Below are 60,948 nucleotides of genomic sequence, written 5' to 3' on the forward strand. Positions count from 1 at the left end.
TTACTCCAATTAGGGGAGGGGTGGTAGGGTTATGGGGAAAATAATAAAGAAAAATCAATTTAAAAAAGATATAAATTATATATATATTTACAAAAAAAGATATAGGGGATTGGAAATGATGCAGACAATTACATTGATGGAAGCCACAATCTATCTGCACTATTAAAGCTGATCTACCCTCCAAATAAATGTTTTTACAATAATTATTATTATTAGAGGTTATTTTCAGTTTGGGACAACATACAGCAGAGTGCAATCAGTCAGGAAAACATCATTTGGCAAACGGATGCTGTGGATAATTAGGGTACAAGTACTGACGGATGCTGTGGATAAGTAATGAGCATTTTAAATTGGAGGACTGAAAGTTGGCCTGCTGACTGACATTGTCTGGTATAGTTGCCTATTACAGGTAAGAAGCTGTGTTAAGCATTTTAATTCCAATCACAACTGGGTGTCTCACCAGGTGCCTGCTCATAACTCCCACTGTCAGAGAGGACCCAGAGCAGGTCACAGCAAAGATCATCTATTATATTGACAAGATGGTCGACTGACCGCTCTACTAATGGAAATACATGTCTTCAAAGGCGAAAGACAGGCTGGAGGATGCGAGATCAGGTGGGAATGTTCTAGCTAGCCATTGATCTTTTGTAGAAAACATATCAATATACTCGTAGAAAATGTAAGCATTATGGAACTTCTGTTTGCTCAAATAAGCCTCACCTATCAAAAGAGCAATTCACTTTTATCTTTACCAAATTCGACACTCTCTCATTGCCCCCATACAACAACTCCTCACTTGGTCTGCTTAACCCTATAATCGTTAAGCAGACCAAGTCTGCTTAATCTGTGAGGACATATTTTGGGCGGAGTCGACCCTCTCGCTTCGCCTCATCCTCTCTGGTCACAGTGACCAGGAACTACCCATGGAGCCACAGAGCAAAGCTGTCCTATAAGGGCTCTCACTCAGATCCAATTTAAGAGCTTGGAGAATGTGACCAATGGAAAGCATTTCAATATTGACTGCAGGGAATGGACACCACCCACTGTATGCCAAATAAAATACAAAGTGTGAAATGTGGAATACCACCCCACCCCTGACAGAAAATATTCTGTCAGGGGTGGGGTGGTGTTTCAGACTTTGCTTTTGTGTTTTTGTGATCGTACAGAAGCCAGCCTCTGTTTGTATAAGCCTGGGTGAGCCTTGTGCATAAAGTATAAAATTGGCACATTTACGACTCGATTTTTCCTTTGTTTTTAACTACAAGACAAACAGCCATAGACAGAACAAGTCATTGGGATGAACAGCTGTCCAGCTCAGTCACTTTTTAATTAAGTCCACTCCTAAACGCTAAGTGTAATGGATGGGTATAGTTTTAATCCACTCTACTAGACCTGAAGAGAAGCCATCCTTTTAATCTGATTCAATTACAGCGATCAGGTTTCTCTCGTCTTAGACTTGCCTGGCTGCAAGCTCTAAGAGTCTGTGTCTAGCCTAAGAAGACCCAGTGTTCTTCCATGAAGGAAATCCTGAGATTCCATTCACTGTATGTTCCATTAGAACCTTTATTTGGCTGGGGAATGTTTCATTCTGGAACTCTAATTCACTCTCTTCATAGTCAAGCTCTTCTTCTTTCAAAGAGTTTTTTTGATTAATCTAATTTCATGGATTTGCATCTATGTGGTTTTAGCTCACTGTCCAGCTTCTTCAGCCTCTGTTTATGTTTGTGGTTGTTGTTATTATATTATAAACCACTGGCATGGCTTATACAACGTTTTGGCATGGTTGGCAGGATTGTGGTCCATCTGTGCTTCTGTTGAGGCCCACTTAAAATACTATGGTTTCGTTTCACATGAAAGTGATTTGAGAGACTGTAGTGGCAGGTAGCCTAGTGGTTAAGAGCATTGGGCCAGTAACCGAAAAGTTGCTGGTTCGAATCCCCGTGCCGACTAGGTGAAAAATCTGTCAATGTGTGTCTGGCTAAAAATGTAGTGTGTAGCAGAGTTAACCTGAACTCTCATCCCCCGAAAAGCTGGTTATGAGAATTAAAACAGTCAATCAGTCAGAGGGATGGTGTGATGATAAGCATTATAGTAAAAACATGTTCTGTTCAGGTTAATATATATTTCAGGATTATACCTGGTTACACACCCAATTTGTAAGTCGCTCTGGATAAGAACGTCTGCTAAATGACTTAAATGTAAATGTAATACCACAAATTGGTATTACTACTATATTAGTACAATGTCTGCCTGTGTAGCCTATATGTAAATACTATAGATTTAGCTACATTTAGTTTCAAGTGGAATCTTATTATCTATTGAGCATCAGATAAGGTTCCTAATCTAATATCAGTAGTATCTCTTAACGTTCTCTCCAGTTTCTTCTGTTCTTCCATAACTACTTACTACAGCATTATATATCCTGCACTCTCACACCTATCTCTCAGCTCTATTTACTCAATTTTATGACCTCCGCTTTATTGGCTGGAAACAATTATAAAGGGAAAGGTAGGGTAAACAAGCTCTGTTACTGAGACACACACATCAATATCCAGACTGCCCTCAACCTTGAACAGTCTCTAAACGTCCTCAATTGCAGCAGTGTGTAAAGCTATTGATGCTGCATGTGCCAGTGTGCGTGAGAAGGTCTATGGAGCTATATGAAGGAAAATATGAGATTTTCTCTGTGGCTACCAGGACACAATGCTATGTTAGGAGGGGCTGAGAAGGATCTGATTGGTTTCGAGGAAGATGGCTGTTGATTTTCTCACCTATGTGGTTGCTAGATTGGCTGCATTCAAAGGATCAGAGTGTCTGCTAAATGTCCAATTCTTTTTGTCTGTAGCAGAGTTAACCTACTAACCTGAACTCTGGAAAGTTGGTTATGAGAATGTGTGTGTGTGTGTGTGTGTGTGTGTGTGTGTGTGTGTGTGTGTGTGTGTGTGTGTGTGTGTGTGTGTGTGTGTGTGTGTGTGTGTGTGTGTGTGTGTGTGTGTGTGTGTGTGTGTGTGTGTGTGTGTGTGTGTGTGTGTGACCATGCGTGTGTGTGTTTCTGCGTCTATGTGTTTGCCCACATTGAATTTCTCAGAATTTCTCCCCTATGTGGAAGCTAGATGGATTGCAACAGTACTAGACTGCATTCAAAGCAAGTCTCCCGCCTCCACCACATCCCATTTCCATGTAACATGGTGTAGACTCACGCTTGAGCCTTTTACTTTTGGGCAGTGGTGTAAAGTACTTAAGTAAAAATATTTTTATTACTATTTAAGTTGTTTTTTGGGGGGTATCAATACTTTACTTCACTACTTATATTTTTGACAACTTCTACTTTTACTTCACTACATTCCTAAAGAAAATAATGTACTTTTGACTCATTTTCCCTGACACCCAAAAGTACTAGTGAAAAGCTAGTTAGATGTAACAATAATTTCCTACACTATTCAGTGCAGAAATTGAGCAAACAGTATAGAATTCTAGCAAGCAGGAAATGACAGAGAGATTTCTACATTGGCCGCTTGCCCCGGTTTCCACCAGATAACACAGCCACAAAGTCAAAACAGCTATACCATTTTGACAGCAGAAGCCGACCCAGCGGTAGAAATCAAGAGGTGAATATCACGGCAAATCAACACATCATTCCACTATTACTGCAGATATATTATGGACATTTTCTAAAATTACAGAAATGTATTATTTTTTTTTTTTCTCTAAAAATCCCACGTGTAGCACCTTAGTTCCTCCAGGAACAAAGGGGATTTTAGGGCTTGTACTAAAGTTTTCCAACGTTTCCAGTTTTGCTTACATTACATTTACATTTGAATCATTTAGCAGACGCTCTTGTCCACTGGACAGGAAATGAAGCGCACGGGGCCTTAAGCTATCTGCATCTTCATATGAGAACCCATAAAACACAATAAAGTAGCCAAGACTCTTTCTCACATGCTCTCCAGATACTGGACAGAAATGAAGACCACTCTTTTATAGTGACCCTGGGTACTGTGGGTTGTGAGATGAAGTTTAAACACACATCAGTTAAAGAGGCCAACGGAAGTCCTTTGCTTCGCTTCCACTTTCAACACACATCCATCAAAGGGGAAGTCCTTCCTCTTTAGAGAAAGACTATCACTATAGGCATAGATATAAAAATAAACTCACACACTAATTCATGCCAAAGAAAACACAACGAAGCACATGTGTACGATAAACACACACATAAAAACACACTCATTCACAATATAAATACCCAAAGATGAAGATCCCTCATTATTTTGTGTGAAGTTGATATGAAACCTAGTTCCTATAGTAACATTGTAAATCTTTAAAAAGGGTTTATGATTGTTCTGGTTGAAGTTTCACCTGTGTCTTTTATTAGCTGCTCTTTACAACATGTGCCTTGGCCATAAGCTATTCAGTTTGGATGGATGATGCAACAAGGATATGATGAGAGCAAGTCTCTTAGGGCCAAATCCAAACTTTTGCATACTTTCCCTGTGTTCAAGAAACTATCTCATTCATTGTTAAGTGAGGGAGTCAGGTTCTCCAGTTATGACTTCTATTATCGAATGAGACCATAAAAGTCTGTTTATTGCCAGTCATTCTAAAACCACAACTTTCTAGATGAAACTCCTTCTCCAAGTGCAAGTGTATGTACAGTAACTTCCACATTTCTCACCATCCACGTTGTCATATAATTGAAGCTGTAAAAAAGTGAGGTAAAGCATGTGTAAGTTTGTGGCAAAAGGATGAGTGGTGGCCAGGCTGTCTGTGTTGTGTTCTGTTCTCAGCTGCAGCTCTGTGACTGGGCTGGCATGGTATCCAGCAGGAGCCCACTTTGTAACTGTCAGCACCCAAAAATACCCTCTGATGGAATGGAAGACGGGTGCTATGTCAAGGCCTGCCAACTATCTGTGTGTGTGTTTGTGTGTGTGTGTGTGTGAAATGACTTAACAGGCCCACTGTGGTAGGGAACTGAAAGAGGGAAAAGATAACATTGAAGTCTTGTTACGGACAGGTCAGGCAGATCAGGGGAGTTGTTAAGTGTCATCATGATTAATACGTTGACATTTAAATGGATCAGGTTTGGCTGCGTGGCCAACCAGCCTCTTTTGTCATGATTGATCAATTCCCTTCAGGACAGAACGAGTGCCTGGTTGGAATGCCAATTGTTTCACTTAAATGAAGTAATTCAATCTCACTCTCTGCCCTTCCCGTACTCCACTCCTTCCCCACACTTCACTCCAACACAGATCCTCTATGACAGTCCCAAGGCGAGGCAGGAGGTTGAGCTTCACTGGCGGGTGTCGGGGGGGCCTTACATCGTTGGTATTCTCAGTCTGTACGAGAACATGCATCATGGGAAGAAGTGCCTGCTCATCATCATGGAATGGTAGGATCTTGTCCTGTCAGCTCTTTGACTACATTACCCAGAATCCTCTGCTATATGGGAATACAAGTCCCATTTCTCTGTCTTCAGCAACTAGCCGTAAACTATTGGTATAGTGCCAATCCCTCATAGCTTCTCTCTGATACCATTAGGCTTGATGGAAAGGTCAGTCACTTGGCCTTGGTATGTCTATGCAGGCCAAGTATGTGGGCAGGCCTGGGCCACGGCTGGGGCTCCACCTGTGCCTCACAGATCACCACAGGTTCTCCTCCGTACTCAGAGAGGACACAGACGCTCTCGATATACTGTAGTATTCTCTCATAGTCTAGACCACCCAAGTTTTAAGGAAATAAAGAACACATGGTTGGAGCAGTGAGAATGCATGAACTCAAGTGTGTATGTGGAATTTTAGATACTGACATTGATTTCCAATGAACTGCATTTCTAAAGAAATGGGAGTATAATGTACTGGCAAGTCATAGAGAGTGAGTGTGATGATTCAGAGCAGGGGGTGTATGTGACGTGTTTTGCTCGCTGTAAAGTAATCTGTCTTTGTGGTCAGCTCTTTCCTGTCTCAGAGAGGTTGAGAGGAGGGCAGCTAAACTCAGCTAAGCTCAGCTAGTTTAATGAAGGAGAATATTCTATAACAGAGTTTGACTCGGATCACTCTCTCTTACTCACTTCCTCCTCTATCTCTCACGTGTATACACACACGCACACTCAATAGAGCATACAAACAATTATTTTCACATAACAGAAAGTGATTCACCGTGTTTTTCGAAAGACAAAGATCATTGAGGAGGATAGAGGAGTCCCAGTCTGTATGGCTGTTTATGTGTATAATGACAAAATGGAAAGACAGAGTGGCAGATGAAGTGCTTGTGCATAGCAGACTGTTCTGTCCCCAGTCTAACGTTATCCCACGAAACATCAACCTCATCTAAATGGTTCCTGTTTTCACTATTATTTTAGGGCTTTTTATTCAAGTAGCAGAGTTTCTCTTTTTGAAACATGTCTCGTGTGAGAGTTATAGGCAGTGTTATGTTTCGAATGATAACTCCATGACAGCATCTCAATATTAACTCAATGTATGTGTTTCTCTTGTTCCAGTATGCAAGGGGGAGAACTGTTCAGCCGGATCCAGGCCAGAGGAGACCAAGCTTTCACTGAGAGAGGTGAAGGGGCATAGAGGGGAGGGGGCCAAGGAAAAAGGATTGAGTCTGTTTCTGGGAATGGACATACTATACTGTATATGTGTAATGTTACAGATAGTGTTGTCCTGAGACTGTGTAACTCTGCTCTCATCTAGAGGGCTCAGAGATCATGCGGGACATTGGCACAGCCATCGAGTTTCTCCACAACATGAACATCGCACACAGAGACATCAAGGTGAGCAATGTGACACTGACACACAGATGAAGATAACAGCAGCAGATAATGACAGAGTTGCCATACATTTAGTAATACTATGTGCACAGTTAATGACAGATACATTTCACTTCCCCTCCCTCAGCCTGAGAACCTGCTGTACACTCATCAGAAGAGCAACGGTACTCTCAAACTGACAGACTTTGGCTTCGCTAAGGAGACCACTCTACACAACCTCCTGCAGACCCCCTGCTACACCCCTTACTATGTGGGTAAGTTCCCAGCTAACATATTTGATTCCTTGGAAGTTGTGGGAACGTACATCTTTGGTTTTCCATTGGTTCTGGGAATGAAGCCATACGTTTTTTAAAAACGTTTTAGGTGAACGGAAGTGAACATTTCGCCTGTTCTGGGAACGTTCCTTTTTAGGTTGCAAGGAAATTCTGAGAACGTCTGTATGATGCAAAATGCATCATACATGCCAGATTACTGTATTTTGAAAGTTACATATCTTGAAAACTTGATTGGTGACATAACAAAACATAACAAAACATTTTGGGACAATATCAACAATGCACTAATGAAACAAATAACAAAAAATAGTTTTGGGGTAGAGTTTTCCTTTAATGTTCTTTGTAATATTTGAGAACATTCCCAATGTCAAACCAATTGGAGAACATTCCTAGACCATTACCAACACTTAAATTACATTTAATCATGATTGAACTTTTAGGAAACGTTCTGTTAAATTAATGAAATACCAAGAAAATAATGTTATTTTGTCAAGTTCCTTAAATGTGCGTAGAATGTTCCAAAGCCAAGCAACTGTCCTGCACCATTCCCAGAATGTTGTGGGAAGGTTGTATGCAAAGTGAACATAGGACAACCACACTCTCACCAAGCTCTAAGAAACATATGGTTCTCAGAACGTCATGTGCTAGCTGGGTGACAATACTAAACTACTGTAGGAATATGTGTAACAATCAGATTTACAGAGCCTTCGGAAAGTATTCAGACCCCTTGACTTTTTCAACATTTTGTTACATTACAGCCTTGTTCTAAAATTGATTAAATAAAAAATGTTACTCAGCAATCTACACACAACACCCCATAATGACAAAGCGAAAACAGGTTTTTAGAAATACCTTATCTACATAAGTATTCAGACTGTTTGCTATAAGACTCAAAATTGAGCTCAGGTGCATCCTGTTTCCATTAATCATACTTGAGATGTTTCTACAACTTGGAGTCCACCTGTGGTAAATTCTATTGATTGGAAATGATTTGGAAAGGCACACACTTGTCTATATAAGGTCCCATGGTTGACAGTCCATGTCAGAGCAAAAACCAAGCCATGAGGTCAAAGGAATTGTCCGTAGAGCTCCGAGAGGATTGTGTCGAAGCACCGATCTGGGGAAGGGTACAAAAACATTTCCCAGCATTGAAGGTCCCCAAGACCACAGTGGCCTCCAACATTCTTAAACGGAAGAAATTTGGAACCACCAAGACTCTTCCTAGAGCTGGTCGCCCGGCCAAATTGAGCAATCGGGGGAGACGGACCTTGGTCAGCGAGGTAAACAAGAACACGATGGTCACTCTGACAGAGCTCCAGAGTTACTCTGTGGAACCTTCCTGGATGGACAACCATCTCTGCAGCACTCCACATTTTTTTTTGAATAAGGCTGTAAATTTCGCATTTGAGGTAAGACCTAGATGCAGACAACGTCGAATTAACAACAGTATATTAATACAACTGGGGCAGGCAAAAGACAGGTCAAGGGCAGGCAGGGGTCAGTAATCCAGATAGGTGGGGCAAAGGTACAGGATGGCAGGCAGGGTCAGGGTCAGGGCAGGCAGAAAAAGTCAAAACCGGGAAAACTAGAAAACAGAAACAATCAAGAGACAGGAACAGACAGAAAAACGCTGGTAGGCTTGACGAAACAAAACGAACTGTGTATAAATAGTATAGTATAAAACGAATGGTATAAATACACATGGGATAATGAAGAAGATGGTCGACACCTGGAAGGGGGTGGAGACAATCACAAAGACAGGTGAAACAGATCAGGGTGTGACAGTAACGTAACAAAATGTGGGAAAAGTCAAGGGGTCTGAATACTTTCCGAATGCACTGTATGTCACTATATTCTGCGTATAATATTGGACAAGTAATTGTATTTTCCATCTGTCTGTTTTCCTGTTTATAAGCTCCTGAGGTTTTGGGCCTGGAGAAATATGACAAGTCATGTGACATGTGGTCTCTGGGCGTCATCATGTATATCCTGTGAGTAGTGTGTGTGTGTGAGTAGTGTGTGTGTGTGTGTGTGTGTGTGTGTGTGTGTGTGTGCATATATAGTGCATGCATACTATATAATCGTTTTATAGTCAGTGCAACCTAATAACTATCAACCTCTATGCATTTGTCTCCTGTTTAGGCTGTGTGGTTTCCCACCGTTCTACTCTAACACGGGCCAGGCCATCTCTCCAGGGATGAAACGGAGGATCAGGATGGGCCAGTACGAGTTCCCCAAACCTGAGTGGGCTGAGGTGTCAGAGGAAGGTGAGGCTGGGTCGGGTCACCCTTCCACTAGACAAAGGTTCCCCAATTGGTGGCCTGCGGGTGTTTTTATTTGGCCCCCCAAGTTTTCTAATCAAAAAAATTATGCATTTTCCTTGTTGGACATAAAATACGGTAAAAATACCAGAAAATCAGCTGCAAGTTATTTTAATTTTGGAAATCTGTTCCCATGTATTCCCGGACATAATAGAGAGATGTGGTTGTATACAAATGTAAGCAAGGTGTTTTAGTCAAATATGTTATCTGTTTGGGCTTCTTGCGGTCAATTTGCAATCTGCAAATTATTTGTAATTATGTTCCGGCCCCCCTACCATCCGCTCAAGAAAAACATTGGTCTGCGGGGGAATCTAGTTGATGATCCCTGCACTAGACTATTAGACCTGGCTTTTGTTTATTTGTTAGTATAGCTCTGCATTCCCTCCAATGTTGTCACTCCCAGAAATCCCTTTCATTCAGACAAACCTTTGCAAACTTCTAAATAGTGTGTTTTATAGCACAACACTCATCCACAAGCACACCCAAACATAGACAATTCACACTGGTAGGGCTTCCTGCTCATGTGGACCAACTGGCACCTTATTCCAAAACAAAGCCTTGGCTGGGGCCTGGTGTGTGTCTGTGTGTGTTTTGACCTCGATCTTCTTATTGATTTCTCTCAGCCAAACAGTTGATCCATCAGCTGCTGAAGACAGACCCCAACGACAGAATGACCATCACACAGTTTATGAACCACCCCTGGATCAATGTGAGTGTGTGTGTGTGTGTGTGTGTGCATATATACAGTGCATGCATACTATATAATCGTGTCTGTGTTTTGTCATTGCAGCGGTCCATGGTTGTTCCCTCCACACCGCTCCACACCACACGGGTCCTGACTGAGGACAGAGAGATGTGGGACGACGTGAAGGTCAGAATCAGACTAACGCTGACACCCTCTGGTCATCCAGGAACTTCCCAGGATCATTAGAATCATAGAATGCATTGACTTTACATCCAGACAATATTTTAAATACAGTTGAAACAATGAAAATTACACGTTTTCCCATTTAGATATCTTAAAATGTGAGCGGAATTTCATTGCTACTGTGGTGTGAAAATATTTAAATGGAATTGCTCCCAGACCAGATGACCTTGGAGTGGTTGACCTTCCACAAGGGGGAGGCAAACATCACAGTCTGGTCTGAAGCTATTTTTAGAAACAGAGGGCTTATTGCCTCCTCTCATATTTATTATGCTGTAGGCTATATTCAGAGCAGAGCTTTATCTTCTGTCTATCTACCTTATTCTATCTATCATTAAATAAACCTGCCCTCACTTTGATTCTTCTTCTCTCTCTTCTTTATTTCCCACCCTCTTTTCTCCCTAACCCTTTCCTCTCTGTGTGCTGTAGGAGGAGATGACCAGTGCTCTGGCCACCATGCGTGTGGACTACGACCAGGTGAAGATCAAAGACCTGGACACCTCCAACAACCCACTGCTCAACAAGAGACGCAAGAAGGCCGCTGCCGGGGGGAAATTGGGAGGCAGCGTCTGCAACAGCCAGTGAAAGACTGGAGGTGGGAGGGAAGCCACAGCCAGAACAGGAAGGGAAGTCCAGAGGACACACCTGGAACAGCTGGGAGGAAAAAAGGCTGTGGGAGGTCTGGGCAGAAGAGATTTATCAGGGGGCGTGTGTTCATACTTAAATCAGCAGAGGGAGAAGAGGGGAGGCATAAAGGAGGGAGGGGGTACTGTTAGGAAACAGCAGGGAAATGTGATTTGGAGATTCTCAGCAATCAGTCGAATTGAAGGACACATGAAGTGATGACAATGTATGAAACCCTTATCAGCCAAGATCAGCAGGCCTTCATACTGTAGGCCTTCCATCAGTTTTTAATTTGATTGTGTGTTAGTGTGTGTGTTATTTTGAAAGGTCATTCAGAATCTGCTCTTTATAAGTTCATGTATGTTTGTTGTGTGTGTGCCTGTGTGTTTACGTGTGTTGTAACCAATGTTCCCTCTAAAAAATTTCAGCACTGAGCAAATTTCAGGTCTGCTGAACACAAACTTGAACATTGTGAAAATTCTGTGCAACTTCCAGCGCACTTTTACTGTGAACACTGAGGCTGTACCCGCTTTAAGTTAGTTTTAACAGTGGCCAAGTCATCTACTGTGGCTATTTGATCATAATGTAGGCCTACCAGAGTGGCCTACCATCAAAAACAATGGAGAAAATGCATCCCATAACATGTTAACATGGAAATAGCTGTTCTATCATTCAGCCTGCAGTAGCAGCCAATGTGTGGTGTTCAATGTACGCCAACATTCCATGAGACTTTTGAAAAAAACATGCAGGGCTTGACATTAACCTGTTTATCCACTTGTTCTTCAGACAAGGAGGTGACTGAAAATGTTGTGTTTGATGCAAGAAACCACTTTACAAAATAAAATGCATTATTATTCCCATACCATTATTACAGAGAATCAGACAAATTATACTACCCTCTGCCTATTGGCTACTTAGCTTATTCAAGCCTGTCTCAAAATACAACACTGCTCCTTTAAGACAACAAAAGCTCTTTACCTGACTCGCTTTTCAAAGATGTCTCGAAATGTACACGATTTGTGCTCTTGTAGGAAGCAATCACTCCCCTATGGCTTACTACAAAGTATCTATAACTGGGCTAATAATTTAGCTAACTTGCAAAGGATATTAATAAAATGTGCACGTGTCTACATGCAGCTCTCACTTTGATCTCAAAACATGGGCATCTGCTCAGAACCACTCATGCTGTAAACACAGTCCAGTTCAAAGTAAATGGCACAGATCCATATGTGGCAATGTTCTATTTGCATATAGGCCTACTGCAGCTCTGATTGGTTAAGCCTCACCGGTCTGTGTAGAGCAAGGGCTGAGTGGTACATGTCAATGCAATAGAATCCTACTCCGATGCATTCTGCCTACAAGAAAATCTCTTGCATAGTTAATTTTGTTTTGATATGTTGCATTGAAAGTGGCTAATATTGCGTTGATTCGATCAAATTTGCCACAGTAAAGGCAAAACATTGACAGTGTTAACAGGGAAAACTCTAGAACAGTGGTCACCAACCTGTTCTGAGTTAAGATCACTTTGAGTCAAAATGCAAGCAGAGATCTATCGCTTAGACTTTCTTTTTTTTTTTACATAAAAAACATAAGCCTATGCAACATTAACCAATTAAAAACAGTACTGTAGCAATGAGGTTTGTTCAGTAAGCTATAGGCCCAATACACTTATCGCATACAGGCTTTTCTTGAATTGCCCTGCCAATGCATTGTTGTTTAGGAATTTGAGGTAGGATACTGTGTATGATCACACCGGTAATAGATCAGTTGTTGTATTACTTATGTGGCACGGCTGAGTGAGAATACATTTAAATAATTAGCTTTTTATTTTACTGGGTCAATGGTGCCTGAATCTATGGTCAGTCTCAGCGGAGGGAGAGAGCAGCAGACTGAGGGTCCGCCTCTCAACATCCCTCCGCTCTCCCTTTCCTCCACTGACACAGACCAAAAAGGTAAACCGTCTTCCAGCTGATGGCGAAAACTCGAGTCGCACCCCATTATTTCTGCCTCATGTACAAATACATGTTGTTCCTCCTATGAACAGAGAAAGTGAAATATTCCTCTATATTAAAAAAGACTCAAGCCTCTAATAATAACAAAGCAAGAGTCCCCTCTCCTACCGTAGCTACCACCACCCACTACTTATCTATTCTTAACACCACCTGGCGCGCTAACCAAAATACAGGGGGTGGTCCGCCCAGGTCTTACCTAGTGTGCATAGACAGAGTACATATTACGGGTATATGTATGCCCGCAGGCCTCTTGCCTAAGCGCTCCCAAGGTGCCTTCCCCTTACCCCCTGGGAACAAAAACAGAATAATTACTAAGGTAAAGTGAACCATTTCAATCATCAAAAACACAGTCCTTTTGACATACACATATGTCTGCAGGACCGGCTCCAAAATACTTCACAACAATTTTACACACCAAAAACAAAACACAGGACACACCAATAAGCTTTCTCTCCTAACAAAGGAACACTGGCTTTTAAAGCTGCAGCAGGAGTCGGTAATTGCAGACCGCTGTATCCCCTGATGAGAGGCCGGGATCAGAGCTCCAATCTGCTGGGGCCGACCAATCAGCTGCTTGGGGGAATCCAGGAAGCCATTTCCTGAAATGCACACATACATATGCACAAACAAACCAAAAACAACACAAACAACCCCAAAACACAGAAACGTAACATCAAGCCTATCGATACACTTTCCTACTCAATCATTACTGCTGCAGTGCTTGTTGTAGCGCTCAGTGGAAATAGTAAGAACGCACATTTTATGGCTTATAGAAGTGTTGAATACAAAGAGTAAGAACTTAAACATGAACTCAATCATAAAAACAGCATTCCTTTTCTGTATTCGTCTCTCTCTCATGGTTTTAAACGTTTTGGAATCTCACAGTATCAACTTTGCTGTAGCTTTCTTTTATGCCTGCTACATTACTGCAAACACGGTAATCTGAGCCATCTGATTGGCCAGTGGTAGGCCTATAGTGCACTTGATTTGCTCTCCGGGCCAGCGGGAAGGCGGAGTTTGTACCTTCAGACAAATGAAATAGTTCAAAATGGCAACAGTTCGCCTACCCGCCACACAGGGTAGCTGAATCGGGTGCATTGGGCGCACACAGCCCGAAATGAATAAAACAAATAGGAACACAAGGCTTTATCGTTGGGTTTTTTACAGAAGTGTTTGGCGACCGCCTTGGAATGCGATTGCGATCGACCGGTTGGTGACTACTGCTCTAGAAAGTTGAGTGAAGTTCAATCTTGTGCTTCTCGCTGTGGGCTGATATTCCTTCTGTGTGGCAGTCCTTGGGGAACTGTGCAGGAGTCTCGGGCCTACTGCGTGCCTGCGCATATCACAGATCATACACCTTCTCAACATTTTGGTGCATGGTGAAAATGATGATGAGGAAACTAGACAGACCAACCATGGACTGTCTGAAACCAGCACACTGGTGGGGAATTTCTACCTGAGACTTACCTCAGGAAGAAATTTACCTCATGCTCAAACTTTTGTTTTTTACTTCCAATGCCCGGCTCCAGTGTCTCACTGGACCATGGCTTCAGCGGACCTGCTCTGACTTGGGGCCAAGGTCAGGCCATTGGTACTTTTCAGCCTGCATTTACATAAATGGGTTAACTCCTTCTATGGTTAACACCTGCTTACTAAGCAACTGTCTTGATAACGCAGACTTTGATTCTGCTTGCTCCAAGTCTTTAGTGTCACACTCCTGATGGCAACACAGTTCCCTAAAAATAACTCTGGAGCTTAAATGACCTTAAATACTGGCAACACACTGGTGTGGGGTAAGTCTCAGGTGGAAATGCCCCATAAGTTATCCGTGCTGTTTTATTACAACGTCTTAGTCCTTTATTCAGGGATTAAAACAACCTTTGAAAGACTTTGTCCTGTTAATTACTTATGACTAAAATAGATGAATTCTAATGTACACAAAATCAGAGTCATGGCAGTCTCATTAACACAGAATTGGCTCAAAGGCATCAAACTCAACACAGGCAACTCCAATTGTCTGACAAGTTTCCTCAAAGAAGTCTTCTTCCCAACTAACCGAATGTCATTAAATGCTGGCTAGGAATTATAGTTTAAAACGGGTACTTCTACAGGCTTGCTTGCACACTTTACTACAATGTCTGTTTTTATCAAGGTCCTTCATGCGGACCAGGGTAATCTCTGGGTAATATTACCCTGATAGATACTGTAGAACAACAGTCACTGTCCTGTTTGTGAGATCAGGGTAGCCTTATGTAACCGGATGGTGGCTCAAGGTTGTGATGTGGAAAGCTGACTTGTGTCAGCCTTGAGAAATGACTTCTTTGTTTTTGTTTGGGTTTAGTGGGTTTAGGACTACTTCAGTAGAGCCTAGAGCCTTCGGCGCCTCTCTACTCTATCTTTTTTGTTATGTTTAATTTTATACTTTTTAAAATTGAACCTTTATTTAACTAGGCATCCATATAAGGTCGCTGAAAGGTGCTTGGGACTGTCTACAGATTTGATCAAATGTGTATTTTTAGGTTATGGAGAGAATATAGTCTACTTGGTGTCAACCAAGAAATAAGACATTGTCCTTTATTGGTCTTCAAACTGTAAAACCAGAGTAATGATCATACCAAAGAGATAACTAACTGTTCCTTGTGAACAAGGATTCTTAATGAAGAAGGATTCTTTGTGAGGTAGTTATAAATAGGAGAAATGGAGCTGTTATTTGGAACATAGCCATTTGACTCTCAGAGTTCTTCTCTGGAAGGTCATCCTTGTATGTTTAGAATATACCACAATAAAGCACCTTTCCCCTACATCCAGCTCACACAGCTGTTGCCCTCTGGTGTTTGGGGAATGGAATGGGTTTGTTAGTTGTTAAAATAGTTTTGGGCTTTACTGTTGTTAATATGGGATATGGGATATGAGGAGCCATGCTGATATGTGGCTCAAACAGATCATGACCTCACAACTGTTGTTTTGTTCTAATGGATATATTCACAGACAGATTCTCAGATATGGCTTTCTACACAAGAGCAATTAGGGCATAAAAGGATAAAAGGTTTTGAGAGACAGTTCACAGAAAGTATGCCACTTAATTTAATTTACTACAAAGCCTGTGTTTTACCCTTTACATTTTGTTGGATGAAACTAAAATACTTTTTTTTTTAAAGAAAAAAAGGGGAGAAGATGTATTTTTCCTCTCTGAGAGTCATTTCCTCCTCAGGTGTGACATGGAGGTCTTTCATAATCACTACTGCAAATGTACTCTGTCACAATGGATGATGAAACCTGGGACTTTCTCTTTCAAAACAGTTGTGGGTAAAAGATGGTGACTGGCATGATGACTATCAACTCCTTAACAGCATGTGTGTGACCAGAATAACTTAGCCTAACTAACCCTAAACCAAACTATTTTATAAAGCATTTGTTAGTTGTTATTTCACTTCAAAGCAGCTCCTCCACAACTCCCCCACAAACACTCTCTAGCATACTCCATACAGTCATGGCAGCAGATACATGAGAGCAGGAGGCTGGTATGGATGGTATTTGTGGTGCCTCCAGCAGTGATTGGATTGGACAAAGCGTGTTTAGCCAGCCCTGGACACAACATGCTGCCAGAGGCTAGAGTTTGGGAGGGGGTTAGAGGGGATACAGTCCCTGGAACGGAGTAAGAGGGGGACCGATGAGGGGGAAAAGGGATGCTTATCACTATGGTCTTTAGGAAAGAATGTGGTGAGGAACAGGAGTCAAGCCATTCTCATGCACAGTGATCTTTATTCCTCTCTCTCTCTGCCTGTTGTTCTTTCCTCTTCTAACTTGCTCACTCTTTTCCTATCGGCCTTTTACTCTAGGGTTCTTTACCTCTCTGCCATTATGATGACATCCCTAATTTATCCAACCCTCTATCTTGTGCTCACATACCAGCCATAGACTAGGCATAAAATAGTAAACGTAAATCCGGGCACTCAAATTAGTATGGTATGTTACGTTTGGTATGGTTACGTGAGGGTTACGTGAGACTAGGGCTGTCGCCGACTAAAAATAATCTTGTTCGACCGAGAGTCGCCTGTTCTTTCGACCAATCTATTGGTCGAAATTTTAAAAGGTGTATTTTTCACAACAGTATATACATTTACATTTACATTTAAGTCATTTAGCAGACGCTCTTATCCAGAGCGACTTACAAATTGGTGCATTCACCTTATGGCATCCGGTGGAACAGCCACTTTACAATAGTGCATCAGATCTTTTAAAGGGGGGGGGGGGGGGGCAGAAGGATTGCTTTATCCTAGGTATTCCTTGAAGAGGTGGGGTTTCAGGTGTCTCCGGAAGGTGGTGATTGACTCCGCTGTCCTGGCGTCGTGAGGGAGTTTGTTCCACCATTGGGGGGCCAGAGCAGCGAACAGTTTTGACTGGGCTGAGCGGGAACTGTACTTCCTCAGTGGTAGGGAGGCGAGCAGGCCAGAGGTGGATGAACGCAGTGCCCTTGTTTGGGTGTAGGGCCTGATCAGAGCCTGAAGGTACTGAGGTGCCGTTCCCCTCACAGCTCCGTAGGCAAGCACCATGGTCTTGTAGCGGATGCGAGCTTCAACTGGAAGCCAGTGGAGAGAGCGGAGGAGCGGGGTGACGTGAGAGAACTTGGGAAGGTTGAACACCAGACGGGCTGCGGCGTTCTGGATGAGTTGTAGGGGTTTAATGGCACAGGCAGGGAGCCCAGCCAGCAGCGAGTTGCAGTAATCCAGACGGGAGATGACGAGTGCCTGGATTAGGACCTGCGCCGCTTCCTGTGTGAGGCAGGGTCGTACTCTGCGGATGTTGTAGAGCATGAACCTACAGGAACGGGCCACCGCCTTGATGTTGGTGGAGAACGACAGGGTGTTGTCCAGGATCACGCCAAGGTTCTTAGCGCTCTGGGAGGAGGACACAATGGAGTTGTCAACCGTGATGGCGAGATCATGGAACGGACAGTCCTTCCCCGGGAGGAAGAGCAGCTCCGTCTTGCCGAGGTTCAGCTTGAGGTGGTGATCCGTCATCCACACTGATATGTCTGCCAGACATGCAGAGATGCGATTCGCCACCTGATCATCAGAAGGGGGAAAGGAGAAGATTAATTGTGTGTCGTCTGCATAGCAATGATAGGAGAGACCATGTGAGGTTATGACAGAGCCAAGTGACTTGGTGTATAGCGAGAATAGGAGAGGGCCTAGAACAGAGCCCTGGGGGACACCAGTGGTGAGAGCGCGTGGTGAGGAGACAGATTCTCGCCACGCCACCTGGTAGGAGCGACCTGTCAGGTAGGACGCAATCCAAGCGTGGGCCGCGCCGGAGATGCCCAACTCGGAGAGGGTGGAGAGGAGGATCTGATGGTTCACAGTATCGAAGGCAGCCGATAGGTCTAGAAGGATGAGAGCAGAGGAGAGAGAGTTAGCTTTAGCAGTGCGGAGCGCCTCCGTGATACAGAGAAGAGCAGTCTCAGTTGAGTGACTAGTCTTGAAACCTGACTGATTTGGATCAAGAAGGTCATTCTGAGAGAGATAGCAGGAGAGCTGGCCAAGGACGGCACGTTCAAGAGTTTTGGAGAGAAAAGAAAGAAGGGATACTGGTCTGTAGTTGTTGACATCGGAGGGATCGAGTGTAGGTTTTTTCAGAAGGGGTGCAACTCTCGCTCTCTTGAAGACGGAAGGGACGTAGCCAGCGGTCAAGGATGAGTTGATGAGCGAGGTGAGGTAAGGTAGAAGGTCTCCGGAAATGGTATGGAGAAGAGAGGAGGGGATAGGGTCAAGCGGGCAGGTTGTTGGGCGGCCGGCCGTCACAAGACGCGAGATTTCATCTGGAGAGAGAGGGGAGAAAGAGGTCAAAGCACAGGGTTGGGCAGTGTGAGCAGAACCAGCGGTGTCGTTTGACTTAGCGAACGAGGATCGGATGTCGTCGACCTTCTTTTCAAAATGGTTGACGAAGTCGTCTGCAGAGAGGGAGGAGGGGGGGGGGAGGGGGAGGAGGATTCAGGAGGGAGGAGAAGGTGGCAAAGAGCTTCCTAGGGTTAGAGGCAGATGCTTGGAATTTAGAGTGGTAGAAAGTGGCTTTAGCAGCAGAGACAGAAGAGGAAAATGTAGAGAGGAGGGAGTGAAAGGATGCCAGGTCCGCAGGGAGGCGAGTTTTCCTCCATTTCCGCTCGGCTGCCCGGAGCCCTGTTCTGTGAGCTCGCAATGAGTCGTCGAGCCACGGAGCGGGAGGGGAGGACCGAGCCGGCCTGGAGGATAGGGGACATAGAGAGTCAAAGGATGCAGAAAGGGAGGAGAGGAGGGTTGAGGAGGCAGAATCAGGAGATAGGTTGGAGAAGGTTTGGGCAGAGGGAAGAGATGATAGGATGGAAGAGGAGAGAGTAGCGGGGGAGAGAGAGCGGAGGTTGGGACGGCGCGATACCATCCGAGTAGGGGCAGTGTGGGAAGTGTTGGATGAGAGCGAGAGGGAGAAGGATACAAGGTAGTGGTCGGAGACTTGGAGGGGAGTTGCAATGAGGTTAGTGGAAGAACAGCATCTAGTAAAGATGAGGTCAAGCGTATTGCCAGCCTTGTGAGTAGGGGGGGAAGGTGAGAGGGTGAGGTCAAAAGAGGAGAGGAGTGGAAAGAAGGAGGCAGAGAGGAATGAGTCAAAGGTAGACATGGGGAGGTTAAAGTCACCCAGAACTGTGAGAGGTGAGCCGTCCTCAGGAAAGGAGCTTATCAAGGCATCAAGCTCATTGATGAACTCTCCAAGGGAACCTGGAGGGCGATAAATGATAAGGATGTTAAGCTTGAAAGGGCTGGTAACTGTGACAGCATGGAATTCAAAGGAGGCGATAGACAGATGGGTAAGGGGAGAAAGAGAGAATGACCACTTGGGAGAGATGAGGATCCCGGTGCCACCACCCCGCTGACCAGAAGGTCTCGGGGTGTGCGAGAACACGTGGGCAGACGAAGAGAGAGCAGTAGGAGTAGCAGTGTTATCTGTGGTGAGCCATGTTTCCGTCAGTGCCAGGAAGTCGAGGGACTGGAGGGACGCATAGGCTGAGATGAGCTCTGCCTTGTTGGCCGCAGATCGGCAGTTCCAGAGGCTACCGGAGACCTGGAACTCCACGTGGGTCGTGCGGGCTGGGACCACCAGGTTAGGGTGGGCGCGGCCACGCGGTGTGAAGCGTTTGTATGGTCTGTGCAGAGAGGAGAGAACAGGGATAGACAGACACATGGTTGACAGGCTACAGAAGAGGCTACGCTAATGCAAAGGAGATTAGAATGACAAGTGGGCTACACGTCTCGAATGTTCAGAAAGTTAAGCTTACGTTGCAAAAAAATAAGAATAAAATACAAGATCTTATTGACTAAAATGATATAGTACTGCTGGCTGGTGAAGTAGCCTGGCTAGCAGTGGCTACGTTGTTGAAAGTGAAGCTGGCTAGGTAACCTCGACAATTTCACTAAATTTCTCTAAACTACACAATTATCATGGATACAAGGACAGGAAAGACAACTAGCTAACACTACGCTAATCAAGTCGTTCCGTTGTAATGTAAGTTTCTACAGTGCTGCTATTCGGTAGAAGTTGGCTAGCTAGCAGTGTTGGCTAGGTAGGAGGACGGCAGCGCGGCAGGCGAAAAATAGCTGGCTAGCTAACCGATAATTACTCAAAGCTACACAATTATCTTAGATAAGAAGATAGCAAAGAAAACTATGTAGCTAGCTAACACTACACAAGTCAAGTCGTTCCGTTGTAATGTAATCGTTTCTACAGTGCTGCTAATCGGTGGCTAGCTGGCTAGCTAGCAGGGTTGACTACGTTACGTTAGGGCGAGAATACCTGGCTAGCGAACCTCAGCGAACCTTGATAACTACACAATTATCACCGATACAAAGACGGCTATGTAGCCAGCTAAGTAGCTAGCTAAGATCGAACAAATACAAGTCAAAGATGGCAAAGACAACTGTGTAGTCAGCCAACACTACACTGATCAAGTCGTTCCGTTGTAATGCACTCGTTTCTACAATGCTGCTATTCGGTGGCAAGCTGGCTAGCTAGCAGTGTTTGGCTACGTTGCGTTACGTTAGGGCGAAAATAGCTGGCTGGCGAACCTCAATAACTACACAATTATGTTTGATGCAAAGACGGCTATGTAGCTAGCTAAGATCAAACAAATCAAACCGTTGTACTGTAGTGAAAATGAAAAACAGACCGTTGTACTATAATGAAATGTAATGAAAAGTTTATACTACTATTCGGTAGACGGTGGACGTTTGCTAGCTGCTGGGCAGATAGCAGTGTGGACTACGATAGACGACGGAATACGATAATTACGCAATTATCTTTTATACACAGACGGCTAAGTAGCTAGCTAAGAAGAAATTGCTAAGGTTAGACAAATTAAACCGTTGTACTATAATGAAATGTAATGAAAATGAAATGAAAATTTATACTACCTGCAGAGCGAATGCAAATGCGACCGCTCGCTCCAAACCGGATGTAAGCTATATAGACACACCCTATGCATTATAATAAAATCAACTAGCCTATACTGTATGTAGGTTAATTAGATTGTTTTATGCTTTAGGCACACTGTGATTAATATCAATATTATGACACACAAATGACTCGAGAGAGCCAGAGATCAACATAGCCTTATAGCCTAACCTGAAGAAAAAAAACTGTTCCCTATCCTTCCCCTTGCTGATGACCTTAGCTCCTGAAGTTGCCGGTAAGAGTCTACACCACTGGTCGGCAACCTTTTCAATTTGGTGTGTCAATTTATCTTACCATTTCTACCAATCTGCATGCCAGTTATGATTTTCAAATGTGGAACAGTTTCATTTAATTTATAATAAACTCTTTGCATCTCAAAATCATTATCACGCTGTTAATCAAACTTCTAAAAGTAACTTCTATTGCCATTGCCAACTGTGTAGACTAAAAATAGCATACATAAAGCCAACAAATAAAAACATTACATCCTGCATGTAGAAAATGGCTTGATAAAAATAAATATCCTATAAATCACATTAGCTACACATGGCCTGTCTGCAAGGAACTTGAAACATTGTAACAACTTGGTTAGGCCTGAAGCTCACTCTAGCAAACTTGCAACATTGTATAAAATATTCTGGGCCATCAGAGTTTCCTGCACCAGTGAGCTCAGGACAGACACAGCTGTAGACTATTTGCACAAGGGGTAAGAAGTAATCAGGTAGGCCTATTTCACAACTTTTGAAAGAGAGCTGGAAATATTTCACAAATATGCTACATTGAGGAACTATTGTCATTCTCAACGGATGTAAAAACAGACTTTGTTTACTTGCTGTTTGAGGTGAAGAAAAAATTACTTTGAGATGCTCCACAGTGGTGGTGAGTTAAGACAATCAGAAATACTATCAGGTCCTCCTATGGGCACATTTATAGGTCTATATTTGTGTGCAAGCCAGGTAGCCTAGGCCTACTTCTGTGCATATTCAGGCGCATGTCCTTAATCAACATTGACAGGAGCGTTACAAACAAAAGACAACTCTGTAAATGGAATTAAATAAACCAAGACTTGTTCCTCACAAGCGTAGCTTATGTTGTGCGCTCTGCAAACAACGTATCCACTCCGACAATGAGAACTGTAAAAGACTGTAATAATAATACATTGAATGCATTAACAGAAATTACCTTAACCAAACAAATATTGTAGATTTGAATGGTAAATGTACTACTGGTGATACTGGTGAGCCATCCCCGCAGTCTCCGCATTGGATTAGTCCACTGAGGCCAGCATGAATCATACAGGTGTCTCGTGTGCCATAAAAAATATATATATTTGCGGTTGCTCGACTAAAAAAATCTTGGTCGACCAACAGCCTTTCGACCAAACAATCAACCAGTTGACTAAATGGGGTGAGACAGCAGGTTACTGAAGGAAAAAATGTAATTAGGGTGGGTGGGTGGACATACAATGCGAACGTCTAGCAACCCAAAGGTTGGTGCGCATATAATGTGAACATCTAGCTTTAGCATTTTAGCTAATTAGCAACTTTGCAACTACTTACTACGCTTTAGCTACTTTGCAACTACTTAGCATGTTAGCTAACCCTAACCTTAACCCTAATCTTAACCCTACCCTTAACCCCTAGCCTAACTAATGTTAACCATCTAGCTAATGTTGGCATTAGCCACCTAGCTAACGTTAGCCACAACAAATTGGAATTCGTAAAATATCATACATATTGTACGAATTGGAATTTGTAACATTTTACGAATTGCAATTTGTAACATATCATATGACTTGTAATTCATAACATATGATACAAAATGGATGATGGACATCCACAAATGAATACATCCCATACTAAACGTAACATATGATACTATTTGGAGTGTCACACATTTACATTTACTATTATTCATCTACCCCTGAGTCCAGGTTGCACATACATCACCAGCAATTCTGTCTCTCTCGCTCTTACTCTTTCTCATCACATTTTCCTCCCCCAACACTGGTTTCATTTAACTGTCTTTATCTTTCCCTCATCCCTTTCTCTTCATTTGTCACAATGCATTTACTCCAATATTATTGTTGAGTAGGGACAAGACACAGCATCCTGTGCTTGACAATTAGTGCCATTATCAAGGCAATGCTGATAAGGGTATCATTAGAGCAACTGAAATAGCCTTCAATCCACATAGACGGTCACATGCTGCACTGTTATCTCTGCTGGGCAACTGGGTCACATTGTTAGGTGTGTGTGTGTGTGTGTGTGTGTGTGTGTGTGTGTGTGTGTGTGTGTGTGTGTGTGTGTGTGTGTGTGTGTGTGTGTGTGTGTGTGTGTGTGTGTGTGTGTGTGTGTGTCCACTTAGCTCAGATAGGGTCGCTACTAAATCAGTGGGCCATGTAAATCACAAAGCAGTTCAGATTAGGTTTACAGCAGTTCAACTTTCAGTTTTATTGCACTGAAAATATTTTAATTCAAATTCCCACGATGGTAAACAAAATCTCCCAGGGGAAACTTCAATAAATGTGTTCTTGGACTCCCTTGAAGTCCTTAGCCTACATCTCAGTCTATATATAGTCTGCAACATGTACACAATATATACAGAAGTATGTGGACTCCGTTTAAAATGAGTGGATTTGGTTATTTAAGCCACACCCGTTACCGACATGTGTATAAACTTGAGTACACAGCCATGCCATCTCCATAGACAAATATTGGCAGTAGAATTTCAGTGAATTTCAACTTGGCACCGTCATAGGATGCCACTTTTCCAACAAGTCAGTTTGTGAAATTTCTGCCGTGCTATAGCTGCTCCAGTCAACTGTAAGTGCTGTTATTGTGAAGTGGAAATGTCTAGGAGCAACAACGGCTCAGCCGCGAAGTGGTAGGCCACACAAGCTCACAGAATGGGACTGCCGAGTGCTGAAGCACGTAGCATGTAAAAATCGTCGGTCCTTGGTTGCAACACTCACTACGAGTTACAAACTGCCTCTGAAAGAAATGTTCATCAGGTGCTTCATGATATGGGTTTCAATGGCCGAGCAGCCACACACAAGCCTAAGATTACCATGCGCAATGCCAACCATCGGCTGGAGTGCTGTAAAGCTCACCGCTATTGGACTTTGGAGCAGTGGAAATGCGTAATCTGGAGTGATGAATCACGCTTCACCATCTGGCAGTCCGACTGATGAATCTGGTTTTGGCGGATGCCAGGAGAACGCTACCTACCCCAATGCATAGTGCCAACTGTAAAGTTTGGTGGAGGAGGAATAATGGTCTGGGGCTATTTTTCCTGGTTTGGGCTCAGCCCCTTAGTTCCAGTGAAGGGAAGTCTTAACCCTACAGCATACAATGGCATTCTAGACGATTTTGTGCTTCTAACTTTGTGGCAACAGTTTGGGGAAGGTCCTTTCCTGTTTCAGCATGATATTGGCCCCGTTCACAAAGCGAGTTCTATACCGAAATGGTTTGTCGAGATAAGTGTGGAAGAACTTGATTGCCTCCACAGAGCCCTGACCTCAACCCCATCGAACACCTTTGGGATGAATTGGAAAGCCGATTGCGAGCCAGGCCTAATCGCCCAACATCAGTGCCCGATCTCACTAATGCTCTTGTGGCTGAATGGAAGCAAGTCCCTGCAGCACTGTTCCAACATCTAGTGGAAAACCTTCCCAGAAAAGTGGAGGCTGTTATAGCAGCAAAGGGGGGACCAACTCCATTTTAACGCCCATGATTTTGGAATGAGATGTTCGGCAAGCAGGTGTCCACATACTTTTGGTCATGTAGTGTATGTTGAGTAGGCTACACAGCATGAGTGACCTGTCTTAGACTCATACCTGACTGTCTGTGATCTCATTTGAAATCGTGGCCTAAACTGAAACACAATAGTGAAAAATAAGTATCAACATGTTAGTAATCTTTCTTGAGAAACTGAATAGTCAGCCTGAGCCTCTTACAGAGGTATCGCAATCACCCAGAAGTAATTCAGCAGAAGTGGGTGTGTGCATAAATAGTCAACATGCATCTCAGCAACTTCATCACACAGCTCTAGACCTCGACTGGCTGCACCATGATTCATTCAGTGTGAATGCCCCGCACTCATCAGACGCACACACACCACAACCAACCTCTGAGCTTCAACGTAGGCTACATCATAACTAAACACGGATGATGCGAGGCTGCAGTCGTTCCAAAAGCACGCAGAATCTGGATCAGACGGGTAAGGAATTTGGACTTTAGATATTAACGTTCAAAATACGAATGCATCCGTTCGACCAAAACTGAGCTGTGAATAACGAAGTATCGGCTCTGCGGAAGACGTAAACAAGTGCCGATGTTACAGGCGGTGTGTTGTTTTGACGCTGAAGAAATACCTTAGAGTGACGATACAATCTATCTGTTTTGAAGACTGACATCCACGTGAGATTACCACACTGACAAATGTTATTTATTGCCCATAAGCAGCTATTTAATTCGAAGCTGACCTACAACAGATGCGTAGCCTACAAGTCCATGCATTCAACACAAAAAGCGGTAGGTTCATAGGATGCAGTGTAAATGTAGCTTGCAATATATGGTCAAAGCTTGACAATTCATTTCTATAGCCTAACAGGATTAGGCTACTGGTGGTTCCCTGAGGAAAGGTATAATGTAATATCATGCATGAGGTTATTGTGGCCGATTTGAATTGACAGTGCTGAATTTATGCTAAATAGTTTATACATTTTAACCACACACTTTGGAATCTGTTTCATGAAAACTAATGTAAACTGAATTTTGAGGAACGGCTATGATCAATATATTCTATGGCAACGATAGACATGCTAGGATACTGATACCCATTGGCATTTGTAGGCTAGTGAGTTTCCCCATGTTATTACGTCATGTGGCTTCTACACTGAGTGTACAAAACATTAAGGACACTTGCTCTTTCCATGACATTGACTGACCAGGTGAAAGCTATGATCCCTGATATACGCCACCTGTTAATTCCACTTCAATCCGTGGAGATGACGGAGAGGACACAGGTTAAAGAAGGATTGTTAAACCTTGAGACTATTGAGCCGTGGATTGTGTATGTGTGCTATTCAGAGGGTGAATGGGCTAGACAAAATATGTAAGTACCTTTGAACAGGGTAGGTGCCAGGCGCACTGGTTTGTGTCAAGAACTGCAATGCTACTGGGTTTTCCCATGGGGGTTGTTACTCAATATTAGGAAGATGTTCCTAATGTTTGGTATACTCTGTGTGTATCACAGCTGAGATGTGGGAAGTGTTGTGTTAGACCCACTTTCTGTTCATGAGACAATGTAGTGTAGAAGGTCCTGGAAAACTGCCTCACTGGAGTTACAACTGCACCAAATGAAAGACTGTCAACTTGGTATGACTTGTGTTTTCACTGCTTCAGTTTCTCATAGGGCACTGCTAAGCCAATGGTTTGACTCTGATTATGAATGACAGGTGGGCTTGCCAGGAAGTCTACCTGGCAGGTTGAGAAATCAAGGAGTTTACATAGTGGCTAAACTTACTGTTGGAAGTCTAAACCTGTTCCAAACCAGATTTGATGCTGACAAATAAGATGTATATCAGGTTGGACTGGTTAGATAATGTGAATACAACTACAGCATGCACACACAATCATTCTAAAATGTCAAAAGTCTTTCAGGGGCAGGTTTGAATGTCATTTGCTCAACAATGGTAGCAGAGCTGCATTTAGTGTTTGTAAGGCGCATGCAGTATCCATAGGAAGGCCATGGAAAAACTTCCACAGTATTTACTGTGTGTTTATTTGTTGTCATAGTGGACATTCTGCATAGCAACCTGTCTCATGCTTGACATGGCAAGTTAGTTGTTTACATGGATGCCGTAGTCTTGTTTTTTTTATGACAGTCATTCTTTTGAAGTCTGAAATGCTTCCTCTTCCTTCCCACTAAACAAGGTCTATTGCATAATCAGAAGGCATGTATTATAAATGTATACTGTACCTATCACAGCCAGTTAGGCAGGGCATTTGAGAGAAGATGCCTGTAATGCTTAGACACAACATTTGAGTGAATGTGTTCACCTAAAAGGAGCAACAACTTGCTTTGCTCAAAATAGATTTATCTTAGACTTAGAAATATATAATTTGCTAATGTAAATTGTTATTTACAGCCAAATTCAATGTGGCTTGTATCACAGTAAGTAATATGTTTACAGCAGCCATCGCTCCAAAACGTTTAACTCCGTGGTCAGTTGTGCTTTTAATTTTTTTTTTTTAAACCAACACTGGTGTTCTTCCAAGGGGTTGCAATGGCATTTGTAAGCATGGTTACCATGGCACAAGACAAGGTCATTGCAATATCAGAGAATAATGTGGTCAGAAAATGCAACATGAGCTGGTTTAAATGGAAAAGGAACATAACATTTTTGAAATTGAAGAAGTGTGAACTTTTAGAGAAGTTGCTTGATCTTGCGGTTTGCTGTTGTGGCACTGCCTACCTCAATCAAATTCATCACCGTTATGACCCTTAGGTGCCAATTATAATCACTATGAGGTGTATCCACTATGTGTCCACTTCTGAACATTGTGCATGCATGGGTTGTTGTGTATTATTATCACCAAGTTTTCTGATCCACCATCCAGTTTAATGTATTATTAATGCTTCAAAGGCTTAAGCCTAGCTAGCCCAATGCTGCCATCTTATGAACATAAAAAACACTATCTGTATTGTAGAGGGGTGCCACAGATGAAAGGGTATACTAATCTTTGGGTCCACCCTTTTTGTTTGGACCTGAGATCAAAGTTCTTCACAAACACTGAATCTGTTGGTATTCTGAGGTCATGCAAGCATTACAATTAAATTTTGGCATTTACATATCAGCGTATTAATAATTCTCTCCATTGTGATTTGAACATTGTTTTGGGAAGAAATCTAAGTGTTTTTATATCTCTTTCTGACCAACATAGTGCCCCCAAATTTGTTTTGCACCCTAATAGCTATGTATTTTGGAGCGCTTGTATATCTTGGTGGCATCTCAACCTTTCTTTACTGTGTCTGTAGTAGCCTACAGGCTATCTCATAGACCACCCAAATAGAATCCATGGATTCTATCTGTGTTAATTAATCCTGGTCTTGGGGAACAAAGGGGTGCACATTTTTGCCGTAGCACTACACACCTGCTTCAACTCCTCTGCAGACCGAGGTAAAGACAGTTTCAAGTTGGGTATTCACGCTTTCAAACCGCTTGCGCCACAGACTCCAAATAAATGTCATGATGTTGGAAAAATTGTGCACAACATTGCACATGTCTTATTTTCACGATTTGGACATTAATTCGCTTTCCAAAGCTAATAAACATGTGGAAATGTGAGCTGCGTTTTGTATTCCTAGTTGAATTAGTTAGGGAGCGTAAACAAAGTACAAACTTTTTTACATTTTAATTTCAATAGCTCTTTGGTCATGTGACCTACTTGACTCAAACAAGGTTCAGAATGTACACTGACTACCCTTATATATTGCGCACACTTTAGTTTGTCCATTTTCATCTCACTCGATTTTACATTAATTTTTCAGAATTTAAAACTTCAATAGCTCCTTGGTCATGTGACCTACTGGACTCAAACAAACTTCAGAATGTCCAGACTAGCCTTATATTGCACACTCTTGTGTACTGTAAAATCACGCAGTGTAACGTACATTTTTCATAGTTTTCAATTTCAATAGCTCCTTAGTCATGTAAATTACACACCTAAGAAACGTGCAGTGGATATACACCCATATTGCATAATAGTCATGTATCTTCTATATTGTTGTACATTAATATTTGTTTGACAATTAGGGGGTTCAGTCCAGTGTCTAAATTACATTTACATTTAAGTCATTTAGCAGACGCTCTTATCCAGAGCGACTTACAAATTGGTGCATTCACCTTATGATATCCAGTGGAACAACCACTTTACAATAGTGCATCTAACTCTTTTAAGGAGGGGGGGGGAGGGGGGGGGGGTAGAAGGATTACTTTATTCTATCCTAGGTATTCCTTGAAGAGGTGGGGTTTCAGGTGTCTCCGGAAGGTGGTGATTGACTCCGCTGTCCTGGCGTCGTGAGGGAGTTTGTTCCACCATTGGGGTGCCAGAGCAGCGAACAGTTTTGACTGGGCTGAGCGGGAACTGTACTTCCTCAGTGGTAGGGAGGCGAGCAGGCCAGAGGTGGATGAACGCAGTGCCCTTGTTTGGGTGTAGGGCCTGATCAGAGCCTGAAGGTACGGAGGTGCCGTTCCCCTCACAGCTCCGTAGGCAAGCACCATGGTCTTGTAGCGGATGCGAGCTTCAACTGGAAGCCAGTGGAGAGAGCGGAGGAGCGGGGTGACGTGAGAGAACTTGGGAAAGTTGAACACCAGACGGGCTGCGGCGTTCTGGATGAGTTGTAGGGGTTTAATGGCACAGGCAGGGAGCCCAGCCAACAGCGAGTTGCAGTAATCCAGATGGGAGATGACAAGTGCCTGGATTAGGACCTGCGCCGCTTCCTGCGTGAGGCAGGGTCGTACTCTGCGAATGTTGTAGAGCATGAACCTACAGGAACGGGTCACCGCCTTGATGTTAGTTGAGAACGACAGGGTGTTGTCCAGGATCACGCCAAGGTTCTTAGCACTCTGGGAGGAGGACACAATGGAGTTGTCAACCGTGATGGCGAGATCATGGAACGGGCAGTCCTTCCCCGGGAGGAAGAGCAGCTCCGTCTTGCCGAGGTTCAGCTTGAGGTGGTGATCCGTCATCCACACTGATATGTCTGCCAGACATGCAGAGATGCGATTCACCACCTGGTTATCAGAGGGGGGAAAGGAGAAGATTAATTGTTTGTCGTCTGCATAGCAATGATAGGAGAGACCATGTGAGGATATGACAGAGCCAAGTGACTTGGTGTATAGCGAGAATAGGAGAGGGCCTAGAACAGAGCCCTGGGGGACACCAGTGGTGAGAGCACGTGGTGCGGAGACAGATTCTCGCCACGCCACCTGGTAGGAGCGACCTGTCAGGTAGGACGCAATCCAAGCGTGGGCCACGCCGGAGATGCCCAGCTCGGAGAGGAGGATCTGATGGTTCACAGTATCAAAGGCAGCCGATAGGTCTAGAAGGATGAGAGCAGAGGAGAGAGAGTTAGCTTTAGCAGTGCGGAGCGCCTCCGTGACACAGAGAAGAGCAGTCTCAGTTGAATGACTAGTCTTGAAACCTGACTGATTTGGATCAAGAAGGTCATTCTGAGAGAGATAGCAGGAGAGCTGGCCAAGGACGGCACGTTCAAGAGTTTTGGAGAGAAAAGAAAGAAGGGATACTGGTCTGTAGTTGTTGACATCGGAGGGATCGAGTGTAGGTTTTTTCAGAAGGGGTGCAACTCTCGCTCTCTTGAAGACGGAAGGGACGTAGCCAGCGGTCAAGGATGAGTTGATGAGGTAAGGGAGAAGGTCTCCGGAAATGGTCTGGAGAAGAGAGGAGGGGATAGGGTCAAGCGGGCAGGTTGTTGGGCGGCCGGCCGTCACAAGACGCGAGATTTCATCTGGAGAGAGAGGGGAGAAAGAGGTCAAAGCACAGGGTAGGGCAGTGTGAGCAGAACCAGCTGTGTCGTTTGACTTAGCAAACGAGGATCGGATGTCGTCGACCTTCTTTTCAAAATGGTTGACGAAGTCATCAGCAGAGAGGGAGGGGGGGGGAGGAGGGGGAGGAGGATTCAGGAGGGAGGAGAAGGTGGCAAAGAGCTTCCTAGGGTTAGAGGCAGATGCTTGGAATTTAGAGTGGTAGAAATTGGCTTTAGCAGCAGAGACAGAAGAGGAGAATGTAGAGAGGAGGGAGTGAAAGGATGCCAGGTCCGCAGGGAGGCGAGTTTTCCTCCATTTCCGCTCGGCTGCCCGGAGCCCTGTTCTGTGAGCTCGCAATGAGTCGTCGAGCCACGGAGCAGGAGGGGAGGACCGAGCCGGCCTGGAGGATAGGTGACATAGAGAGTCAAAGGATGCAGAAAGGGAGGAGAGGAGGGTTGAGGAGGCAGAATCAGGAAATATTCTAAATATTATATAATTAAATATTATAGGAAAGGGTTATCTATAATAATTAGTAGTTCTGAGTACATATTTTCCCTTTTTTCTTTTCTTTTGGCATAATATTTAAGTGGTACACAATAGGAGAGAGACAGATAATATCTCCTTTCATTGTTAATATCAACCATAAAGGAGAAGTACAAGAGTCATGTTTTATTAATTGTCCAAAGCAGGGATGGAGAGTGAGGTGGGTTTGCTGGTCAATACATGTAACCACAGTAATGGTGGCCAGAAAATCAATGAATAAAAATGGAATATTGACAAATTATACAGAAATTGTAGACTTTTAATCTTTTCCAACATGTCAACAGACACTTTACTTAAAATAAGTACAAAACATTTCAGTGTTCACTTTCTCCTTATCCCTGGTTGATGTACATTTCAGAGCCTCTTCAGTGTGGATGGGGTATAGCATACATTTTCAACAAAGACCGCACTTCCAGTTTGTGTTCTTCACTCTGAACTCTTGTCTTCATTCCTAGGCACAGCACATGGAACCACCGTTGGCATGCAAAATATTCAACCGAAAACAAAACACGTTATAAATAATATCAATGCAGTATGACGAATTGGCCATCCTTTGTGTTATATCATAAATTGTCTTACATGCCGTCACTGTTGTAAAAGATTATAAACATGTTAAATAAAGTTACTAACCCAGTCAGTCTTTGGGCCACATCCAGGTTCTTTATCAGTGGCACACATGAAGCAGTTGTTGGCTTTGTTGAACTCTGAGATCATAGGTATGAACTGAACATATGGCTGTCCCACACAACTACATAAAAATAAAGAATTTACTTTGAATTAAATGTCATTACATACCAGACATTTTTTGTATATCCTCAGCCATTTCTTTTTGCAGTTGCTCCATGTGTTTTTGTGAAGGTTCTATATCAATTTCAAAGTTTCTCAAATGATTGCCTCGAGTGGTTCACCAACTACTTCTCAGACAGAGTTCAGTGTGTCAAATCGGAGGGCCTGTTGTCCGGACCTCTGGCAGTCTCTATTGGGGTGACACAGGGTTCAATTCTGATTTTGCTGCCTGCACATCCAGCATCACTACTCTGGATGGTTCTGACTTAGAATATGTGGACAACTACAAATACCTAGGTGTCTGGCTAGACTAAACTCTCCTTCCAGACTCACATTAAACATCTCCAATCCAAAATTAAATCTAGAATCGGCTTCCTATTTTGCAACAAAGCATCCTTCACTCACACTGCCAAACATACCCTCGTAAAACTGACCATCCTACCGATCCTCGACTTCGGCGATGTCATTTACAAAATAGCCTCCAACACTCTACTCAACAAATTGGATGCAGTCTATCAGTGCCATCCGTTTTGTCATCAAAGCCCCATATACTACCACCACTGCGACCTGTACGCTCTCGTTGGCTGGCCCTCGCTTCGTACTCATTGCCAAACCTACTGGCTCCAGGTCATCAACAAGCCTCTGCTAGGTAATGCCCCGCCTTATCTCAGCTCACTGGTCACCATAGCAGCACCCACCCGTAGCACACGCTCCAGCAGGTATATCTATCTCACTGGTCACCCCAAAAGCCAATTCTTCCTTTGGCTGCCTTTCATTCCAGTTCTCTGCTGCCAATGACTGGAACGAACTGCAAAAATCACTGAAGCTGGAGACTCATATCTCCCTCACTAGTTTTTAGCACCAGCTGTCAGAGCAGCTCACCGATCACTGCACCTGTACATAGCCCATCTGTAAATAGCACATCCAACTACCTCATCCCCATACTTTATTTATTTATCTTGCTCCTTTGTACCCCAGTATCTCTACTTGCACATTAATCTTCTGCACATCTACCATTCCAGTGTTTAATTGTTATATTGTAAATACTTTGCCGCCATGGCCTATTTATTGCCTTACCTCCCTTATCCTACCTAATTTGCACATACTGTATATAGACCTTTTCTACTGTTATTGACTGTTTTTTTTTCATGTGAAACTCTGTGTTGTATGTGTCGAACTGCTTTGATTTATTTTGGCCAGGTCGCAGTTGCAAATGAGAACTTGTTCTCAACTAGCCTACCTGGTTAAATAAAGGTGAAATAAAAAAACATTGGGAGGGGATGTTGGAAGTTCTGTGCAACTTCCTTGGCCATCTACACCAAAAAATAAAATTGTTTTTGACCAAATTGTCACAACAGCTAACCATTCATTATTGAAAATATAACTATCAAACCTGCATTACAAAGACCCTGCAGCTGAAGGTGTCCTGCTGCACGGTGTGAGTTATTTCCCCTCCTTTCCACTTTGTCCACCCAGTCGTCTTTTCCATGGCAGGATCTTCTCATTTTGAAGTATTCTCTTTTTTTATATAAACCTAATGGAATTCTGATTAGTTATAGGCAAATGAATATATATAGGCCAAAACTGTATGCTGATTTCCTTATCACTATAATCTAGTAGAGGTAATTTACTTTTATGCCCCATTCTACACACAACCTAAATTATAGGCACTGAACAATTTACAGGAGAATAATACAAGTAGCATATAGGATCCAACCCTATCACAGAGTGAATACATGTAGAGTGTTTGTATTTATGGGAACACATATTTTATATAACAAAGGAGGATGTCTCTCCTCATACTTCTGGCACTTTAGTCAGACTGTGTAAACTTTATGATGGGGCAGGCAACATAGTTCCCATTGACTAAGCACCATGGAGACCAATCAGGAGAGAATACATACAGGTCAAGGGTGCCAGTTGAAAGTCAATGGGTGTGTCTTCCTTTTGGATGACTCTCTCTTTACAGAGAACCCCTGTGGTTCAAGTCAAGAGCTACCCTTCCCCTTTCAGTCTGCTCTGCGCATGTCTGACAGTGACAGAGCCAGCAGCCAAGAGTTTTTCACAGTATGTCATAAAAGATGATTACACTTATGAATGTAAAATGCTAATATGTATTAGATCCAGTACAATGGAATAACTATAGTCCACTGACTATATAAGGGTAGTCAGGACATTCTGAACCTTGTTTGAAGTCAATAGGTCATATGACCAAAGAGCTATTGAAATTCAAAAATGTAAATAATTTAAAATAGTGCGAGATGTAAATCGACAAAAGTGTGCAATGTGTGTTTATGCCATTGGGTTAGCTACAACCAGTTTTCGGAGTCATGATTTAAAGAGCTATTGACATTTGATGTCATTAGGTGAATGCACCAATTTGTAAGTCGCTCTGGATAAGAGCGTCTGCTAAATGACTTAAATGTAAATGTAAATTTGAAAAATTAGATTTGTCCCCGACTGCTGTTGGCGGATGTAAGGAAAACTACAGGCGAATATCCAACCTGAAGCTCAGTTCTCCGCGGGGACCACGACGTTGCACCGTTTTGTTTTCGTGCTAAACTGGCACACCTGATTCAATTAGTCAAGGGGTTGATGACAATGATGGGTTACTCTAAACGGGATATTATGTTTTATGCGTCAACTCAAACGGAATACTTGAGTAGTCCGAATAATAACGGGATATTGGTGTGCATGTAAATGTGAAACGTCTGGTGGTCCCCGAGGAGAGGGTTGGGGTATTTAAGGGCGCGTTACGTTGTATTCTGTTTACCGTAATAACTACATATCAGTTTATCAAAAACAACAAAAATATATTTATAAACATGGATAGGTTTTTACAGGCTCAATTAATTATTAATTGTCCGTGCTTGTAGCTTGATACAATAATACCATCGATGCATAGGGGAATAATGACGTCGAGTAGTGCGCCATTAATCCCAGTATAAACTTGGAAGTAGGAAATTGTAATTTCATTTTGTAAATGGCAACTCGGATGATTACTGCAACAGCGTTACTTCATTATTTCAGAGCAAATATATGCGCGTATTTTTGAGAGATTATGGTAGGCACATACCATAATGGTTCCTCAGTCCATTAGTACTACCACCAGCAGACCTCATCAAACAGCACTGATGCGAGACAGATCTCAAACCCTCCAATAGAAGAAAAGGCTCCGCGCCACAGTAGCAGAGGCCACCATGTCCTCCGTGGAAGTCAGAATGGAGGCAAGACCATCAAACTCTGCGACGCCGCGGGAACTAACTCAAAACCCGCTGAAGAAAATCTGGATGCCGTTGCCTTGTAAAAATGGCCTTCCTGATAAACGCATTTGTCAAAGAATGGGTGCGTATAACGATTACCGACGTGTTTAGACAGCAAGCCGGTTGACTCGCGCATTCTAATATTCGAGCAGTGTATATTGTGAAATTGCATTTTATTAATCGCTAGCTAAATCCTCTTATGTCATTGTGTCGTAATCAACTTCCGTGCTTTCTGAAAGATGTGGAGAAAATGTATTTATGGCGTGACCTTAAGTCTAGGCAATCGATTATTGATGATCGTTGATGCCTGCGTCTGATTACTGACTGGTCATGGCTAGAAGGTATTCGTTTTTTGTCAAATTAAGGTCATTTTACTTTTCGTAGCAGGTTAGGAGAATTTACGCAGGAAGTTATGAGAATTAACGTAACAGGTTAGGTGAATTATGTTAAGTTCCATGACCCTACTGACTCTGTTCTGACAGCCCCTTGGACCATAGAGCAATAAAATAACGTACTGGCTCCCCTTTCCAGACCAGAGCATCGTTCTTTGCTTCTCAACTTAACTAAAATACTGTAATCCAGATTTCTCCCAACTTGTAAAAGAAACAGATCCCACAACATCAACCCGAGGGTTTGAACAAGTATGGTTATTTCAAGACAACTGGGAACTCGGGGGACAAGGTCACATCATGACATAAGTGATCATCTGGTTGGAAAGACAACAGTTCTAGAAAGATGCCCAAGTTTCCGAGTTGGATTGTTTGCATTTGGAGCTCGTTTTTTCCCAAGTTCCCAGTTGTTTTAAACGTACTGAAGTCAGAGATTTCCAAGTTCCCAGTTGTTTTGAAAGAGGCATTTAGTGGCAAACTAGGTCACTTTTTGTCTGATTAATCATATTGTAATACACAATTAAATACAGCCTGAAGCATTTGTGTGTGAATGTTCCTTACAAGCCAGAATGTTGACTAAAAATAAATTTGAATTTACTCTACCGGATTGTCCTTAAGCTGCTCGAAATTTGAGACAAAATATCCACTGGTTTGGTTAGGCACCAAGGTAAAGTCAGTTTATTTTATTCTGGATAGTATTATCTCATGAATAGCTAGGCTATTGAACCAAGCATGCCATTACAATGAAAATGATATATTCTGAATCGGGAGGATGGAGAACAATCCACTTGTTTTGTTTGAAGATTTGAAACCCCCCCCCCCCAAAAAAAGTGTGGATTGTTCTCCATCCTCCCCTGATTCAGAATAGATATGTTTTATTGTCATGGCATGATTGGTTCAATAGCTATTGACGAGTGAACTGAAATATAGAACTTTACCTTGGTACTGAACCATATACTGTACCTACCAGCTCTCTAAAAAGTTGGTAAGCAATAATTTCCTGTGGATATTGTCTCAAATTGTAAGCAGCTGAAGGACAAGCCGCACAGACAACCGATAGAGTATGTTCAAATGTCATTTTATTCAACATTCTGGCTTGTAAGGAAAATGTACACAATTTTGCCACATGTTTCAGGCTGTATATAGCCTACCAATTAATAGGCTGTAAAACTGATTTAATCAGACTAGTTTACTTGCAGGACACTAGCTATGTTTCCATTAACTTGTCAAGTGATTTTAGTCTATTTAGAAAGGTCACACAGAAAATAAATGTGAAAATTGCCAGCTATGCTGCATTTCCATTACACTGTCAATGAAAACAGCAAGTAAAATAAAACTTTCACTAAAACCTAGTGTTGAATAAAAATCAAGTGGTTGAAGTGTTTCCATTAACCATTTGGGAAAATTGCTTATAATAAATTGGCGAGAGTCTATGCCCTCCTAGCTATCTGTTTCATGTAGCCCACAAAAGCCAGCATGGATAGAATGCAATAATTTACTATTTGCCATATCCTAATACATGTGCCAACATATCGCAACAATCCGTGCCATGGTGTGACTTGCGCGCCTGTAGATATGAAGTAATTGGGGATGGTGAAACTTTTGCATTCAGCCAAACAGAAAAGCAAGGCGGAACAATCCAGGCATTCTTGAAAGTCAAGACAATTCTTGTCTTGCAAATAAAAAAAATCTAGTTGAAAAAAATGTGGTATAGAGCTTTATAGTTAGGCTATATGATGTCACGCGCACGCGTACCTTCAAAGTTATTTGGAAATCATAATTTATTCGAAAAACAATTTCGGCATCATTTGTCGCAATAAAGATAAATCCACCTGTCAGTTGAATTAAAATGTGGATCTTTAGAAAATGTCTCCAATATCTGCCGTTTCGATTACACGTGTCGCTAAGATTTTATTTTGCCACATTGCTTTTGTAGAATAAAGCTTGTTCAGTGGACACCTGCCTAGTGTCACTCTGCTTTAGTGGAATTGCCCAGGTACTCCAAATGGTCCTAAAAGTATTTAGGAAAAAAGTAATCCAAGCCCTTCCCTGCCACAGCCTGCACTGTTTGTTCATGCTTATGTTTCAGTGGCAGTCTCTGTCCAAGTAGAATAATTATAATAACCTGTAAAATAATTGTATTCTTTCCTGTCTCCTCTCTTCCATGTGCAGTATGTATGACCAACTGTCCCACCCTGATAGTGACAGTGGGCCTCCCAGCCAGAGGAAAGACCTACATCTCCAAGAAGCTCACCCGCTATCTCAACTGGATCGGCGTGCCAACCAAAGGTACCAACTTTCAGCCCTTATACCTGAAATTACATTTCCGTAATCCAATCCACACACACACACTGACTTGTAAGAATGCCCCTGAACAGTAAATAGTATCTAGAATAGTAAAGCATGCAACTATCTCTTTCTTTCCCACATTTAGAATTCAATGTTGGGCAGTACCGTCGTGAGTGTCTGAAGATCTACAAGTCCTTTGAGTTCTTCCGTCCAGACAATGAGGAGGGCCTGAAAATCAGACAGTAAGAAACATTTTCAGTGCTTTGATCCTTCGCTGTGGAAACACTGATCAGATCCTCTTGTCCTTGAATGCCCCAAATTGCCTAACAATATCATGATATTATATTGTTATGTAACTGTTTTTAACCAGCGTCTGTGAGTTGTCTTTGCTAACCCATTAGTGGCTCTTGTCACTGCCGCCTCTGACTCAGTTTCCCCACTCTCCTTTGCAGGCAGTGTGCGTCAGCAGCACTGAATGATGTCAGACAGTACCTCGCTGATGGAGGCCAAGTTGCTGTGCGTACAATCACTTTTTGAAGAAAAATATGACATTTGAAAATCTCCAATGTAGCCAGATTATGTGCACATTAACATTGGGATGGGATATCCCGTCATGAAGTTCTTTGACATCGCACTGTGTATTTGAATATGGATTACAGTGCAGGTTCTCAGTCTGTGAACTGTGAGTGATGGTGTGTGTTTTCTGTTCTTTCTCCAGGTGTTTGATGCGACTAACACCACTAGAGAGAGGAGAGAGACAATCACTGCGTTTGCTGAGCAGAATGGCTTCAAGGTAATGTTGGTGTCTTTGGTGGTGATGATCATGCTTGTGGGTTGACGATGTCACAACAAATGTGGGCGTAACTCATAGGTAAAAGGCTGTGTTTCCATCATGATCGGTCAGATGTTTAGCAACAATGACTAGAAGCTGCTGTGTGGTGAATCATAGATGGCTTGTTTCAGCTAGTTGTATTTTGTTCTTGATGCCATCTCTTGTTTTGACTCTTGTCACGCCTATGCTAACATGGCTAGGGTAATCAACAACTGTAACAATGTATTTGAAAGGGAACAAATGCTTATTGGGAAAATGTATGCATATTTCTAAAACATTTTGCAGATGAAATAGGGTTTCGGAAAGTATTCACACCTTGACTTTTTTCAAATGTTGTACCTAAATCATTTTTTTATTGGATTTCAACATGAGGCCAATGGTGACTTTAAAATAGGTGGAGTTTAATGGCTGTGATGGGTGAAAATTCAGGATGGATCAACAATGTTGTAGTTACTCCACAATACTAACCTAAATAAAACAGTGAAAAGAAGGAAGCCTGTACAGAATAAAAATATTCCAAAACATGCATCCTGTTTGCAAATCAAATTGTATTGGTCACATACGTGTTTAGCAGATGCTAATGCAGGTGTAGCGAAATGCTGGGCTTCTAGCACCGACAGTGCAGTAATGTCTAACAATTTCACACATATACACACAAATCTAAGGAATGGAATTAAGAATATATACATATATGGACGAGCGACGTCAGAGCGGCATGGACTAAGATACAATAGAATAGTACAGTGTATATACATATGAGATGAGTAATGCAAAATATGTAAACATTAAAGTGACTAGTGTTTAATTTCTTAATGTAGCCAGTGATTTCTAGTCTGTTTATAGGCAGAAGCCTCAAATGTGCTAGTGATGGCTGTAACAGTCTGATTACCTTTAGATTGAAAAACAGCTTCTATCTCTCGATCCTGGCTTTGATGCACCTGTACTGACCTCGCCTTCTGGATGATAGCGGGGTGAACAGGCAGTGGCTCAGGTGGTTGATGTCCTTGATGATCTTTTTGGCCTTCCTGTGACATCGGGTACTGTAGGTGTCCTGGAGGGTGGGTAGTTTGCCCCCGGTAATGCGTTGGGCAGATCGTACCACCCTCTAGAGAGCCTTGCGGTTGCGGGCGGTGCAGTTGCCGTACCAGGCGGTGATACAGCCCGACAGGATGCTCTCAATTGTGTATCTGTAAAAGCCAAATTTTGTACAATCCAGGTGTGGAAAGCTCTTAGAGACTTACAGCTGTAATTGCTGCCAAAGGTGATTCTAACATGTATTGACTCAGTGGGTTGAATACTTACCTAATCAAGATATAATTTTTCATCAACATTTTTTATTATTGTTAGTATTTTATCTAGGTCATTGACAAAGCTACAATGTGTAACTTTGGGCTACCTGACCAAATAGAAATGTGAGTTATAGATCTTGCTTTCTCATTGAAAGCAAGTCTAAGAAGCAGTAGATCTGTTCTATGTGCGCTATTTCTATGCCTCCTGTTCTTAAGTTTCGTTTTTACGTCTTACTTTCGGTTTTGTACACCAGCATCAAACAGCTCAAAATACAATATTTTTTGTTATTGAAAATGTATTTCAGTGGTTTAGATGGTACAACGATTCTCTACACTGAGTGCTTGTTTTTTTCATAAGCTGAAATTAGGCAAACTTAGAATTTTAGCAACCAGGAAATAGCAGAGCGATTGTGTATTGATTTTTTTTTTTTTTTAGATCCACTTTGTAACACAACAAAATGTGGAAAAAGTCCAGGTGTGTGAATACTTTCTGAAGGCACTCAAGCTCATTTCAGGAAACTAGGCGTATGTCGCCCGGCACTACTTCACAGGAGAGGCATTTGAATGTAAACATTCATTTTTATCAAATGTTTTTTTTTTGCAGAACGTGAACTTTCATTTGTCTTAATAACAAGCTTGTATGCCATCTGTAAATTCAAATAAAATTGTTACATTTACGAGCCTAGTTGGTTTAGCCACAAAAAAAGACAGGAATCTTCCCGCTAGCCTTGATTGGCTGAGATAATGGATGGGCTGAACATGCTGGGAGATGAGTTCGGATTGGTCTGCCATGTAGTACGCGTCTGTCAATAACATGAGCTGCTCAGTATGTGTAGGTAATCCTTTGTAACGCAGATAAAACTTTTTTATATATATATCATGAAGAACTGCATAAGTGTTACTAATGCGCTCCAATTTCTGGAGGACCAAGTTTTGAAATCGGAGGAATGCCGGTGGAAGCATAGTATGATTGCTAAGGAGATGGAGGAAATTCTGGCATTTGATTGCAATTAATGCGGAGGGAGTCAAAGAACACACACACAAGGCTGTTGTGTAAAACACCTGTCTCCGGAGATTACATCTTTAAACTAAGGGTAACCATGGCATAGAGGGAGAAGCGTTCATCCATGTATACGGGTAAGCGAGTCTAGCCAGCTACATTTTTCAGATATTATGTTTCTAATTTTATGAAAGTCGCTTTCTTTGCCAATTAAAAGCGTGCTGTTAGTTAGCTAGCTAACCTTAGCTGGCTGGCTCGCTAGCTAATGTTACGTGTATGAATAATATTCCTACATAATCATATCTCAGAGCAGTTTCCATTGCTAGTTATAGCCTAATGTTAGATAGCTAACGTTGAACCTAGCTAGTTGGTTAGCTTTAGCTACCTGCAGATTCATGCAGGGTAGTAACACTATGAGTTGGGATTCTGGTTCATTATTTAGCTAGCTACGTGTCTAAACAAGACTCCACTATGCAATTAACCATTTCACTGTACCGTTTACACATTGTGTCCTGTGCATGTGTCAGAAACTTAGATTTTATTGAATATATTGTGTGTTTACTAGACTGTAATGTGAAGAACCACATGACCTCCAAGTCAAATTAGGATATAACGTTAGGTCAATGAGACAGCATTTTAGAACTTGGACACTATGGTTGCTTGCTCTGCTTTAATTTTGTCACAACTGTAAGCTATTTTCTGCAATTAGCTCGCCATTAACTTGTAAATAAGGATTTTGTTGTGAGTTTATTTCTCTGTAATAATGAATACAAATTAGCTAAAGTTAAGATGTTAGCTATATGATATGGTCATTATTTGAACTGGCTAACAAGCTAGAAACTAACAAAAACATTGGTTAGGAAGTTGCTTTTAGTTGCCTGGTTTGCTAGATTGACATATACTAATTTGATGTAGAGGTTAATCCAGGTCCTGCAGTGCCTAAACCCACTCCCACTCTCTAGGTGCTCTCATTTGTTGACTTCTGTAACCGTAAAAAGCCTTGGTTTCATGCATGTTAACATTAGAAGCCTCCTCCCTAAGTTTGTTTTACTCACTGCTTTAGCACACTCTGCCAACATGGATGTCTTAGCCGTGTCTGAATCCTGGCTTAGGAAAACCACCAAAAACCCTGAAATCTCCATCGCAAACTATAACATTTTCCGCCAAGATAGAACTGCCAAAGGGGGCGGTGTTGCAATCTACTGCAAAGATAGTCTGCAGAATTCTGTATTACTATCCGAGTCTGTACCCAAACAATTCGAGCTTCTACTTCTAAAAATTCACCTTTACAGAAACAATGGGTAAGTCACTGTTGCCGCTTGCTATAGACCTCCCTCTGCCCCCAGCTGTGCCCTCGATACCATATGTGAATTGACCCCCCCCCCCCCCAATCTATCTTCTGAGCTCGTGCTACTAGGTGACCTAAACTGGGACATGCTTAACACCCCGGCCATCCTACAATCTAAGCTAGATGCCCTCAATATCACACAAATTATCAATTAACCTACCAGGTACGACTCCAAATCCGTAAACACGGGCACCCTCATAGATGTCATCCTAACTAACTCGCCCTCCAAATACACCTCAGCTGTTTTCAATCAAGATCTCAGCGATCATTGCCTGCATCCGTAATGGGTCTGGGACCAAACGACCACCCCTCATCACTGTCAAACACTCCCTAAAACAAGTCTGCGAGCAGGCCTTTCTAATCGACCTGGCCAGGGTATCCTGGAATGACATTGACCTCATCCAGTCAGTAGATGATGCCTGGCTATTCTTTAAAAGTGCCTTCCTCACCATCTTAAATAAGCATGCCCCATTCAAAACATTTAGAACTAGGAATAGATAGGTCTGGAGTGAACCAAGGACTGTCTGCTCTTGACCAGCACAAAAACATCCTGTTGTGTTCTGCTTTAGCATCGAATAGCCCCCGTGATATGCAACTTTTCAGGGAAGTTAGGAACAAATATACACAGGCAGTTAGGAAAGCTAAGGCTAGCTTTTTCAAACAGAAATTTGCATCCTGTAGTACTAACTCCAAAAAGTTCTGGGACACTAAAGTCCATGGAGAATAAGAGTACCTCCTCCCAGCTGCCCACTACTCTGAGGCTAGGAAACACTGTCACCACTGACAAATCCACTATAATTGAGAATTTCAATAAGCATTTCTCTACGGCTGGCCATGCTTTCCACCTGGCCTACCCTACCCCGGTCAACTGCCCGGCACCCTCCACAGCAACCCGCCAAAGCCCCCACCATTTCTCCTTCACCCAAATCCAGATAGCTGATGTTCTGAAAGAGCTGCAAAATCTGGACCCCTACAAATCAGCCGGGCTAGACAATCTGGACCCTCTCTTTCTAAAATTGTCTGCCGAAATTGTTGCAACCCCTATTACTAGCCTGTTCAACCTCTTTCGTATCGTCTGAGATTCCCAAAGATTGGAAAGCTGCCGCAGTCATCCCCCTCTTCAAAGGGGGTGACACTCTAGACCCAAACTGCTACAGACCTTATCTATCCTTCCCTGTCTTTCTAATGTCTTCGAAAGCCAAGTAACAGATTACCGACCATTTTGAATCCCACCGTACCTTCTCCACTATGCAATCTGGTTTCCTAGCTGGTCATGGGTGCGCCTCAGCAATGCTCAAGGTCCTAAACAACATCATAACCGCCATCGATAAGAGACATTACTGCGCAGCCGTATTCATCGACCTGGCCAAGGCTTTCGACTCTGTCAATCGCCACATTCTTATTGGCAGACTCGACAGCCTTGGTTTCTCAAATGATTGCCTGGCCTGGTTTACCAACTACTTCTCTGATAGAGTTCAGTGTGTCAAATCGGAGGGCCTGTTGTCCGGACCTCTGGCAGTCTCTATGGGGGTGCCACAGGGTTCAATCCTCGGGCCGACTCTCTTCTCTGTATACATCAATGATATTGCTCTTGCTGATGGTGATTCTCTGATACACCTCTACGCAGACGACACCATTCTGTATGCTTCTGGCCCCTCTTTGGACACTGTGTTAACTAACCTCCAGACGAGCTTCAATGCCATAACTCTCCTTCCGTGGCCTCCAACTGCTCTTAAACGCAAGTAAAACTAAATGCATGCTAATCAACAGATCACTGCTCGCCCGTCCAGCATCACTACTCTGGACGGCTCTGACTTAGAATATGTGGACAACTACAAATACCTAGGTGTCTGGCTAGACTGTAAACTCTCCTTCCAGACTCACATTAAGCATCTCCAATCCAAAATTAAATCTAGAATCGGCTTCCTATATCGCAACAAAGCATCCTTCACTCATGCTGCCAAACATACCCTCATAAAACTGACCATCCTACCGATCCTCGACTTCGGTGATGTCATCTATAAAATAGCCTCCAACACTCTACTCAACAAACTGGATGCAGTCTATCACAGTGCCATCCGTTTTGTCACCCAAAGCCCCATACACTACCCACCATTGCGACCTGTACGCTCTCGTTGGTTGGCCCTCGCTTCATACTCGTCGCCAAACCCACTGGCTACAGGTTATCTACAAGTCTCTGCTAGGTAAAGCCCCGCTTTATCTCAGCTCACTGGTCACCATAGCAGCACCCACTCGTAGCACGCGCTCCAGCAGGTATATCTCACTGGTCACCCCCAAAGCCAATGCCTCCTTTGGTCGTCTTTCCTTCCAGTTGTCTGCTGCCAATGACTGGAACGAACTGCAAATATCTCTGAAGCTGGAAACACTTCTCCCTCACTAGCTTTAAGCCCCAGCTGTAAGAGTAGCTTACAGATTACTGCACCTGTACATAGCCTATCTATAATTTAGCCCAAACAACTACCTCTTCCCCTACTGTATTTATTTATTTTGCTCCTTTGCACCCCATTATTTCTACTTTGCACATTCTTCAACTGCAAATCTACCATTCCAGTGTTTTACTTGCTATATTGTATTTACTTCGGCACCATGGCTTTTTTCTTTTTTTTGCCTTTACCTCTTTTATCTCACCTCATTTGCTCACATTGTGTATATAGACTTATTTTTCTACTGTATTATTGACTGTATGTTTTGTTTATTCCATGTGTAACTCTGTTGTATGTGTGGAATTGCTATGCTTTATCTTGGCCAGGTCACAGTTGCAAATGAGAACTTGTTCTCAACTATCCTACCTGGTTAAATAAAAATAAATACAATTTTCATTTTTATTGTTTTTTTAAATATACCAGTTATGCTAGTTTGGACCACCAGGCTGCTAATGTCATGCAGCCTGTCGTTTTTTGTATTCATACTTTTTCTTAACGACAATGTTCATGTCGTCTGTAGACAGTTGTTGCAGGGACATGTCGATAGACGTAGTATAAACCAGCCTTAAGTCTTAATCTTAGGTTGTTTAGTACACTACCGTGTTCTGTTGAGCACATGGCCTTCCATGTGAATCCTTAAAGAGATGTGTGGGGTCTTAAGAGGGTGTGAACAAAAACGCTCCCATGCAGGTGTACCAAGAAGTTCAAGGGCACTTCTCAAAAATGGGGTTATAAGTTTATCAACTTTCAAAGCAGAATTACTTTACCGTTTTTCCTCAACTATAGTGTATGATAAATTGTATATCCGAGTCTCTACTTTTATCCATTTCTTAAATGTTTCTACATAAGATCGAGCCGGTCGGTCGGTGTTGTCTATAGTCCTTTTGAGTGTGAACCAACCCGGTTTTGTTTTTAGACTTGTGGTAGCGTATGCATAGGTTTTGTTTTTAGACTTGTGGTTGCGTATGCATAGGTTTTGTTTTTAGACTTGTGGTTGCGTATGCATAGGTTATGTTTTTAGACTTGTGGTTGCGTATGCATAGGTTGTGTTTTTAGACTTGTGGTTGCGTATGCATAGGTTTTGTTTTTAGACTTGTGGTTGCGTATGCATAGGTTTTGTTGGTGAACACAACGTCAAATAACATTTTATTTGCCGCATGCTTTGTAAACAGGTGTAGATTAACAGGGAAATGCTTACTTACAGGCCCTTCCCAACAATGCAGAGAGAAAAGAGGAATAACTACACAATGAGTAAAGATAACTCAGTACTGGTACCATGTGTGTGTATATAGCTGAGTCGATGTGAAGGGGCACGAGGTAGATATGTACATATAGGTAGGGATAAAGTGACTATGCAAGAGGGTAGATAAACGGTAGCAGCAGTGTATGTGATGAGTCAAGAGTTTGCTATTGGTTAACTATTTAACTCACTATTTAGCAGTGTTATGGCGTCGAGGTAAAAGCTGTTCAGGGTCCTGTTGGTTCCAGACGTACTGCTTGCCATGCAGTAGCAGAGAGAGCAGTCTGACTTGGAGGGCTGGAGGTTTTGGCAATTTTTAGCACCGCCTTCTGACACCACCTGGTATAGAAGGCCTGGATGACAGGGAGCTCAGCCCCAGTAATGTACTTGGCCATATGCACTACCCTCTGTATCGCTTTGTGGTTGGGTGACAAGCAGTTGCCATACCAAGCAGTGATGCAGACAGTCAAGATGATCTCAATGGTGCAGCTGTAGAACCTTTTTGAGGATCTGAGGGCCCATGCCAAATCTTTTCAACCTCCTGAGAGGGGAGAGGCATTGTTGTGCCTTCTTCACGACTGTGTGTGTGTGTGTGTGTGTGGACCATGACAATTCCATAGTGATGTGGACACCAAGGATCTTGACGCTCTCGACCACTCCACTACAGCCCTGCCGATGGGGGCGTAGTCGGCCCTCAGTTGCCTGTAGTCCCTGATCAGCTCCTTTGTCTTGCTGACGTTGAGGGAGTGGTTGTTGGCCTGGCACAACACTGCCAGGTCACTGACCTTCTCCCTATAGGCTGTCTCATCATCTGTGATCAGGCAAACCACCGTTGTGTCGTCAGCCAACTTAATGTTGGAGTCATGCGCGGCTATATACACACACAGTCGTGGGTGAACAGGGAGTACAGGAGCACGCACACCTGAGTGGCCTCCGTGTTGAGGGTCAGCGTGGTGGATGTGGTGTTGCCTACCCTCACCACCTGGGGGTGCCCGTCAGGAAATCCATGATCCAGTTGCAGAGGGAGGTGTTCAGTCCCAGGATCCTAAGCTTAGTGATGAGCTTAGAGGGCACTATGGTGTTGAACACTGAGCTGTAGTCAATGAACAGTATTAAGGCATTCTGTTCCTTTTGTCCAGGTGGGAGAGGGCAGTGTGGAGTGCAATAAGGATAGCGTCATATGTGGATCTATTGGGGCGGTATGCAAATTGGAGTAGGTCCAGGGTGTCTGGGATGATGGTGTTGCTGTGAGCCATGACCAGCCTTTCAAAGCATTTCATTGCTACAGATGTGAGTGCTACGGGATGATAGTCATTAAGACAGGTTATCTTAGTGTTATTGGGCACAGGGACTATGGTGGTCTGCTTGAAACATGTAGGTATTACAGACTGGGTCAGGGAGAGGTTGAAAATGTCAGTGAAGACACTTGCCAGCTGGTCAGTGCATGCTCTGAGTAAGCGTCCTGGTAATCTGTCTGGCCCCGCAACCTTGTGTATGTTAACCTGTTTAAAGCTCTTACTCTCATCGGCTACGAAGAGCAAGATCACAGTCTGAAACAGCTGGTGCTCTCATGCGTGGTTCAGTGTTGCTTGCCTCGATGTGAGAAATAGAAGGAATTTAGCTTGTCTAGTAGGCTTTCATCAATGGGCAGCTTGCGGCTGGGTTTCGACGAGCTTCCGAGCCAGCGTAGTAGGATTTGTTCTTAGCTCTGTATTGACTGTTTAGTGGCTTGTCGGAGGTAATAGTGGGATGTCTTACTAGCGTCCTGATTGTCCCACTCCTTGAAAGCAGCAGCTCTTTAGTTCCGTAATCCAATCTCCCTTCAAAAGCAATAAGAACAACACTATAGCGAAGTATAGTTTTTAGATGAGCTAGTTTTTTGGCTAGTCATCCATGTCTCCAATTTCTGTGTTCGGTCACTGGGGGTGACGCCGTCGATGCACTTATTAATGAAACGGGTGACTGATGTGGTAAACTCCTCAAATCTAATCAAATTGTATTTGTCACATGCACCGAATACAACAAGTGTAGACCTTATCGTGAAATGCTTACTTACAAGCCCTTAACCAACAGCGCAGTTCAAGAAGAGTTAATTTTTATTAACGTCAGTATAAATATTTTATTAACACAATAACAAGGCTATATACAGGGGGCACCGGTACCGAGTCAGTGTGCGGAGGTACAGGTTAGTTTAGGTAATTTGTAACATGTACAGTTGAAGTCGGAAGTTTACATACACCTTAGCCAAATGCATTTAAACTCAGTTTTTCACAATTCTTGACATTTAATCTTAGTAAAAATTCCCTGTCTTAGGTCAGTTAGGATCACCACTGTATTTTAAGAATGTGAAATGTCAGAATAATAGTGTTATTTATTTCAGCTTTTATTTCTTTCATCACATTCCTAGCGGGTCAGAAGTTTACGTACACCCAATTAGTATTTGGTAGCATTGCCTTTAAATTGTTTAACTTGGGTCAAATGTTTCGGGTAGCCTTCCACAAGCTTCCCACATTAAGATGGGTGAATTTTGGCCCATTCCTCCTGAGTAACTGTGTAACTGAGTTAGGTTTGTAGGCCTCCATGCTCGCACACGCTTTTTCAGTTCTGCCCACAAATTTTCTAGAGGATTGAGGTCAGGGCTTTGTGATGGCCACTCCAATACCTTGACTTTATTGTCCTTAAGCTATTTTGACACAACTTTGGAAGTATGCTTGGGGTCATTGTCCATTTGGAAGACCCATTTGCAACCAAGCTTTAACTTCCTGACTGATGTATTGAGATGTTGCTTCAATATATCCACATAACTTTCCTGCCTCATGATGCCATCTATTTTGTGAAGTGCACCAGTCCCTCCTGCAGCAAAGCCCCCCCACAACATGATGCTGCCACCCCCGTGCTTTACGGTTGGGATGGTGTTCTTTGGCTTGCAATCCTTCCCCTTTTTCCTCCTAACATAATGGTCATGATGGCCAAACAGTTCTATTTTTGTTTCATCAGACCAGAGCACATTTCTCCAAAAAGTACAATCTTTGTCCCCATGTGCAGTTGCAAACCGTAGTCTGGCTTATGGCTGTTTTGGAGCAGTGGCTTCTTCCTTGCTGAGCGGCCTTTCAGGTTATGTCAATATAGGACTCGTTTTACTGTGGATATAGATACTTTTGTACCTGTTTCATCCAGCACCTTCACAAGGTCCTTTGCTGTTGTTCTGGGATTGATTTGCACTTTTCTCACCAAAATACGTTCATCTGTAGGAGACGGGACGCGTCTCCTTCCTGAGCGGTATGACGGCTGCTTTGTCCATGGTGTTTATACTTGCGTACTATTGTTTGTACATATGAAAGTGGTATCTTCAGGCATTTGGGAATTGATCCCAAGGATGAACCAGACTTGTGGAGGTCTACAACTTTTTTCTGAGGTCTTGGCTGATTTCTTTTGATTTTCCCATGATGTCAAGCAAAGAAGCACTGAGTTTGACGATAGGCCTTGAAATACATACACAGGTACACCTCCAATTGACTCAAATTATGTCAATTAGCCCACCAGAAGCTTCTTACACCATGACTTCATTTTCTGGAATTTTCCGAGCTGTTTAAAGGCAGTAAACTTAGTTTACGTAAACCTCTGACCCACTGGAATTGTGATACGTGAAATAATCTGTCTGTAAACAATTGTTGGAAAAATGACTTGTGTCATGCACAAAGTAGATGTCCTAACCGACTTGCCAAAACCATAGTTTGTAAACAAGAAATTTGTTGAGTGGATGAAAAACGAGCTTTAATGACTCCAACCTAAGTGTATGTAAACTTCCGACTTCAACTGTAGGTAGGGGTGAAGTGACTATGCATAGATAATAAACGGCGAGTAGCAGCAGTGTAGAAAAGGGGAGGTGTCAATGTAAATTGTCCGGTGGTGATTTTATTAATTGTTCAGCCATCTTATGGCTTGGGGGTGGAAGCTGTTGAAGAGCCTTTTTGGTTCTAGACTTGGCGCTCCGGTATCGCTTGCTGTGCGGTAGCAGAGAAAACAGTCTGTGACAGGAGTTTCTGACAATTTTATGGGCTTTCCTCTGACACCGCCTATTATTATAGGTCCTGGATGGCAGGAAGCTTGGCCCCAGTGACGTACTAGGCCGTTCGCACTACCCTCTGTAGCGCTTTAGTCAGATGCCGAGAAGTTGCCATACCAGGCGGGGATGCGACGAGTCAGGAAGCTCTCGATGGAGCAGCTGTAGAACATTTTTAGGATCTGGGGACCCATGCCAAATCTTTTCAGTCTCCTGAGGGGGAAAAGGTTTTGTCTAACCCTCTTCACGACTGTCTTGGTATGTTTGGACCATGATAGTTTGTTTGGTGATGTGGACGCCAAGGAACTTAACTCTCGACCCGCACCACTACAGCCTCGTCGATGTTAATGGGGGGCTGTTCAGTACGCCTTTTCCTGTAGTCCACGAGGAAGGGCAGTGTGGAGTGCGATTGAGATTGCCTCATCTGTGGATCTGTTGGGGTGGTATGCGAATTGGAGTGGGTCTAGGGTGTCCGGGAGGATGATGTTGATGTGAGCCATGACCAGCCTGTCAAAGCTCTTCTTCATGGCTACCAACGTGAGTGCCACAAGCAGGTCATCATTTAAGCAGGTTACCTTCACTTCCTTGGGCACATGGACTATGGTGGTCTGCTTGAAACATGTAGGTATTACAGACTCGGTCAGGGGGAGGTTGAAAATGTCATTGAAGACACTTGACAGTTGGTCCGCGCATGCTTTGAGTACACATCCCCGTAATCCGTCTGGCCCAGCGACTTTGAATGTTGACCTGTTTAAAGGTTTTGTTCACACCGGCTACTGAGTGCGTTATCACAGTCATCCAGAACAACTGGTGCTCTCGTGCACGCGTCAGTGTTGCTTGCCTCGAAGCGAGCATAAAAGGCATTTAGCTCGTCTGGTAGTCTCGCGTCACTGGGAAGCCTGCGTCTGGGTTTCCCTTTTGTGGTCCGTAATAGTTTTCAAGCCCTGCCACATCCGACGAGCGTCAGAGCCGGTGTCGTAGGATTCAATCTTAAGCCTGTATTGACGCTTTGCCTGTTGGATTGTTCATCCGAGAGCATAGCGGGATTTCTTATAAGCTTCTGGGTTAGTCTCCCGCTCCTTTAAAGTGGCAGCTCTAGCCTTTAGCTCAATGCGGATGTTGCCTGTAATCCATTGCTTCTGGTTGGGATATGTATGTACAGTCACTGTGAGGACAACTTCGTTGATGCACTTATTGATGAAGCCAATGACTAAAGTGGTGTACTCCTCAATGCCATTGGATGAATCCTGGGACATATTCCAATCTGTGCTAGAAAAATAGTCCTGTAGCGTGCTAGCAAAATAGTCCTGTAGCGTCCGTGTCATCTGACCACTTCTGTATTGAGCAAGTCACTGATACGTCCTGCTTTAGTTTTTGCATGTAAGCAGGAATCAGGAGGATATAATTATGGTCAGATTTGCCAAATGGAGTGCGGGGGAGAGCTTTGTATGTTTCTCTGTGTGTGGTGTAGAATTTTATTTTTATTTTATTTTTTACTCTGGTTGACATGCTGGTAAATATTTGGTAAAACTGATTTAAGTTCGCCTGCATTAAAGTCCCCGGCCACTAGGAGCACCGCTTCTAGGTGAACCTAAATGTTATCTGATGAATCCCGGAACATATTCCAGTCTATGCTTGCGAAACAGTCCTGTAGCTTATGATCTACTTTATCTGATCACTTCTGGTAATTCCAGTTTGAGTTTTTGCTTGTAAGCAGGAATCAGCAGGATAGAGTTATGATCAGATTTGATAAATGGAGGGAGAGCTTTGTATGCATGGAGTAAAGGTGATCTAGAGTTTCCTGCATAAATCACTGGCCACTAGGTGTACTGCCTCTGGATGTGCATGTTCTTTATTTGGCCCTATACAGCTCGTTGGGTGTGGTCTTTCTGTCAGCAGTGGTTTGTGGCAGCAAATAGACTGCCACGAAAAATATAGATGACAACTGGGACTTAGATGTCTTTCCTATCCTGGGGGTTTACGATCTTCCCTTTTCTCTTAGGTGTTCTTTGTAGAGTCTGTTTGTGAAGACCCTGAAGTCATTGCAGAGAACATTGTGGTGAGTGCTCTTCCACAGTTCTTGTAGGTAACTTTGGAGAGAGCCAACGGGTTTTATATCTCCCCCGTCTCTTTCTCTGCTCAGCAAGTGAAGCTGGGCAGCCCTGATTACACCAACTGCAACACAGAGGAGGCTATGGAGGACTTCAAGAAGAGGATCAAGTGTTATGAGAACTCCTATGAGACCCTGGATGAGGTTCTGGACAGGTGAGCAACTTATCTCACTGATAAGCAAAGAGTTCTCTCCTCTTTGATTAGCAAGTGGTTGTTTTTACAGTTGTAACGGGAATTTCCAGGTGGAGAAAAAAAGTAGTGCAGTTGTTGATAAATCCCATCAAAAGGAATCTGGTTCATTACAAGAATTCTGCGAGGACACCACCAGAGCAGAAGCAAAGAAAATGTCTGACGGGCCCCTGTATATTAGTCACATAGCACCGAATGTTCTGTAAACACCAGCCCAAGAGGCTTGTAGGAAGTCAGAACATAAGCTGCGACAGAATCACACAGTGTCATAGATACATTATGACTGTGTCCTCAAATTCAGTCTTCAAGACTGGCAGACATTTTATACTGTCTGTTAAACGGGTCAATAGAACATCAGTACTTTGTTACAACAGAACTATACTGAACAAAAATATAAATGCAACAATTTCAAGATTTTACTGAGTTACAGTTCATAGAAGAAAATCAGTCAATTGAAATAAATAAATTAGGCCCTAATCTATGAATTTCTCTTGACTGGGCAGGGGCGCAGGCATGGGTGGGCCTGTAAGGGCTTAGGCCCACCCACTGGGGAGTCAGGCCCAACTAATCAGGATTAGTTTTTCCCCACAAAAGGGTGTTATTACAGACAAATACTTCTCAGACCCCCCCCCCCCCCCCCCCCCCCCCCTCCCCAGACAATCCCTTAGGTGAAGATTGGACATACTGCCAAATTCTCTAAAACAATGTTGGAGGTGGCATATGGTAGAGAAATGAACATTCAATTTTCTGGCAACAGCTCTGTTGGGCATTCCTACAGTCAGCATGCCAAATTCACGCTCCCTCAACTTCTGTGGTGTTGTGTAACAAATCTACACATTAGTGTAGGTGCCTTTTATTGTCCCCGGTACAAGGTCAACCTGTCAAATGATCATGTTATTTAATCAGCTTCTTGATATGCCACAGCTGTCAGATGGATGGGTTATCTTGACAAGGAAGTAATGCTCACTGACAGGAATTTAAACAAATTTGTGCACAAAATTTGATCTCTTTGTGCATATGAAACATTTCTAGGATATTTTATTTCAGCTCATGAAACATGTGACCAACACTTTACATGTTGCATTTTATATTTTTATTCCGTATACTTAAAGATCGCTCCGGCATTTCCTGGTTGCAAAAATTCTAATAGGTTGCCTAATTTCAGTTTGTGACAAAATAAGCAAGTATAGTGTAGAGTCATTGTAGCATCTAAACTGCTGTGAAATATATTTTCTATAACCAAATATATTTTATTTTAAGCTGGTGTCCAAACAGAAAGTAAGACTCAAAAAAGAAACTTAAGAACTGGAAGCATAGAAATGGCGCACATGGAATCAATCTACTGCTTCTTAGACTTTCTCTTAATCTGAATTGACAGATCTATAACTCCTATTTCTATGTGAATTTGGTCAAGTCGCCCAAGAAGTTACATATTGCCGCTTTAACTAAATATGTTAATCATACATGGTTAACTCCTGTTTCCCTTCCCACAAGGTAAATCACCTGTCTGTACATGCAGGAAAACACTATCACGTTTATTTATTACATAATCAAATAATGTCCCATTACAACAGTCAATGACATGTTGCTTGTCCTTTTAATCTGGGAATCATTTTAAAGCTGGTTTCAATGCATGTTGTATCTACGAGGTTTCTCTCTTGTATAAAGTAAGGGATTCCTAAAGCTCTCTGACATGTATCTCCCAGGCATCTGTCCTACATTAAGATCATGGATGTGGGCCGGAGGTACCTGGTGAACCAGGTCCAGGACCATATCCAGAGCAGGATTGTCTACTACCTCATGAACATCCACATCACGCCACGCTCCATCTACCTATGTCGCCATGGAGAGAGTGACCTCAACGTCAAGGGCTGCATTGGAGGAGACTCTGGGCTCTCATCCAGGGGCAAGGAGGTACGGCTAACTCTATCCTTAGATTCCATCTCTACCTTACAAGTTCTACTTTTCGTTTCTTCAGTATTTAATAGGTTTCCATATTTTGAGGATGTTTTTTTTCTCTCTTTCGTGTTGATTGTTCCCTGGGCAGTTTGCCAAGTATCTGCACCAGTTCATCCAGTCTCAGGAGATCAGTGATCTGAAGGTGTGGACCAGCCAGATGAAGAGGACCATCCAGACAGCTGAGGCTGTGTCTGTACCATACGAGCAGTGGAAGGCTCTCAACGAGATAGACGCGGTGAGAACTCGACTCCGTAATGTCACCTGTGTGACTATGTCGGTGATCCTCAACCACACCCCATACAGTTTGTATATCTGAAGTGCTGTGTTCTGTGCTATCCTCAGGGTGTGTGTGAGGAGATGATGTATGAGGAGATCCAGCAGCACTACCCTCTGGAGTTTGCAATGAGGGACCAGGACAAATACCGCTACCGTTACCCCAAGGGAGAGGTGAGTGAGAGGAGAGCATTCTCCAGTGCCTCATTTAATCACATCGGAAGTTTACATACACCTTAGCCAAATACATTTAAACTCAGTTTTTCACAATTCCTGACATTTAATCCTAGTAAAAATTCCCTGTCTTAGGTCAGTTAGGTTCACCACTTTATTGTAAGAATGTGAAATGTCAGAATAATAGTAGAATGATTGATTTATTTCAGCTTTTATTTCTTTCGTCACATTCCCAGTGGGTCAGAAGTTTACATACACTCAATTTGGTAGCATTGCCTTTCAATTGTTTAACTTGGGTCAAACGTTTCGGGTAGCCATCCACAAGCTTCCCACAATAAGTTGGGTGAATTTTGGCCCATTCCTCCTGACAGAGCTGGTGTAACTGAGTCAGGTTTGTAGGCCTCCTTGCTCACACATGCTTTTTCAGTTCTGCCCACACATTTTCTATAGGATTGAGGTCAGGGCTTTGAGATGGACACTCCAATACCTTGACTTTGTTTTCCTTAAGCCATTTTGCCACAACTTTGGAAGTATGCTTGGGGTCATTGTCTATTTGGAAGACCCATTTGTGACCAAGCTTTAACTTCCTGTCTGATGTCATCTCTAGGAGACAGAACGCGTCTTCTTCCTGAGCGATATGACGGCTGCGTGGTCCCATGGTGTTTATACTTGCGTACTATTGTTTGTATAGATGAACGTGGTACTTTCAGGCATTTGGAAATTGCTCCCAAGGATGAACCAGACTTGTGGAGGTCTACAATTTCTTTTTCTGAGGTCTTGGCTGATTTTCTTTTGATTTTCCCATAATGTCAAGCAAAGAGGCACTGAGTTTGAAGGTAGGCCTTGAAATACATCCACAGGTACACCACCAAATGACTCCCATTATGTCAATTAGCGTATCAGTAGCTTCTAAAGCCATGACATCATTTTCTGGAATTTTCCAAGCTGTTTAAAGGCACAGTCAACTTCTGACCCACTGGAATTGTGATAGTGAAATATTCTGTCTGTAAACAATTTTTGGAAAAATGACTTGTCATGCACATATGTTCTAACTGACTTGCCAAAACTATAGTTTGTTAACAAGAAACTTGTGGAGTGGTTGAAAAACAAGCTTTGACTCCAACTGTATGTATTATGAAAGGGCTCTACCAACCTGGATACTTGTATGTGTTTTATGTGTGCCAAGAAATGTGTGACACAAATTGCTTCTGCTCCGCTGTAGTTCTTCACAATGGGAATTTGCATCAAAATAGATGACAAACTAAGTGACTGTTTTGCTCATGCGGTCCAAATATAGTTTTAATTTGGCACTGGGACATTAAACCACATCCAGGTGGCTAATAGCCATGTACACCTTGCTAATGAGCCCAGCCTGGATAAGCTGCCTCTCAGACAGCGTGAGCTAAGCACCATGCTGTAGTAAATAAAGCCCCCTTCCTTCCCTGTCTGTGCTCAGGCTCTGTGCTCAGGCTGTTTTTCAGTTGGCATGAACACGCAGTGGTGTGTTCTCACTTTTAGTCCATCCCATTGCTGCCACTTAGAGAGATGGAGGTGGTGATTAGCGAGGTGGTCTCCCACTCAGTTGTGGGAGAGAGCATCGTTGTCTGACTAAGATGCTTTACTACAGTACTAATGGCTTATCGTTATGTGGGCCTACATTAGGATTAAGTGTTCTACCTTTTTTTTCCCACTGTAGACCCATTACTGAAGATAATTTCTCCTGTTGCAGTTTTTGTCTGTGCTGTTTTTAATTTATTTTTACCTTGAAGTTTTTGTGTGTGAGACACTATTGTGACCCTGCCCTTCTGGGTGAGTGAGTATCTTGGTTTGTCTGTTTGTCTATCGGTGTATCTGACAGTTACCCTGTCCCCTCAGTCCTATGAGGACCTGGTGCAGAGGTTGGAGCCGGTCATCATGGAGCTGGAGAGGCAGGAGCATGTCCTGGTCATCTGTCATCAGGCTGTCATGCGCTGCCTGCTGGCCTACTTCCTTGATAAGACAGCAGGTCAGTCTGGTTGTCTCTCCTGGATAACAGTGATGGTGTTTCTTTTCGCACTTTGTAGATCTCTTTTGTAATAGATTTCTTAGTCTTGTGTATGTGTGTTGTTTCTCAGAGGAGCTGCCCTACCTGAAGTGCCCACTGCACACCGTGCTGAAGCTCACACCAGTTGCTTATGGTAAGACTGGCCTTCCACTGCTACCCAGTCCTGTCTGCACCTGTGTCAATGTCAATATCAATTGCAAAATAACATAAATGTTGTAGTATTTGATTTAGGGGTTTATAATACAAAAATGCACCTTTCTGGGCTCTGTCTTCAGGCTGTAAGGTGGAGTCCATCTACCTAAATGTGGATGCAGTGAACACTCACAGAGAACGACCAGAGGTTGGTATATCTACATGCATACATACACTAATTTGATGGATAAGTGCTATGCTTGACGGATAACTCAACTCAGTAACCTGTTGTTGAGGAGCATTTGAATGCAGCTGTAATGTTTTTCAACAGTCCCGGTTGCCATGGCTTCACAATCAGAAGAGCATTTAATAGTAGGGGTTCGAGTGTATTCTTTATTGTAGATATGTGTCCTGTTCACTGATATCAGTACTGAAGATGGTGATAGTGACTCATGTAGTGACCTTTGTCCATTGCTTTTTCACACCCTCTACCTGAATATACCTGTAAGAGGATTGTGGGATAGAACTTTATGATTCATGATATGTCATCAGCTGAAATCTGCCATTGGGAGTCATGCTCATGCCATTTCTTTATTGTATATGTAGAGAAGAATTTGGGGAGTGTAACGATGAGAATGAACTTGGGTAATTACATAATGTACTGTGCATCTTTATCACATCCTGTCTTTCCCACCCATCCTTCCATTCTATCTTATTTTGTTCCCCTGATGTTTGACCGCAACCTTTTTGTTTCATTGCTGAACAGAACGTAGAGGTGTCACGGATGGCAGAGGAGGCTTTGCTAACAGTACCAGCTCACCAGTGAGATAGTGTCCCTCACTCGCTCTATCCCTCACACTCCTTCTTTCCACTCCTCCCGCTGGCCCTGCCTCCTTATTTCCTCCTTCAATCAGGCAGTTAGTGGTCAATTACTCCATACCCTCTACTTCCTCACTTCAAAAGCACTCTGATTGTTCTACTCAGATTGAGTTGAAGTATCCAATTAAAGTAATGATAATTAACTGGAATCCAGTTCATTTGAAAATCCTTACTATAAGTAAGGGTCTGGTGTCCTTTTTTTGCCTGTTTATTGAAATTATATTTTTCTCTCCAAATTGACACACTCTAAATGGTTTTGCAAATCAATGTTGTATTTCCAAACCAGAGCACATTTTCATTTCAAATGTTTATTTTAATTTTAGGATAATCTTTTTAATTTAGTCTCATGGAAGAGTAGAGATCCTAATAAAATACCTATTCAGGAAGCTCAGTATTTGGAATATTTGTCAGTCATGTGTGGCTGTTGATGTGATTCTATGTCTTAATTAGTTTAAAAGTTGAATGTGTGTCTGTCGATGTTCATTTCATTGCACAAATGTCTGCTTGTTGCACAAATGTCTACTTGATTTGAGGTAGTGTTTTGCACCTGGACTCTGAGTCTTAAACTCTTTTAGTACTAATTATTTTTTAAATTCAGTTTAGTATATATTTTTTATTTGATCACTTAAGATTAAATGTTTATTTATAATCATGTAATGAAGAAGGCCCAGAAGAAAACAACATATTTTTTTATAAAAATGTGAAGGTCTGCTCTATATGGAATATGACGGAGTAATTTCCACATCACTGTTTACTGACTGCTAATAAAATCTACTTGACCAGTCCTGCTGTATTTTATGTATCGATGCATCAAACCTCCATGTTTTTGTTCTACAAATGTCTCGATAAACCTCTGTGCTACGCAAATAAATAGCATTTGTTCCTCAACCTTATTCGTATGCAAAGGCTGGATTGGAAATAATTTCCTCTGAACGAACGCCTATTCATCACTCTGTACAAACGCCTGTTGGTAGAACATTGCTTGTCCGTCTGCCAGGGATGGTAACCATTACCATTGCAGTAACACTCTTCATCCACAAAGCATACTGCAAAACATGCCCCACCCCCCTCCACTAATTTACTTTTCCTAGATTAGGGATTTAGGGATGGGTAATTGACAGCCCCACTTTTGTAGGTTAATTGGTAACCCCAGCACATCTCCCTTGTTTTGAAATACCATGGACAGATTTGATTAGTCAGCCTGGTGTCTTCTTCGAAGGGATGTAAAACTTGTATGTTCCTCTTTCAGAACGTCAACATTCATCGCACCACAGAAGATGCCTTGCAGACAGTCCCAGCTCACCTCTGAAATCAAAGCCAATCGGGTTGAAGTTGGGCCTCTTCTGTCTCCCAGATTTGTCACTACATGTGTCATTACTTGTGGCCCTAGTGGTACAGTCTGGACATGATCTGTTCAACAACCCACTCAACCGATGCGTTTTTTGTGGGGTGATGTGTTTTCCACTCCTTCTGCCTCTCTGAGCACAACCTCCTCTGATTTTGGTGTCTATGTTCAGAGCAATGTGACCTGGAGGATCCAGAGCCTTTTGGCATTCTCAATTTTGCCTGTACTCCTGTCTTTCATAGGTATAATTCTCAAAGTCTACAGCACATTCAGTCCAATTGTTAGAGGTCCGAATAGAAATGGGAATACAGTTAACCTGCTTGCATTGTAGGGTTTGGGGGTATGCATTCACAGAATTACTCTATCACCTATTGCTGCTCCAATCTCATGGTTGGAAGAGCCATAAGTCCTTGGTACTAGTTTGGTTTGTGTGTTAAGGCTTTACGTACAGCTGACAGTCTTGTCTAGGAGAGAAAGGGACTGAAATGTATTTTTGTAAAGTATGAACCCCTCAGTATCTGTTTCCATTATCTTGTCCAGTAATTTTTTTTTTTTTTTTACATTTTAGAAAATTTGCATAGAAAATAGATTAGACAATTGCCCGCTGCATACAGTGTGTTTCCATTGAACATTCTAGTGTCGATTTTAAAAACAGCAGGATGTAATAACGTCACACCAACAAAACAAAAAACTAGTATTGAATAGAAATAGTGGTTGAAGTGTTTCTATTACCCACTTAGGCAAATTATACACCCATTAATTGGAGACAGCCTGTATGCCCTCCCACCTATCGGTTTTATGTCTCAGGTAGCCCGCAAAAGTCAGCATTGATCGAATTCAAGAATTTACCTATATTTGCCATCTTCTATTAATTATCATGTGCCAACATATCGCTTTGGTCTGTGCCGGAAAAAAATAACATGATAGCAAAATGTGTAGAATAGCAAGAAATTTGCTTAGAAAATTTGGCCGTTTTTATCAGCCTCATGGCATAATGTGAACAACAGCATGAGATGAGTTATAAAACAGTATTTTTTTTGTGCCCCATGGCAAAAAGTGTAGAATTGCGGAGGGGGGGGGTTAGGGTTAGAAACTTGCACTCCTGTAGATCTGAAATAATTGGATGGTGAAACTTGATTTTCTGAATGCAAGGCATAGAAATTCAGCCGCCTTGAAAGTAAGGATGAGGATCCTGCAAAGAAATATTTTTATAGTTGAAAAATGGATTTAGCAAGCAGTAGGCATTTAGAATTAAATGTGGAGTGGAACTTCATAGTTGTGTTGACATCAAGTGCCCTGCGTACTTTTAAACTATTCGGTAATCATAATTTATCCCAAAAACGCTTTCCACCATTTGTCGCAATATAACAAGTTGACAAAAGACAAGTATACCCG

General features: G+C 42.7%; 2 protein-coding genes across 5 annotated transcripts in view; both read left to right on the top strand.

Moving 5' to 3' along the window:
- Positions 1 to 11,776, top strand: part of LOC129815081 (MAP kinase-activated protein kinase 2-like) — a 22,003-nt gene extending 10,227 nt beyond the window's left edge. The window contains exons 2-10 of the mRNA XM_055868432.1: positions 5,247 to 5,386; positions 6,494 to 6,558; positions 6,693 to 6,772; positions 6,897 to 7,023; positions 8,960 to 9,035; positions 9,187 to 9,311; positions 9,989 to 10,074; positions 10,156 to 10,236; positions 10,720 to 11,776. Coding sequence (XP_055724407.1) covers positions 5,247 to 5,386; positions 6,494 to 6,558; positions 6,693 to 6,772; positions 6,897 to 7,023; positions 8,960 to 9,035; positions 9,187 to 9,311; positions 9,989 to 10,074; positions 10,156 to 10,236; positions 10,720 to 10,875 — 936 coding nt within the window. The 3' untranslated portion in view covers positions 10,876 to 11,776. The remainder of the gene's footprint in view (positions 1 to 5,246; positions 5,387 to 6,493; positions 6,559 to 6,692; positions 6,773 to 6,896; positions 7,024 to 8,959; positions 9,036 to 9,186; positions 9,312 to 9,988; positions 10,075 to 10,155; positions 10,237 to 10,719) is intronic.
- A 13,662-nt stretch (positions 11,777 to 25,438) lies between these two features.
- On the top strand, positions 25,439 to 60,067 carry LOC129815083 (6-phosphofructo-2-kinase/fructose-2,6-bisphosphatase 4-like). 4 transcript variants are annotated; one of them, XM_055868434.1, is made up of 14 exons: positions 25,439 to 25,625; positions 38,114 to 38,230; positions 38,376 to 38,472; positions 38,683 to 38,746; positions 38,949 to 39,023; positions 52,449 to 52,505; positions 52,590 to 52,711; positions 54,454 to 54,661; positions 54,795 to 54,941; positions 55,049 to 55,153; positions 57,029 to 57,158; positions 57,268 to 57,330; positions 57,473 to 57,537; positions 58,096 to 58,992. In XM_055868434.1, the coding sequence occupies exons 1-14, from the start codon at positions 25,574 to 25,576 to the stop codon at positions 58,153 to 58,155; spliced, it is 1,362 nt and encodes a 453-aa protein (XP_055724409.1). In that variant the 5' UTR covers positions 25,439 to 25,573; the 3' UTR covers positions 58,156 to 58,992. The 4 variants fall into 4 exon arrangements, with proteins under 4 accessions (XP_055724409.1, XP_055724410.1, XP_055724408.1 ...); XM_055868433.1 differs by lacking the exons at positions 25,439 to 25,625; positions 58,096 to 58,992 and adding exons at positions 34,805 to 35,634; positions 59,458 to 60,067; XM_055868435.1 differs by lacking the exons at positions 25,439 to 25,625; positions 58,096 to 58,992 and adding an exon at positions 34,803 to 35,634 and having other exon boundaries at positions 57,012 to 57,158.
- The last annotated feature ends 881 nt before the right edge of the window (positions 60,068 to 60,948 follow it).

The sequence above is a fragment of the Salvelinus fontinalis genome, chromosome 18 (genome assembly GCF_029448725.1).
Source record: "Salvelinus fontinalis isolate EN_2023a chromosome 18, ASM2944872v1, whole genome shotgun sequence".
NCBI lineage: Eukaryota > Metazoa > Chordata > Actinopteri > Salmoniformes > Salmonidae > Salvelinus > Salvelinus fontinalis.

Bases quoted from the DNA above. Each gene is read 5' to 3' on its own strand.
- LOC129815083 (XM_055868433.1), top strand. From the start codon at position 35,490: ATGTCCTCCGTGGAAGTCAGAATGGAGGCAAGACCATCAAACTCTGCG. The intron at 52,506-52,589 runs GTGAGTGCTCTT...TTCTCTGCTCAG, and splicing joins TCATTGCAGAGAACATTGTG to CAAGTGAAGCTGGGCAGCCC. The intron at 54,942-55,048 runs GTGAGAACTCGA...TGCTATCCTCAG, and splicing joins CTCTCAACGAGATAGACGCG to GGTGTGTGTGAGGAGATGAT.